The 72089-nt window shown below is 42.0% G+C and overlaps 1 long non-coding RNA gene across 1 annotated transcript; it reads left to right on the top strand.

Moving 5' to 3' along the window:
- The first annotated feature begins 10464 nt into the window (after positions 1 to 10464).
- On the top strand, positions 10465 to 53469 carry LOC128141419 (uncharacterized). Its single transcript, XR_008235022.1, has 3 exons — positions 10465 to 10529; positions 51731 to 51790; positions 53139 to 53469. It is a non-coding gene; the product is annotated as an uncharacterized LOC128141419 (long non-coding RNA).
- The last annotated feature ends 18620 nt before the right edge of the window (positions 53470 to 72089 follow it).

A 72089-nucleotide genomic window follows, 5' to 3' on the forward strand; every position in this document is an offset into this window, starting at 1 on the left:
AAGGGTTATTTAGTATTAGTGAAGAGAAGCAGGATAGATTGTGGTATTTTCTTGGGCTCAATATTGAATATTCATTGAATCAGATAGGCACATATCCAACACAACTTTTAGGCATATGCTTAATTGACAAGTATTTTACTGGACAAGAGTATCATAGGATTTAGGGATTAAAAGGATTTACTAGATTATCGTGTTCACACAGTTCCCTTTTCTTTTGGAGTGCCAGGATAAGGAACTCACAATTATTGTCTGCATTCTCCCGATGTTCTGCCTAGGCAATATCTGTATTACTAAACATAAAACTTACACTACTTTCTCTAGCACGTTATTCCTCAGCCTAATGAACTTCACCATTAAAACATTTTTTCCCCACTTGTCCCAAATTCTTTTTTTCTAGTTTCATAGTACCAAGTGCTGAATGCCAACAAAATAATAATGAACACCGTATAAAAATTAGTGAGGATTAAGTTGCAAGACTTCTGCAATGCATGTGGTTCCATTTTAACTACCGGTTGTTAGCAACACCGTGAGGAATTGTGTAATTATATTTCTGCCCACTTAGTTAAAAGTTTCCTCCGTTGTGGTCTAGTTGACGTGCTGATTTATTGTTGGGTGAAAGAGAGAATAACCCAATCAGGTCAGCTAGCATATTCCAGTGGGAGGAGGTCAGTAGAACATCTGCTTGGCAATTTGCAGTTGTCTACTTATTCATGTGCAAATTTCTGTTGTCCTGGGAATAGTTCAATCATATAATATGCAGACTTCTAATAAAAGGAAGAAATCTGGTTTTATTGAGTTCTCAGAAAGTTATTTTTTGCTTCACTTAGGCTGAGAATTCTTAATTTTCCTCCATAATATGGAAGTGAGTTTGTCATGTCAGATTTACTGAAAAGATTCTTGTGTGCCTAAAGAATTATCTCCTGTTATTGCATGAATACAGATTTTTTTTTTTCTGTTTCTTTTCTGTTAATTACTCATTGAAATTAATTGGTTGACAGCTGTTACTCCAGTTGTGGCTATGAATGGGCCTGAATCAAAACCTAGATCAGAGCATCCTTAAATGGCAAGAAATCTTGGATGTACACATGGATGTCACAAGCAGCCTTTCTCTGCAGAGTAAGGTAATACAGTAAACAACTGTTCATTCTCTCCCAGCTCCAAAAGCCTCCAAATGCCTGAACAAGCCCTATCTGAACTTGCATTTTCCAGTTCATGACCCTTTGCAGCTCTAGTAATAGGATGTGCACATCTGTTACAGCTGTAGTAATAGGGCTATACAACATAACATTGGCCATTTTGAATGAGGCAAATCAGCTGTCTCATTCTGGATACTGCCCATGGCACTAACAAATATTAGATGCTTGTGCAAAAGTAGGGGGAAAAAAGAACAGTACATCACAGAAAATTCATTCTTCGTTAAATGCTTTTTATGCTCTGGATGCTGAGAGTTTATTTCCTGACTTTAGTTGTGCTTTATAAAAGTAAATTCAAATTGAACTCCCAGAATATACCTGCACAGGACAGCACACTGGTACCTGAGCTCCCAGGCGCAGCAGCAGGGACTGAGTGTGAGAATAACACCTATGTGGAGGTGCCTACGCACGTGGCCAGCTCTGTGTCGGAGCTCCGTTAGAGCCCGTGAAGACGTGAGTGCAATTCTGCTCTTTAAATTTAGGCACCTGAGTGGTATCTCAGATAGCTGAGGTATCCACAACCATTGGAGATGCCCTCGGAGGTATTCCCAGGGGACTGACACATATCACACGGTGTGGACACATATTTAGCTAACGGTCACAAGAGCGTTCCAGATGCCTTTAGAAGGCCTTGAACAGAATAAACAAGAAGACAAAAAAAGAAAGATGCCAATTAGAAGAACACAGGTGCGCATTCCTGTGATAAAGGGAACTTGGCATGAAGAACCTCAATTCGGCAGCTTATCTTGACCAATTAGACTGAGACAAGTTTCGCATGTTTTAGTTAGTATAACCAATTATGTCTTATGTTTATGCACGTGTACAGTGTTGATATAACCAATCATTAAGTGTAACTAGGCACGTGGACAACGCGTGAATAATGTGTGTAACCAATAGTAAAATAGCTAAACGCATGTACAGATGTAACCAATGTATAAAATGATGTCTGATGCTCTAGTAAAGGGTCTTCAACTATGATCATATTGGTCTGTCTTTCAGTCCATTATTATGCTCCCGCAACACGGGACCTATGGGAGACCTTTGGGACTGGCAGACGGATGTCCAGCAGGACACACAAAGACATTTGGAATGGCACTAGACCCCCGTGTTAGGAAAAGAGTTCCTCCAGGAGGGATATCCTGCTGTGTGAGCTGGGTCTCTCCCTTGGCTCTGCTGATGGTACTGAACGGAGGTGGGTTTTGAGGGTGGTTGAGCACTTGCACAGGTTGCCCGGGGAGGTTGTCCCATCTTCACCTTTGCCGATACTCAGAATCTGACTGTCCAAGGCCCTGAGCAACCTGCTGTAGCTGACCCTGCTCTGAGCAGGGGGTCGGACTGGATGATGTCCAGAGGTGCCTGCCAGCTTCAGCAGTGCTGGGATTCTGTAATTCTGTGAGCTAGCTGTTTACGCTCCTATTAGAGTCAATGGATACCTAGGTAACAATTCAGTTGCCTAAAACCCAGGAGTCTGTAGTGCTTTGATGTGCTCTAGGGTACCCTGCCTGGCCTCCAGCTGCCTGTTTTGAAGGCTGTGGGTCACCTGAAGGTCTTCTGCCCTATCTGCCACAGGGAGGCAGGTCCAGCTAGGTGTCTCAGATACCTGAGGTCATCCCAAGTGGCACTGAAATTCCTAGGTTTAGGCTCAAGAATTGAACCCGTAGTCAATGAATTCAAGAGGATGATTTGGCTTAATCAAAGTAGGTCAACTGCATGAAAGACTTGCTCTCCACTGACTCTTGGATATCTGCCTATCAAAACTACAGTTGGGTGTCTTAGTCTTGAGCTGAGTCCCAAGTGAAGTTGCAAATTAAAAAACGAACAGAACAGGGGAGGCAAAAAGCTGCCTATGTGTCCCCCAGTATCCAGCAAGTTTTGTCCTGTGAAGAGCTTTTGTCCCCTCCAGCACTTCATGCTTCTCTCCCTGTTGTATTTACTTCCACAGACATTGAGCAGCTTCTCTGCTGGTGGAAACTGTCGCAGGTCCAGCGTGAAACACCAGCACCGGCATGTGCCTTACCTAAAGCTAGCCTGGTGGTTGCCTGGGCTCTCAGATAAGAGGGACTTCTATAGGACCCATCTTCCTGTAGGTTTTCTGTGTTTTATGAGGGCACAGGCAGGATTAGGGGATCAGATAACAGCACATCCTGCAGTAAAATGGACTCTGATAACTTGCCTAAAAACATTCAGATTTGCATCTCTTGGTTCTCTGTGTCATCCTGAACTTGAATTTAATTACAGCTATCTCCTCTGGCTGGCTGCCCATGCATTATTATCCTGTATATCATCCACTATTTGACATTTATTTGTTCAAAATGAAAATGACCTTTGCTCCTGGAAGATAATAAATTATTTTTAGAATTATAGTAATTCCCTGTCACTTGAAATAATGCTCACCCAGAAAGACATGTTAGCACCAAAAGCAGGAGAAATAAAAGCAAGAGCTTCAGATATGTGAGCAAGCCAGATGGATAGATGCTGTGTATTGGTGGCTTGCCATTAGTTCTTTTACTGTGCAAATATATTTAATATTTACAATATCTTTTAGTAAAAAGATTTATGTTTATTATATATGAAAGCTCTCCTCTTGAATCTTCAGGAGAAAAATAACACAGGGCTCACAGCTTTATCCTGACAAAGAGTGTTTACTAACTTGAGAGACTTTCATGTTAGAGGTACCTGGTCCCTTTCTCTTCTTCCAGCAGCTCTGTAGCTCACTTTCTGCAAGTGTGTCTTTGGGCAGGAGATGGGGCCAGAAGGAAGCCTTATTTCACTCACTCACATGATGCATTTGCTGAGGGTCTCTAACTCATTTCAATACTGAATACCAGAGCCAGCCTAGACAGAAACAGGAGCTTTATAGATTTTTTTCCCTCCCTGTTTGAGAAGCAAAATTCCCCTAATGCTCCACAAACTTCTTTAATATTCAGTATCTGCCCAGTTCCCATTGTTATTCTTTTAAGAGCTGTGTCACGGACGCCGTACATGACCTGCAGAGTAGTTGGCCAGCTTGCAGAAATTCGGGTGGGCTGAGAAGACTTGCTAAGGCACACAACCAGGTGCCCTTAACTGTTGTCATTTTATTGCAAAGTAACACGTGTCAATGTAAGTGGGACATTTCATTGTAATGAATGCTCATCAAACATGCCTGAGGTGACTAGAAATATGAAAAGTAACCCAAATCAGAGATGGATTATTAGAGACTCTCATTTCCTATTCATCACTAAGTATAGGCACGCAGCCTTTAAGACCAGCTTTCCCGTGTCCCTGGCTGGGAATCAGTCTTTTCACAATGGTCTGCCTGAGCAGCGAAGCACTTGCATCCCACCTGTTAAAATGGCATAATGCCAGCCCAAAATGTATTTATCACATCGAATGTGAATTCCAGTTTAGAAGAACATCCAAATTTTCTTCTCCTGTCTAAGTGGGAAAACCAAGCCTCAAAAATGTTTGATTTTCAAAGCGCTCAAAAACTTACAAGGTAGATTGGTGATAAATCCTCTCTTTGCATGGGGTCCCATGATAAATAGTAAATGCTGAAGCCAAGTGGCTCAGCTGTTTCTGAGCCTTTCTGGATCATGCTCAGAGGCAAATCAGGAAGAAGAGGGGAAAACTGCACACAGAAACTCTTAAAAAAATGCAGGCTTAATATTACATGCCATTGAAGGGGTTTAAGCACAGCTTCCTAAGCACTTACTGCAGGACATATATAAGGTGAATATTTGAAGATCGTTACTCAGAATATCCCTGGGGTAACAAGGAAAGCTTTTTCTTGATGGACCAAAAATAAGTCAGACGGGGCTGAGAAAACAGAAGTGGGTGAGGAAGCTCAGCAGTCCCTGAACCTCAAACAGAACAGAGGTGAGGGCAGCTTTCTACCTGTGCAAAATCTGGAGGGGAATGAGGTCCAGCAGCAGCAGCAGACAGCTTTAACCTTCTGTTCCAGCTTTGGCACAGCGCAGGTCATTTTGGCTTATGTACAAAACAGAGACTGTACGGATGGAGAGATTATTTTCCTAATGCCATGCAACAAATACTTTTCCTTTCATCCAGAAGATGCTTCTGACCACTCCCAAGACATTTTGAGCTGTGCGTGTGGGTGACAGAGAAATGGAGCACTCTGGGTGAACTTCCCCAGTGCTGAGGAGCAGCACAAAGCTTTTATTCCATCAAAGTCCCGCTTTAACATGCAAAATAGGATTTACACAGTGCTCAAGAGCTATCTGCAATTAACACTTTTTTTCCTCTTCTCTGTTTCCGTACCAACTGGTGTATCCAGCTCTTTTTAATTGAGAATAAAGACAATAGCTTTAACAAAAAAGGTAGAAAATGAACACTATGGCTCCCACAGAAGCAAGAGCTAGCAGTCTCAGTAAAGTATACCAGACTAAAAATTCAGCTGATGTCAGGCTCACAGGCCCCCTAAGGTCAGATCGGGCCAGATCCAGGGGCTCTGAGGTAGACAGCAAAGGCAGACCCTGGGAGAGTGGAGAAGCACACAGAAAACCGCTGAAGCCTGGACAAACTCCAAAAGCGTGGTTTTCTTTAGTCTCGTCCCAAGCGCAGCAGTGTAGGGCTGAGAGCCCTCTCTGTTTTCTCAGCCTGTCAGGGAAATTGGGGTAAGCTCACTGATAGCTAAATCCTTCTGTCAGAGTTGGGGGAGACAGTTCTAGGAAGGCAGCTCTGGAGCAGGTTTTTTCCCAGGCTGAAGAGAATGAGTTGGGATCATTCTAGCCTTGCCTCATAACTCCCCGAGGGCACCAGCAAATAAACATCCCACAGAGACCCCTGAGAAGTAAACGGTGTATTTCTTGTAAGCCTGTTTCCTTCAAATTTTATTTATTTGAAGCAACTTTGGATGAGAATAATTTAAAGGTCTAGCTATGAGAAGCCAGCTCTGGGTTGTTGCCTGCTAGCAGGTTCAGCCAGTCCATTTTTATACCACTGTGGCGAGGAATCACTTTCTGTGCCTATCCTTTACTCCTCCTTTTTCAGTATGTGTCTATAAGCTGTATTTTTGTTCCTGCTACTACCAATGAACAGATTCCCAAATATGAGATCCTGGAAAAACTAAACTTATAATTAGATGACAGAATTATGTGGATCCATGTAAAGAGTTTGTTTGGGAGAAACAAACTGGTTCAGGAATAGTGATTATATTACTAAAATGGCAGTATAGACATCTAATAATTCATATGACAGATTATAGTTAGTCTAAATTATTATTTCTATATTTTATGTTTACTCATTATGTTTCTCTGTACACTGTCTATTTCTACTAAATCTGTCTAATAATCTTCTGAGCCTTTCTGGTTCAGAACCATTTCTGGGAAGTTTTTTATTTCCTAAGTCAATAGTATCTAAAAAATGTGACATGCATTTGTTTTTTAAAATGTCACTGTAACTCCACCACTCAGAATACCTAAAAAGCTTCTGATGTGTTACAGTGGGAACAGTTCATGCTTGCATAAATTGTTAGTTTTATGCAGAGAGTTTCCTTGGAGAATCTCACAAGCAAGGATTAGCCTGGCTGTAATTTTGCATTATACTTCCACAATATGCTCTGTCCTTTCTCTTGAAAACATTTCCACTCTTTCTTCTTGGTATATTGATGTGTGTTAACAATAACAGGTGATAAATCACTGCTTTATTGACTGGCAAGCACAAAATCCAACGAAGCACTACAATACCAGGTTTATGTGAAAGTCAGCATGTTTGGACCAGCCATGGGAGCTAACCTGAATATGCTAGACATTCATAGCAGTTGAATCACAGCTTTAAAAAGGAAGGACAATGCTTCAGAGACATTAGTTCTTTGAGAAAAGAAGTTTTCAGGATCTGTTCCATACATCCTCAAATTTTGCCTCCTGGAAAAGCAGAATTGAGGGAAGAATCAGATTAGCAGCATGAATAAGGCTAGAATAAGGCTTCCAGCTTCATTTTATAAGCACCCTTCCCCAACATTAACGTCAATCTACCCCAAATCCTTTATCAGACGCAGCACAATAGATCTTGTTCTCATCTTTCCAACTTCCAGCCAGCCCCTACAATACTTCCATATTCTCCCCCCTCTTATTGCACTTTCATCTCCCTTCCATTTTTCCTTTCTCTCCATGCTTCAGCACTCCCCAACCCACCTGTAATTCTTCCAGTCCCCACTTCATTCACCCCCTACGCTTCTTCAATTTTACCTGTTCCCGGATTTATGTAGATGTGAGTAAAAAGTCAATGCCTGCTGTGATGGTGCTGGAGGTACCATGCACTGGTGGGTTGGTTGGTTCCAGGCAGAAGGGGTCACATGTGAATTCTTCATCTTTTACCCTGAGAGTGGACGTTACTAAATGGTGACCCTCACTTATCCAGCCATCAATGTCTATGAAGATCTGAAAAACTTTATAGCTTTGACATGTCAAACTTGCTGTCAAATTAGGTAGGAATTGGCCAGTGGGTTCACTAAGTCTGAATTGGCAGAAAGAGAAGCAGAGAAACAAAGTAAATATATACATTTTATCATCAGGAAATACGGGTAAAAGACATGTAAAAGAGTCCATCTTTAAGAGCACTATTTTCCTCATGAAAATGATCAGCTGCGCCCACAGTAGTGGGAAGGAGTGGACATCAGATAGTCTAACTTCCAGAAGTAGTACCCTAATGTCAGTCACAAAACTGACAGTCAGAAAATGGCCATAAAGTAAATCAGACAACTATTAAGGTGAAAATCACTCCCTACAAAATAAACCTGACTGTTATTAATGTAGAAACACCACATCAAAATATATATACATTTTTTTACTATCTTTTCGGTCCTTTAGAACATCGTTGTTTTAAATACAGATTAGGAATATCAGACATTTATTAGGAGTATCATCACTGAGTTCAGTGGCTACATGTAGTTGCTTGTAAGTTTTATTATTCAGATCTATTTTGTTATTTTTTATGGCTATCTATCTGCTGTGTATCAGAAAACACTTCTGCAAATGCAGAGCAACAGATTTGCTTTTACTTGTGCAAAGTTCACGTTGAAAAGAAAGCAAGTCACTTCTTCACATCGCTTCTCTGCCTGAAAAACTGATTGGAAATAGAGGAAGTAATGTATTGCGGAGGAGAAGCCATAAACCGTGGATGTGAGTTATATTAAGAGCTCACAGACTACCATTAATCATTTTACATCACACATTCTCCATTAAAGCCAGGGGCATAAGGAGACCTGAGCATACCCTCCTTTCATGATATATAATGCCGTGACTTCACATGAATTAGCCCCAGCAGGTATCTACCAAAGAGGTAGAGAATCACATCTCAAGGCAGCAACTTTATTTCATGTATAATGACAGAAAAGCACAAAGAAAAGTACTTCGTAGAAAATTTGTGCTGGTCTTCAGTGTCGTCCTGGCTTCACTTTGGAAGGGCTGCTTTGTGCCTGAGGGATGAGTCGGGCACCTAGCAGTGACATTTATGGAAATTGTCTGTTTGCGTTAGGATCAGAATATCCACCCAGAGGTTGGTTCTGCTGTTCAGAGTGGAGAACTGTGCATGCCAGGGATATGTTTCCTTCTAAACGCATGCATGTATTTCTCAGCTTTGCCGTGGGAATTGCAAGAAACATTTGTAGATGCAGGAGCCTTGAGAGAAAGCTAAGAAGACAGACAGTAGGACAAGATACTGAGGGGGAAAATGGCCCAGATGCACTGAAATCATTAAAGCTACTCTGGTTTGTACTAGCTCAAGGCCTTACTTGGAGATGAACAACACATTTAACACCAAAAGAGCAAAATTCTAACCTCAGCCAAACTAAGGACTGAAACTTCGGCCTGTTCATGTTGCATGGATTTAAACGAATTAATAGTGAGCAGTATTCAATGCTACTGAAACATAGTAGGTCTGCAATTGTCAAAATGTTGATGGTAATAAAACATGTGGTTAGGAAGATAGGAAAAGCTCCCTGGCCACCTCTTCACCACTCAATACATTTCACTTCCAAAATGAAGCACAGAATTAGTTAAAACTAACTGAATGCAAATACAAAGAGTACTTTGCAGGGGATCTGACTCTGCTTGCTCTATTGAGGATGAATAGAAGAGGGCTCACGGAGGGAACGAGTATGTCCTGCTACTTCCTTTAAAACAATTTTAAGGAACATCAGGTGCTGTTCGTAGCTGTGACAATACCTGACTACCCATTCCAGGCAGGCAAAAAAGAGCCATGAGAGGCATTTGCTGGCTCTCCACCTCCCAGGACCGAGCAGCAACTGAGATCCTCCGTGCATTCTGCTCTGAGAAAGTAAAAGAAACTTTAGGTGGCTGCCTGTGATGCTGCAAGGGGTGGCATTAGCCCCACTTACTTGTTACTATGGAGATCCATTCTGTCATCCCACTATAATCATTTTGTCAATGACATTTTGTTGTTTGCTTATGAGCCTGTTGGTAGGAGAAAGCATTTTTGTCAGAGATTAAGAAGAGCTGTTTGAGACTCCTGCTTGCACGTCATGCAGAAGAGGGTTGAACCAGTGGGTGCAGAAGTGCGTGAGCAGTGATCTTCCTCTGCTAGAGTTGGGCAGGGCTGCGGTGGGGCTGACCTGGAGGGTCCCATACAGAAGGTGTGGGTGCAATAGCAAGTGACTACAATGGCACTCACAGAATTAACCAAGACCAAATTATCTGAATAGCCTTACCCACGTTAAAATCAAATAATGTGTTATGTGAGATCAAAGGCATGGGATTCTTCTTTGTATTTTCCTCATGTTTGATATTTTTACAATTCTTGAACAAAAAAAAAAAAAAAAAAAGCAGTGGCTTTCTTCCCTGTTCTTACCACATGAATTTGGTATTCTTGGGGGGACTGTAATGAGCTGTCCATTCCAATGTCCCAAGTTAGGAGCGACTCCACTAGCACTGCAGAAATTTGTAATAGAAAAATGAAGATTGGTGTGAACGGAATAAGAATGGAAATGTGTGTGCAGAAGCACTGGAGGAAGCAGCAGAGCAAAGGTTAAAAGGAGAGGCATGTGTTAATTGCCACAGAGCTCAGTAACTGTGATTTCATTCTAATAAAGAGGAGGAACAAATTGAGCTAAAGTTAAAGTTGTCAAGTGGATGAAGAACAGAACTAGAGCTTATCAGGCTAGGAAAATAAAAGTTGTGCAATTCAGGAATTTTGCCTAACATTTACAGGAGGTGAGTCAAAATCACAAGGCAAGCAATCCAGTCCAGCATCCACTCCTAAAAGGTACAAAAGGCAAGTCCAAAACCCAAGATACATGTTGAAGCCTCAGCTACTGATGTCCTTTGTCCTCCACGTTGCATACAAGCGATCTAAGACTGCTTGGGCACATGTGTCTTGGTACTCATGAGTATATGGGTCAGAGGAAAGTGTGAACGAAACCTATGAGAGGCTGAGAAGGAGTAGGTAAAAGTGACTTGCTTAGAGATTTTTGTATTGCAAAAATCACCTTTCTTTCCATAAGATCTCTTGCAGAGTTCTGTTATAGTAATTTCTTACAAAGCCCATAGATTAATATGAGTACAAAGTTCTGAAACAAGCTTAAAGATTTTCTAAAGATTAGGATTCCTGGGATGTTTATGTAATTCTGTCACTTTTCTACTGAGCAAGAGAATCTTTTGTTAGACTAAGCAGTATAATTGGGAAAAAATATACAAGCTTTTCTGCAGAGTACGTCTTTTCTTAGGGTTAGAAAAGGGAAAAAGAAAGTAGTTAAGCTCTTTGCAGGTAGGGAACTACTGCCCTGAATTTATCTTAACTATGTTAATTGCTTAGACAACTTCAAGGTACAGTTACATGAATATTTGCCTGCTGGCAAATTTATTTGATGTAGGTCCAACCCTGACCTCTTCACAGGAGTATTTTATGAGGGCTGTGCTGTAAACCGGATCAGCAAAATAAGCTGGGGTTAAAACAGCAACTAGCAAAAAAACCCCACCTTCTTCTTTTTAAATCTTTTTGTTTGCCAGAACATTTCCTTGGGTTGATTTAGAGCACCCAGGCCCTCAGAGGATCAGTGTGGGCAACGGAGGGGACAGGGAAGAGGAGCATGAGGAGGAACAATGGGGTCTTCGAAGGGCGTGTGAACTAACCCGCTTTCCCGTGCTGCCTTTGAAGCACGGCCGTCCTGCTCAGCAGTTTGTGCCTTGCTTCTCTTTCCCCATGGGCTTGTCTTTATTTTGGGGTGCTAGAGAAAAGAAAGGAGAGGTCGGAGGATCAGGAACAGCTAATGTGGGGCATGATGCTGGTGGATTTGCTGCCCGTGGTCTACCAGGTATGGATAAGCGCCAAACACTGCAGGCAGGCATCGAGCCCAGCTGAACTGCTTTGGAGACCAAATGGTTAGACACTGGCTCGAGGGTGACCTTAAAGCTGTCGTAATTACTGCCACGATGGAACCGTGTTTGCCACGTGGCAAATTACAAACCTACTGGGGCTATGGTCTCCCACAGTGGACCTTCTTCACAGGGCTATTAGCAGGCCTAATAATCAGTGATCTTGACTTGCTCTCATAGACTTTGATGAAAAGGTAGCAAGTATCGTATTCTTTCTGAATTTGGCATATATCTTTGAAAATACTCAACATGGCAAAGAATTAAAGAGCAGCCTAAGAAACTGCACACCAGGGAGGGAAACCAGGGCTGTGCAAATTCTGCCTGGCTGACATGGCATGCTCTTCATTTTGTGCTTTTTTAGGACAGCCACAGCTTTTGACTTGGAGTAGTTGATTTTTTAAATTATAGTCTTGTATTGAGGGACTTAACAGGACTGGACTTATTTCTCTGTACAATCACTGACAACTACACAAGGATATTTTAACAGCTGCAAAGTGAAAGCAGACAGGCTGCGAGAAGGACTGCAGAGTATGACAAAGGCATGACTTTTGCTCTGACTATCTTCTAGGTGACAGTTAAGTCAAATTTCTCTTTTCTGGTCACTGAAGATCCTCTAAGATTTACATTTAAGTATTCTCCTCTATAAAGGAAAACAGCCTTTGTTTTGTCAAACTAAGCACGCCAGACTTTTTCAGACTTAGAAACACTGCTTGAAGTACAGCTAACACAAGGTATGTTCCTTGCCCTAAGCTTTGCACGCTCACTCTGACAATGTAGGATGTATGTAGCTCAGCTTCATATGAAACCCACAGCACCTTGTGGCAAATAAGATCACCACCTTCTGGGAAGGAGCCCATTGACTTAAGTACTTGATGTCAACCGTGACATGATTGACCAGTCCCTATGTTAAGCAGTACAGTGGGACCAAAGTCTAAGGCCAGCACTCATCCTACATGAACTACAGCTCGTATAAACCCTGCATTTCTGTGGATGTGATGATACAGATGCTTTAATTGTAAAATACCATTAGCACCGTCCCAGCCTGCCAGTTCCCCTGAAAAGTCTGTAAGCAGACAATTTCCAGCATCTGCTTTGCTTTTGTTGTCTGAAGCATGGCTGTGCTGATTACATACAAGATTCAAGGGGGGTGTCACTGCTGCCTAAAACTGTGGAACTGATACTTCCCTATCCTTTTTCTGGAGACATCTCACTTGAATCCAGCTTAGTTTTGAAGTTGTTTTTCAGTGGCTGCCTCACAAAGGGGCTGGGAGTCACCCTGGGACTGGGCACTGTGCTCTGATCACTCTGTTATTTCTGGCTGGTTCTTGAGGAGCTCCGTCAGTAACCCCATCCAGCCAAAATTTCCTCTTACAGTAGACTTCCCACCATGTCCCACGTAGCGCTTTCCTGTCAATCCGTGAATTAATCTGCAGTATCCAGTTTAACTACGCTATCCAATGCTTTGCAGAAGTTCAGATGCATAAGATGTATTGCTTGTCCTTTTTAAACTGAATTAGGGATTAAGACAACATTTCCCAGGCAAAGTTTTGATTTAGAGTGCCTTTGTTACATCAACAACATCAAATGTTTTACTGCTTAAATTTACAGCTAAACAGTGGTTGCCAAAGCTTTACATTGGAAAACTAGTTTTAGCGTAAATGAATTTTAGAAAACCCAGATGTCTACACCTAATGATTCTTGAAAGATTTTAATTTCCCACCATGTTTCTTTGCTCACACTTTGCATCAGGCTCATTAACTTTCAGCCTGAATACAGAAATCGCTTCCCTCTGATTGTAGCCTCTGGTTTGTTGAAAACATTTTTTTTTCATGTCACCTCTATCATACAAATCACATGATTTTGTGTTATTAGTATACCATTTGCATGGTTTGTAATCAGGCATGATTTTCTGACTTCATTGCAGTCCCATTAACTGCATGAGCATACGTAACCCAGGAAGAGACCGCACAACCAACTAACACAAAACTGCCGGCGTATTTTGTAGCTGTTCAGAGTGTGATCCACCGCTGTACATGTTCAGCTTTATGATGCTGTACTACAGGGGAGTAATAGCCTTATACCTGTAAAAACCTGCGGGAATGCAGTGCTAACACATGCCTGTAGGGAAGGAGCACTTACCAGTAACTCCAGGATCCCAGCAAAGATTCTCATCTCCATGAAAGATTTTGGGTGAGACCCTGTGAAGTTGCTGAGATCTGGGTTCACAGACATGTGCAACATCTGCATTCAGGTGCCTCTGTGCCAGCGGGATGGCTGCTGGTTTGATTTAGGACCCTCTGCTCCCTACCCAGGGCTGGGAGAGCTGAGCTCCTTGGGGCTGGCAGCGACCTACAAGCGGAGCAGCTCAAACCTGCCAGCAGCAGGGTCTGCAGTGGAGGTATCATCAGCCCTGCCTGGTTGGTGCGTCGCTGTCGTGGTTTAACCCCAGCCAGCAACTAAGCACCACGCAACCGCTCACTCACTTCCCCACCACCACCCAGTGGGATGGGGGAGAAAAATCGGGAAAAGAAGTAAAACTTGTGGGTTGAGATAAGAATGGTTTAATAGAACAGAAGGGAAGAAACTAATAATGATAATAATAACAATAATAAAATGACAACAGTAATAATAAAAGGATTGGAATATACAAAACAAGTGATGCACAATGCAATTGCTCACCACCCACCAACTGATGCCCAGTTAGTTCCTAAGCAGTGATATCCCCCAGTTTATATACTGGGCATGACGTCACACCGTATGGAATACCCCTTTGGCCAGTTTGGGTCACTGCCCTGGCTGTGTCCCCTCCCAACTCCTTGTGCCCCTCCAGCCTTCTTGCTGGCTGGGCATGAGAAGCTGAAAAATCCTTGACTTAGTCTAAACACTACTTAGCAACAACTGAAAACATCCGTGTGTTGTCAACATTCTTCTCATATTGAACCCAAAACACAGCACTGTACCAGCTACTAGGGAGACAATTAACTCTATCCCAGTCAAAACCAGGACAGTCACACAGGAGGGCTGGACCTGGGTTCTCCCCAGGGTTAAAGACAGCCTTGACCATGAGGGTCCTGCATGGGAGCGTAAGGCAGGATCCAGCTTGTTCTCCCAAAAAAACATGGCCAAGCCTTGCACCCTCAGGGTACACAACACCAGTGAGACCCTCCTGAAGGCCAGGGCATGGGGACACCCCCACGAGTCCTCACCCTGGGCACGACTTTTCAGGGGGGAAGGCAAAGATCATGGGCTTGGGATTGGGCACTTAAATTCCTTCAGATTCTTCTCAGCTTGTTGTTAATCAGAGCTTCGGTCTCGCTGCCTCTGCCCTGCAGCCTAATGAAATCTGCCTTTTATAAAACAGAAGACAGTTTGGAAACTCAGATGCAGAAAATCATTTTAGGTTCAGACTTGCAAGCTGCAGCGTGTCCATCACTGGCAAGTGACAGTCCTCATTAGAGAGTCCTTAACACTGTGGACATCATTTTTAAAGAAGAATCCCATACACTTCGCTGTGCTGTGCAGCGTATTGCAGAGCCGACACCTGTTGTAGGCAGTTGGGTACCCCCCTAGACACCAAAGGTTTGAACAGGAACTGTACCTGCACAGTATATTTTTATTTAAATATGAAAATGAGAGAGCAGGAGTCTGTTAACAGAAAAAGTTGCCTTCTCCGTCATGCTACTCACACTCTCTCTCTGTCTTTCTAAGAATAACCCTTTCTCTATGTTATGAATATTTCATGCAGAGAAGAGATTCTGCATGCTTCAAAAGTCACTGTGTGGACCGATGTTCATGAGAGGTTGCCAAAAAATTTCAATAAAAAAGAAATATTTTTAAGCTTAATATTTTTGCAAAAGATTGTTTGCATAGTCAGCATTGCAGTCCTGCCAAAAAAAGCAGATTAACTTTGTTCAGTGTTACTAATATTGTTTACTTGCTAGAGATAGCGCTTTGATCATTTCACTAACTCTTTTTATGAAATTTTGGATACCGATTTCATCAAAATTGTGAAATTACTTATGAAAACACCCTCAGTTCTTAGAAGCAAACAAACAAAATACTTCCAGAAAAATACATCCTTTTTTTTTTTTTTTATGTTCTGGTTGGCTCTTCACTGTAATATTTGTGAAGTTATGTCTATTATCTTTTTTTATTGAAGATCCCAGATTATTTTCCAATCACCTTTTTCCCTTTGATCGTTTCACAGTTCATTAAGTTCCCATGTCCTGAGATACGTGGTAAATACTCTGTGCAGATGACTTCTATAGATTTCATAGATGGGTAAAATGAGTCTTAAGGAAACAATAACTTTCCCAAAGTCACAAAACAAGGTCAGAGCAAAGCAGCAGAAGTGTGATGGCTTGTCTCTGTGGAGAAGATTGTCACAGTAATTGTTTGAAAGATTAATCTTTGTCACAAATGATTGTCACACAAATTAATCTAGAGCAGAAAGAATTAATGAGAGATCTGCTCCTTGTGACAAGAATTGTCACTCATGAGCCTCAAAATGTACTCCTTGCAATAGTAAAATTAGTAAAAATGAGTCCAGGAAACACAACATAAAATTAATTATTGGCAATTTGATGGCAACTTCGTGTCAAACTTTCTGCTGAGAAGCTGGGAGGAGAGGCATGGCACCCATGGGAAAAGTTTGGGAGCACAAACCTTCCTCAAGCTGGAAAAAGCTGCTCCGATAGCTCCCAAACCCAGTTTGTCCCTGCCTCTGGCTGATGGATGAGTATTTGCTTAGGTTGAACCAGATCATATAAAAGAAGTGTTTATTCCTTGCCTGGTGTGCACTGCAGTGCTCTGGGTGTTTTTCGGGGGCAGGGGACTACGGAGGGCGCAGGATCGCTGCTGCCGGCCAGTGGCAGTGCTCCCCTGGTATGGACCTGCGTGCAGGTCTCACTGCATCTCCAGCTCTGACAGGGATACACAGCTTGGTGGTTCTTCCCACCCATCGGCCGCTCTGCAGGACGGAGGGAGGAGGGTCTTTTGGCCTCTTCTGAGCCCCCTGTGGTATATCCCATTTCCCTCCTGCCACCTCCTCCTCTCAAAGCATAAGCAAGAAGGGAGGTACCTGGCTTTCCTGGAGTAAGAACTAAAAATTTCAAAACTCCCTTATATGTGATAAAGCCGGTTTGAGCTATGGTTCTTCATCCCCTCACTTCTAGTGGAGATCAATGAATGAATGGCTAATGCTCCCTCCCTTTGGAACCTCAGGGAAGAGTATCTGAGATGAGAATTAGAGCTTCAGGTTCTAGATCCTATCCACCTTTCAGCAAAACCCTGCAAATCTTACTCTGGCAATATTTCCTTCCAGATACCTGTGGATTTACCTGAGTAAAGGCCAATAATTTACTAGAAGAGACTGAAGGTCCTTGAGGTGTCCTGCTGCTCCAGGTAGCCACGTTACAACAACCCCTAGGCATGCACATCATGCTTCTTCATGAAGGGGTTGTGTTGCCTGTGCCTGTGTTACCTGGTACTTTGCCCCTATGAATTTCCCTTGCAGGGAAAAAAAAAAAAGCCTTCTAGCCTTTTTTGCCAAGGGCAGCAGGCAGAGATCTTTTGCCAGTCTCTTCAGCATCTCATCATCTTTGAACCTTGCTCATTTCCAGCCTGAATTTCCATGTCCCCTTTTTACCTCTTTCTTCTGTGGCCAACAAGGTCTTTCTATTTAGATCCTCTTATCCCATCAATATTTATAGTGAGTGACCTTATAGAGTATAAGTGGCTGGGTTTCTGTCATATTCCAGGTATAATCCTCTTTGATTTACCGTTCTCATCTGTCCCTGTCTACTGGAAATATCATTCCTGATACATCCTACAATTGCATCAACCTTTGTGTGGCTGAATCATGTTGATGACTCATGGCCATGCTGTGAATGATTATTTCCAGTCTGGGCTTTCTCCTCTCCTCGCATTATCACAGTTCAGCCCCCAGCTTACAGCAAAGCTTTGTATTAGTCTCTGTGTGCCTGACCTGGCACTTCAGGCTGTTAAATTTAATCTGAATTTTATTGCTTCATTGCTCAAGATTATCAGGTTCCTCCTATACGATATTCTACCTTTCCTCTCTATTAACATTGTCTCTCAGATTTGTGTCATTAACTATTTTTATTAGTTATTTTTGTGCCCTGGTATTGTGAACAACTGACATAATGGCTGATCCTGGACATATTCCACTTAGAACCTGCCTTTGTCTTCCTTCCTCCAATAGTGTTAGCTATTGTTACCTACCCTGCAGCCACATCTTTTCCTAAAACTAATTGTAATAATCCCCTTTGTCTTTGCCTTAAGCATTAGTAATTTGTCCTTGGAATGTATGTGAGTCTTAGCAGAAGGTAAGGTGGGTTCTGTTTATCACATTCTTTCATCTAAACATAGACTAGTATATCACAGAAAGATGCCAAGTTTATCTGCCAAAACCCATTGCTGTAAATTGAGGTTGTATTGCATCCCATTTTCTGCTTATCTCCATTTTGTTAGGCAGTCTTTCTTTTGAAATTTGTTCTAACACCTTGCATACACTGGAAGCCTGGCTAACAGTCCTGTAACTGCACGGGTCATTTTTCTCTTCTCAAAATACAAGTTCTGTGTTTGCTAATTTCAAATGCTAATGCACTAGCCAGAGATGAATAGGTTCATTTAGAAAAGCTCTGCTGCAGGACTTGCGATTTCACATGCTAGTACTTCCTGGAAGATTAACCTGCTCCAGAAGTTTCAGCACAGTGAACGTAGATATTTTTTTCATCTTTATCTGTTGGAATTTTCCTTTTTGAATATTCATTGTTATTAAGCCTCCTTTCATCTTTCCTGTTATTAAAGACAAGGGTAAATAAGCCATATAAATAAGCCTAGTTACCTTCTATCTCAAGCACATGCTTTCATATGGATCCTCCCAGCTTTAGTCTTTTCTTTTTTCCATAGGCTGATCTAGCAGTAGATTTTTATTGCTGCAATTTTACATTTATAGCCATAAAAATCTAGATATTTATCTTAGACTCTAGCAAAAATTTCATGTAGAACTTATGTCCTCCATTTGTATGACCTAGTCCACAAAGCTGTAGGCAAATATCATCGTGTCATTGAGATCCATCAGGGTGCATCCATACTGATCCACCTTGCAATGGACCAGTAATGCCTATTTCTTGATTCACCTAATATTTCTCCTAAATCCTGTAAGTTGATGTGTGTACATTTTTGTTCTGATCAGATACAAGTTTTTTATCAACTGTTCAGGAGGAAACCCCCTTATCTTCCATTTAATTAAGTTTGTAATTTTAAATCATTCCTTATCATTTAGTTTAGCTTAATTTTTGTCTTACCCATTAGGAGATACAGATCTAAACCTGTAATACTGGTTTGCATAACAGATGTCATTATACAGTCAAATGTATCTCTGCATCTGGACACTTTACCCCCAAGGTGAACTACATTTTGAAAGTTTTTCGGTGCCAGATGTTGTGTCTGATCCAGTTAAACTGGAGGCCTCTTTTCTGTATAGAGTTGCTATTCCTTTAAAAGTTCCTTGAAAAGCTAGTTGGAAAAATTTTCAATGAGCAATTTTTGTCAGAAAAATCTGATTTGGCAAAAGCAACATTGTTCAGGAAAGAAGGTCAATATCTATTAATTTCCCTTTTGAAAGAAGATTTTACATAGTCCCTATGTCAGATATTTCTGCCATAAAAAGGAAAAAAAAAATCCAGAAGACTTATTTTTGTCAGAAGTTCAACTAATTGCAATAATTACATAAGTAATAATTTTAAAGTCAATTTTATCTGAAAATTAATGTCATGAATTCTCAAAATTTTGTCAGGGCTTTTCTTCTTTATTTTGACTTATTTTGTAATGTCAGTTTCTGACACAAGGGAGAAAACATTTCCAACCCAATCCCGTTTCCTCAAAAAATGAAATATCTTCACATCCATGCAAAAACTTCCTCAAGTTCCCTTCGCTTGAGCTCATACAAGGAGTCAGAAGCACTTTGGACAAGTGACTTGCAATACTCTGTGTGGATGCTGTATTGCATCAGTGCTGCCTTGCTGCTGACACTAATGCAGTCTGCTATTGTAGGCTGTGATGGAAAGTGGCCTGGAATTTGTGACGTGTCATTTCTGTATACACCTGGCACCTGCTGAGCCCCTCCCAAGGGCCATTTGGTAACCAAAGCCATAAGAAATCTGCATTTTATGGCTAACTCTTCCCAGAATTTACTCGGTTTCAACCAGTAATAGCAGGTAGCTTCTCTCTGAGGTGGTTTTTGGTGCCACTGCTTTAGTTCTATTATTGAAGTAGTCCTTTGATTGGATCTGCTTAGAAAAAGTAAACAAATAGGGAGAGTGAATAAACTGCTTACAGTAAACTTCAAGATGCTGAAGAGGGGTGAACACAGGCACACACGAAATACTTTAAGGCATGAAAGAATAACCTGCGGTTTTGGTGGAGAGAATAAAATGATTTTTTGTATTCCTGTATCATACATATGTATAGGTGTGAAAATTCTTTCCAGCTCAGACTCTCCCCCAGAGCTTGCTGACTTTTTCTTGTCCTTTTCTTTGCTCTTGTACAGCTCAGTGCCCAGCTCTCTAAGCAGATGGCATATACCATGACAGCTGTGAACTGGACGTTTCTGACACTTACCATCACAGGGACATAACATGCAGCCTCATAACACACAACAGAGCACTGTGGATAACTAGGCATCATCAATATATAATGAAATAATGAAAACATAGTGGCTTTCAGCAGGATCTTTATGCCCAAAAAGAGCCTTGCTGTGCTGTAGGCACATAGAGACAAATGCAGGAGTCTCATCCCTATTTCTGAATGAGGAGTGCTAAAGTGGTGAGTGGCACACTGAAATACAAAAAAAAGCTACTTAGGCTAGGAATTAATGCAATTACTGCATCTACGTGAAGCCACGGAATGACTTGACACTGGGGAGAGTGTCATTGCTGTGACAAAACTTTACCTAGAGCACCGGAGCTGACTTTGGCAGACAGCCTCTGAGGAGTGGAGATGACACCAAACACTCAGGATGGGAGCCTCCTGCTTCACTTGAACAAATCTACCTTTAGCACCCAGTGTTTTCCTGATGTCTAGCATGCCAACCAGTCCAATCCAGGTTCAGAGGGAAACATGCATTTTGTTTTTGCCAAACCTCCTTGCCTCTCCTTTATTTCCTTTACTCATTTTGACTCTGCTGGTGATGTGGGAGATCTGAGTTGCTGGCATTTTCTTCCATCAGGCCAGACACTGGTCCCTCCACCCTCAGCTCTCTCCAAAATGCATGGCCAGAGCAACAAAAAAGTAGTTTTGTGTTGTACAGTGCTGGGATCTCGTCCTTGACCTGCACTCAGGTCTGCATTAATGCCCTCATCTCAAGGAAGGAGCATATTGTAGACATGAAGTAAACTGGCAGGTAGGTGCACGTTAAAGACAGCAAGTTCCCAAAGATGGTCCACAGACACCACAGAGAAGAGTTTTGGCTGTACTGTGTCACATTAGGGCACCAGTTCAGTTACTGGATTAGAGACAGTGTTTTTACCGGATCTCAGTGGCTCCCTTCCAAATGGAGCGCAGCAGGGCTGTTTTTGCTTAGTTCAGGGTGATGGTGAGTTAATAGCCCGGAGTAGTATGGCAGTAGTAATACAAAAAGAAGGATTACAAAAAATGAGTAATTATAGCGCATACGCTCCTGAGAATTGTAGCAGAGGAACTATATGACTCATTACTATCTCCTGTTTGGGTGTGAAGTTGTCCCCCGTAGGTTGACCGATGGCATGATTTGATGGGGGAAGAAAGGGTTCCAGAGCCCAAATGAGTCCAACCGTAATCTCACTGACTTGCTGTTGACATCTCTGTCACACAGTCCCTCAGCTCCAATTCTGCTCCTGACAACTGAATCCTCACAGCACTTAATGTAATTAATGGAGGAATGGCCTCATTAGTGAAATGACTTGATCTTTTCCAACCCAGTTCTCCCTTTCTTTACACTTTGATCTTTGTGCATTGCCCCTGTGTTTGCACGTGCAACTGAAGGCCAGAGTGTTGTCCCTTATATTTAACTTATTGGGTGAGGTGCCTTCTTCAGTAGCTTGTGCTAAATGAAGGAATTCAGTGACTAAAGGCGGTTGTGGAGCTGAGGATGTGCTTTGCCATGGTTGCACACATGCTATGTGCAGTTCCTGGCATTCACACTACTGCCCTCAAACTCTGCATTACCATATGCATAGGGATTCATCTCACCCAACGTCAGGCATCTAAAACTCATCTAAAACAGACATTTAGTCTCCCTCTCTAGCTGGTGAGAGAATAGGCACCTGCTGGCAGGAACTTATCCCATTCCTCTCTGGGCACAATTCATTAGACACAGGGGTCTGGTGCAATTTGAGATTTCCTGGAGTACCTCTGAGTATCCAGTTGACACTCCAGTAGGATACAGGTCTTATGTGGTGTCTTCCAGCCCTGTGAGGATGTAGGCTTACACTGGGGCATCTCAAGTAGCACTGGATGTCTGTGTTCATACACCCGACTCATGCCTTGGACACCCGCTCTACCAAGGGATTTCTCCCACATCAGAGATGACTTTTTCTTCATTGACTGGGGGTGGGATGCACCATATCTCCACAGGGCTGGCAGGTCTGATGCTACAGATGATTCACATTCCCTAAAAGGGGCTGCAGGAGGTCAGACAGGATACCTTAGGGTGGCTAACATAGCATTTATGTCTATATATAGGCAAATGAATCACGCCACAGATGATTACCTGGGCCTAAACACTGCACTATTAATTGCTTAAAGTTAAACAAGGTAAAGCCAACCCTAAAATTCCCTTGCCTTCACCTTGGGAGTTTTCTCCTTTCCAGCTCAGGTTGGTTGGCCAATGTTTCAAGCCCTATGGTTTCTATCTGCCAAGAGCCCATATTAATGCCGCTGCAAGGCCCTGTAGACAGATCACAGTGGCTTTATACTACCACTTGGGTCTTGTTTCCACTGCTCTGAACTTAACTCACACTTCAGAGAGGGAAGCTGGGTTATTAATGACTTCTTCTTGTTTGCACTGAGGTCTTTGCAGTGGTGCTGGACTGCTACCTGAACTGGATCGTATGACTCGAGCTCAAGTACCTCCATGCTCCACAGCAGTTGCCTGCATTGCAGACACATCCACTGTGATTTCCTGTGGCATGAGAATGAATGTAAATGTGCTTGGCTGATGTTAGTAATCATTTTATACAATGCCAGCTTTGTACAGTGAAATGTTTAGAAATGCTTATTATTGATGTGCTGAAACGAAAACACAATTACTCTGTACTTGTTGCTATCGCAGTTTATGTATTCCTGGAGAAAGCAGATGGGATGTGGAAATGGGGTATTTCCCAGATGAAGAATAAAGGCAAACATGCTCAAAGATCTTTCTCACTCCCTTTCCCCCTGCACTTGCTGCCCACATATTGTCCCTCTCCCATAAATCTTGTCTCTTGCCAGTAACTTTCTAAGGCTGTATTTCCCACTGGACGGATTACAACTCATTGAGTCACGCTCACTGTCTCTCACCAGCTCTTCTTGCCACATGTTGGCCTAATATATATATATTGCCTACATATAGACATAATTGTTATGTTGGCCTAATATATATATATATATATATATATATCAGCAAGATCATAGTCTAGATTATGCATACTGCTGCGCACACAGTATGAATGACATTTCTAATAGGGAATGGCATCCTCACTGAAACATAATAAAACAGGTTTGAACTTTACTCCAAACATTCATTGAACTTTTGTGGAGACTCCTATTTGTGTGTTCAAAGACAAAGAAGTCCCAAAAGATGTTACTTCTTAGAACATAGGAACCAAAATACTGTTGTTTAAACCCAGACAGGACTTTAGGGCGAACATGAGAGTCTTACTGGTTTTCTCTGCCCTGAATAGTAATGATGGTTTCTAAGGGGAGGAGTTAGCTTCTTGTTACTGGATATGATTGAGAAGTTTATTCTTGGAATAAACTCTTGGAAGTCCTTATTCTTGGAATAAATTCTCAGTCAGTTCTTAGAAGAAGGAATTTCTCCAAAATACCGCAATGGTATTTTAGCTCCCAGAGATTTATGAAACTAAGTGTGCTCCAGCCAGGCCTCTTGGTATGTTGTGGAGCTTTTTACCATCAGAAATCTTCTGCACGGAAAGAATCGCTACCGGTGCTCAAAAGTAAATGTATGCCAGTTCTTCCATCTCTACGTCACTAGTCCAGTTCTGAACGGAATCAGGAATGATAGGGCCATTCATAAGCTACATGGGAGCGTAAAACCGTGGAGGGCACTGTAAAGATCAGATGAGCCATACTAACTGCAGTCAAGTGTGGGGAAGGTCAGTGTTCAGGTTTCACACTTGCTGTGGAGGATAAGAGCAAGAGTGTGTTCTCCACGGACAACACAAAGAGAGTGAGGAGTGGCACAGACCTGTAAGGGGGATGAGGGGCTTAGAGAGGTGGTGTACTCCCTCCGCGAGCATCGCTTCTTGTGGGATAGACACACGCACACGCTCTAAAGATGTTGCATCGAGCTTTTGAAAAACTTTCACACCCCTTTGGACACCCTTGTCTTTGGGCAAGAGGAGAACTTTGAAACATCACAGGCCAGATTTCCTATAGGAAAATTTCCAAATGCAGCAAAGAGCATTTTATTTTTAGCCCAATTACCTTGGAAAGTGTGGCGTATGTGATAGTGTTCTCAACATACGTCTGCCTTTTCCTCGGTAACATGTTTTGAAGGAATTGGCTAATTTCAGCCACATGGGAAAGAAGAGTGGAGTTCCTAAGGATATTAAATTTCCCCATATCTCATGAAAAAAGGCAGCTAAGTGAAGGGTTACTTTTAAGGATTTCAGAATGAGAAGAACTGCTGGGTGAGTTCAGCTCTGATTAGAAACCAGAGCATCCACACAGGAATACTTTCCTCAAAACATAAATCCTCAATAAGCTCAGTTTTAATTTGTTCTGCTGCTCACAGGACTGTGTGCTTTGCTCTAGTTGTGCAAGCCTTATCTCACTTCCCTCAGCTTCTTCCTTTCTTTACCTACCTGCCCTTCCTCTGCAAGGGAGCGGAGGCCTGCTCTTTATTTTGCTCAGGCTCCAAATTGGAAATATGGCATGTGAATAGGAACGACACGTGCCCTGGGGCAAGACGGTGACAGTGCCAGTGATGAGGGAGAGTGTCAGGAGCTGCTAGAAAGCTTTGAGTTTGGGAACTTCATAGTAACAGACCTCGGGGAGGTGGGATGTGAATATCTCTGGACATGGACAAGCAGAAGCAGGGAGCGAAGGCAGGTAGTATTGAGGTACCGTGGCACGTGCTTGGAGACAATCCAGAACTAGCAAAGTGGTCCAGGTGTAGCACAAAGCAAATGGTACTTCTCCAGTATTAACACAAAATGGCAGAGCTTGTGTACATCCAGAAAGCAGAGGTGAGCATTTAGGAAAGCAGCTCTGCAAAGCCAAGGGGCTGGAGCTCTGCAGCTGCAGCGGTACTTTAAATAAACACCAACATTGCAAAAGACCAATGTGCAATCACTTATTTGTTGAACAAACCTATTGAAGCCATAACTGCAAGGATAAGAATGTCATTTCTATCACTTTGTAGCAGTCCTTTTCCCACCCACAGTTTCAGTGATCACAATGACTAGACCTGTATTTAAATTGCTGTACCTGCTGGGGAGTCAGGACAGATTAACATACTGTAGGAGTTCCATTTTCTAGGTCTTTTTCTTCCAATATTCTTTAAAAGTTGCTGCTTTCTCCAAAGGTTAGAAAAGTATGAAGGAACAATTTCAAAGTTTGTACCTGATTATTTTTTATGGCCTTATAACTGTTGCGTTTACGTGTTCATCAGTCACAGAAAACAGAGTTGTACCCAATTTGGTATACCAGAGTTTTGCCTGATGAGTTTCGAAGACAGATATCATCTGGCTGCAGGCCCCTATTGCTTTGAGCACCCTCGACTACCAGCTCACAAAAATGATCAAGCTGAAAAAAAAGCAAATCTTACAGCTTGTTTTGTCTGCAGCTTTCCAAGCATCCAGTTATTTGTACTCCTCTTTTCATTAGAAGTGTTCTACAGTGAATCTCCTGGGGCTCTCCTGAACTTCAGCCCGAACTTCAGCCTCTCCTGAACTTACTGTTTTCCCATTAACTTTTGCTGCCATCCCCTCTGCGGGCTTCTCATTCTCACAGGAGGAACTCCTGCTCTTCCAGCTTGGATGAGAAAAAACGAGCTTGGTTTGTCCTGCAGATGCCACAAGGCACCATGTGCCTTTGGCTCTTGTGGGATGTTGGTTATCCATCAAACCTGAAAGCTTGCAAGGGCAAGGTGGAGGTGAAGAGGAGTTCTACCTCCTCAAGACTATTTCTGGTGCTCTCAAGACCTCTCCCTGGCGCTCATATTAACCTTCCCACCTTGATAAGAAAGCTTTTTAATGGGACTATTTGAAGGTTACGTTTTGTCGGTTCCCTAGCCAAGGAATTGGCTTTGTTCCTGAAGGAAATGACCCTAAGTACTTGTGCGCCTGCACGCCTTCCAGAAATGCTGCTGGTTCTTCTTTTATTCCTTGGTTGGTAAAGTGTGATAATATCTCAGACCAATCAATACCATCTGCGAAAACCAGAAAGGCTTTTATGGGCATATTTGCACAGCTTGCTTGAATAAAAGCCTGTACACCTGAAAGGCTGTCTTTAAAATTTTTTCCTCTTGTATTTGGAAGACATGATGGCTACAGTGTTCTCTGTAATTTTTAAATGTAAATGCATATAAATAACCTAAATCACTGGCAAACACTGGTAATCTGAATTAATTGGGTTCTGCATTTCTTGAAGGCCCCCCAAAATATGGGTAAAGTTTAATAAATGGGCAATTACCCTGTTCTTATGGTGTCACTTACCTATACCTTGCGTACCATCTGGTCCAGTGCTACAACATGGACCCTCTCTTCTTTAGCTGACTTCACTTTACTAAATCTCAGATAGTTAAGTGAAGCAGATATTACATACCCTTAAAAAAACCTGTGATGAGAAGCTGTTTACCCAGCAATTTTCCTTCAGGATCAGAGATAGCAAAAATAAGATAAGTAATGAAACTCTTTCTTTAATTCAAGTATACAAACTCAGGAGCTTTTTGTCTTATGTAGTCTAGTGATTCAATATCGATGTAGGAAGGAGAGGTTAGATTTGCAATGAATGCACATTAAGATATAGTAATTACAAAGAAAGGGGCATGTTGAAAGGTCTTGATCTGCACTGTAGCTTTAGCTAACAACTGCTCTGTGCTCCGGGTAAACATACCAACGTTGTGCTAAAGGTACCCACTGCCTTGTTTACTTACAACTTCACTAATGAGAGCAATGAAAGCAGCCTACAAGAACATTTTAGTGAAATGTCTGCAAATGTTCTTCCACCAGAAAGGGTGGAAATGCTCCTTGTAAATAAAAGGGAACAGGAAGGCTTATGCATACCTGCCTGGGCAGTACTCTTAATCCTGTTCATAGTGCCATTTATTTTTCTAGCACAGAGCTTTTCCTGTTAGGTCACTTATGTTTCCCCAGAAGCCCCACCAACTGCTTATGCACCAATAACCACTTTCAGATGAGCCTATTTAAAAAAGGTCTACTTGGATCCTTAATTTCATGGGTACTGAAAGCTGAAAAATTAAAAATTCTGCTAAAATGGAATGATATTGCTGAGGGACAAGTGTATAGGCATAACTTATGTGGGTCATTTGGAGGTTTTTTCCTTCAGTCTCATACTTGCCATGGTGACAGGGGAGTCATCTGTCATCTCTTCTTTTCCCATGGTAACCCTTACGCTCTTCTTTCTCTCTTCTATGTACTTTAAGAACTGAAATGAGAGCTGAAAGTCATGTTTATCTTCTCCAAAGCAGCCATTGAACTGGAAAAGGCCCTTTCTCTCTGAGTTTCCTTCTAATGTAATGAACCAAGGGCTCAGGGAAGCCAGCTGCAACATCCACCAAGCCTCTCCTCCCAGGCAGTTTCCAAAAGTTTTCCTAGTTGTACCTACGGCCCCTTCCTGCCACCTTCCTCCCCCTCACTCCCAAAACTCCTTGAAGGATAAATAAAAGTTAGTATCATTAATTACAATTATTAATAGCAGACTGCAGCAATGTGGATGTTATGTGAACAGTAAGAACGGTTTTTCCTCTGCAGTCACATCACACCATCTCCAGTACCCGAGCTAACTAACCGAGGTCAGCGAGGGTGCCCTGCTGCAGCATGACAGTCTGCAGTGCACATAAATCCCCTGTGCACATAAACCCCCAGGGTGGCCTGGGAAAAATTCACAGTGAAGTCTGCACATTTTGCTGCTTAGGCTTTAAGTAATTTTGGAGAGAAAGAGAGAAGGTTAGAGGAATAGGGCTAGGAGTCAATGACAGGTTTGGGAAGGGGAGGCTAAACAAACTGCAGCTTACTTTGTTAACACTTGGACCATTATTTTTAAAATAATGAGAAAAATGGAAAGTGAAAAATGGGAATAGCAACATTAACTGCGTTTGGAATTTCAGATTTTGTTTAAGCTCTAATAATATTTCTAATTATGATGAAAGCAAAATTGGTCATTTTTACATTTTTCCACACAGAAATGTCCTCAGAGAGAAAGCTTCCCACCCAAAACCTCAGAGCTGGAGACAAACAAAACAAAATACAGCAAAAATCTCAGAATAAAGCTCTTCCACATCTTGGTAATAATTTCCCATCATGCATGTCTCCAAACCAGAGCACAACCCCCAGATTACCCAGAAGCACACTTCCACTCCACCGTAACCCTTTGAGCTGGAGTTTCTGTAGTGTAGTATTTATCACATTTGCCTAACACGTGAAAGCTCACTGGTTCAAAACTGGACAGAAACACCAAGTTTAACAGTTGGACTCAATGATTTTAAGGGTCTTTTCCAACCTAAATGATTCTACGAGTCTGGGCTCCTCTCCACCCATTTGCCAGCCTCTCCCTTTGCTCCTGTCCCCATCATCTCCCATGCACCAGGACTAGTAGTCCTGAAGTTCATAGTGTAGCGAGCAGTTTTGGGAAGGCACGCTTACGGGAGGGTTGCAGGGGCTGTGGAGGGCAGCCCACATTTGGGTTAGCCTCATCTGCCGTGAGATCACCCCATGAGGGTGCAGTTTAATTAATACTGTCAGTTAGCAGTTGCCAGACAGAAACCAGCCCCCCTTCGCAGCTGAAACCTAGCAGTTGTTCTTGCTGTGCTTCCAAGCATGGACAGTGACCCAGTGTAGGGGAATGATCCAGCTGGAAACAAAGCAGGCTTTCTGCTAAGTGTGAATTTGAGGAAATTAATCTGAAATCTCTGATTGATAGAGAAAGGTAATAGCATGTAAAAATATTATGTAGAAATAGTGAGAAGCACCAAAAGCTTTTCCCTGTTGGCTTGGCTTATCTCAAAGTGGAAAGAGCTCGACGGTGGATTTTTTATCTCATAGTTAATGACCGCCTTTTAAACACATTTCCCCTAAATCCAGCAGCAAAAATTATAAAGTAATTAAGTAGAAGTCACTTACTATAATTTAACTATACAGATATACCACTAAGAGCGTGCACTTTACTTCAATTTATTTCAATTAATGAGCTGTTCCCTGGACAGTTCCATGACAAATGCTACCATTCAGCTCTAAAATCTCTGCTTTTCCCAAAGTGCTTCCTTATGCTCCAGACAAGCCCTTTCATACAAGGCTGCTCTTGTTTTCTGGCTGTGAAAAGGCCTACAATTAAATAAGGAGCAAAGACACAGGAAGGAGACCCAGATCAATACCCATGTCCCATGTGAGGCAGAGATCTCCTAAGTCTGGCTTAAATTCTCTGTTCAGGCTTAGGTCTTAAGAGTTTAATGGGTTCCTCGCTTTCTCCAGCTTGCATCCACTGGCAGCTGGAGTTGTTAATTTTGCCTTGCAGGCACAAATGGTATTGATTTAAGAAAAAAAAAACAGGAAAGGATGATCACTGCTGCTGCTGCCAGGCTGGAGGATTCTGCTCCTCAGCAGCTACACAAACAACAGAGCCAGGGCGACTGAAAAGGCGTCATCTCCAGCGCAGCCGGTGGGAGGGGAAGGAACCGGGGACAGAACAGGAGTCTCCTGGAGCGGGTCCGTCACAGCCAGAAGATTTGCGTTAGGAAACGCCTGTTCCCTTTCTCCTCTCTCCCAAGCCAGAGACCTTCCACTACCCCACCGTCCCAGGCACACTAAATGCCACCCACGGGGGCACAGCGCTTCCCATTTGGCTAGTAAGAACTACTGTGGGAGTCAACGGTTGAGCATCCTGCAAGTGTTAATCAATCCCTTTGTGATCAGGGACCATTTACCTTCCTGCGGCAGCTCTCCCTGGCTGTGCCCTCTGCCCACCCATCTCCCCTCTCCCGGGCCAGACCGGCCATAGGGAGGCACAGAGGGAAGCCTGGGAAGTTTGCTATGCCCAATGCCAGCCCACGGTAAAGGACATATATGGGATCACTACGCCCTTTAGACCACGCGGATGTGGGGGTAGAGCAGATCTTGCCAATGACCTAATCAATCTCTGAAATCTGTCTGCGGGGTAGATTTATTGACACATTTAAAGGGTGGCACTTTAAGATATCCAGAATAGGGGCATTTACATCTGAGCTTGTCTCCATAAGCTCCCTTAATAGGCACCTCTAGGACACAGTTCCTCTTATTCAAATGAGATTAGACCAAAACAGGTCAAATGAATTGTGTCCTTATTTCTCCCCAGTGAGTACAAAGGGAGTCTAATGTAATTAATTCAGAAATAAAGATCTCTGCCATAGACATCTATGGATAGAAAAAAGAAGTCCCACCCATAGGTTTAATTCTTCTGCTCCAACATAAGCATCTATAAGATGGGTGTCTATGTATCCTCCTTTTATGAACAAATGACAGGAATAGGCACTAGCAGAGAGCTACCTAGTGAATGGTCCTGTCTGAGGATGAGATAACTCACACTCCAGAAGTGCCAATTAGGTGTCTAAACTTTGAGAAGAAGAATCCTGTGCTGAAATGACAAGCATCATATTCTGGTTTAGCCCTTTTCTCTGTAGCCTGATGACCATTTCATTTCAGGGTAAACTGGCACAGTCTGTGAAAGGAGAAATCTCCCATTTCTTTCTAGCAAAGGACAGAGAAAATGAATAGAAAAAAAAATGATAATTTCAAAATGCAGATTTTTTCCCAAAATGAAAGATCCAGATTCCCCTCCTTTGCAGATGGAAGGGGCTCTGCTCAGTTGCCCACACATAGGCTCTAGAGACTTTTGAGGCATCACAGAGTATCAGAGACCTCCATCGGGTCTGGCGGTTGTGACACCAAACCTAAGGGAGCCTCATGCCCTCACTACCAATAGCTAAGTGACGGAGTGATACATTAGGGCATCTCAAATAGCAACACATATGCATGTTTAGGTAAGGGACTCACACCCACAATGTGGGATATATCTGCTTTAATTCAGACATCTAAAAGTTTGACCTTGTCTAGTATTTCCTCTTGCAATTTCCCTTTGGAAGTGCCTCTTTCTATCCATTGACTATAAAGGAAAAGTCAGGGTGTCAGGTTTAAATTTAGAGTCAGAGTGGCAGGTTTAGGTTTAGATATGGATGTGTGTTTTAGATGCTCTAGATCTTGGCAAAGAAATCCCATCCTCCAAAATTAATGTGTTCTGTTATCTGCCTGGTTCCAGCTCCCCATATGTCCTGCCTTGTCTGGCTTTGCTCTTGCATCTTGAAATTTGACTGCACACTGCATTCCCACAGTCTCACTTTCTTTCAGACACCAGTTACTTCTGTCTCAAAGTCCTAACAGTTGCATTTACAAAGCAGCTCCAATGAAACCTTATACATATCTCTGCTTTCTCTACCTACCACTCAGCAAACAAAATATACCTCCAATTGGTGTTTGCCTCATTATTCTACTCATCCCTCCTTCTGTGCTTGGATTTCTTTCCCTCCAATTCAGCCAAGAAACCACCTTTTCTTTCAAATCCTGCATCAACACTCACATTGCTTAGGTTATTTCCCCCTCACTTTTCCTAGTTTCCTATAGTTTCTTACAAACATTAGGAAGCCGCTGCGCTTTCTTTCCCATGAAGGAATAATCAGAGAAAGCTAAGTGGAAAAACTTCATTGCCATAGAAAAAAACTTTCCTCTGGGAACCCAGAGCACTTGGAGTTTCCAGCTCTTTAATCTCAGCCTCTCAAGAGGAGGCAGAGTTGTCATATGTATTATCACACATCATATGGATGCAGCATGTATTATCTGTAAAAAAAAGGTGGTTCAATAGCAATGAAGATTAAATGTATAAGTCGATAACAAAGAGAAATTTATCCCTGGACTTCTTTTCCTGAACTGTTTCTTTACAGATAGTCTCCCATGGCCTGTTCTCCATGCCCCTCCACAAACACATCTGTCTCCTCTCTCTAATCACCTTTGCTTCTACCTCTGATGCTCTGTGGGTTATCTGAGGCAGTATGTTACTTCCTAAGGTAGCTTTCAGAAACATTACTTTTAAAAATTTGGAAGTTATCTGAGGTCAAAAAACCATGGTAGATTATAGCAATTCAGAGAAGATGCCATTGGTCCTGTTCTTGTTGACATTGATGGGAGAAGTCATGTTGGTTTCAGCACCCTGACTTATTCTAGATGATGACTGGAAGACCTCCAGAGGTCCCTTCAAACGTGAATTATGGCATCATCCTAGAATGCTGTGACTTAGAGGCCCCATCAAACCTGAATAATGGCATGATCCTATGATTCTGTGGCTTGCTGTGTGACTTTTCCAGAGCTGAGTCTGTGGACAGTGCTTCAAAATCAGTAACAGTAATGCAAGCAAACACCTCCAGAACCTTTCTGAAATTAGATCTGGTATTTCCCATTTTCTTATATCTGATGGTTGTTGTAGCACACTAGAGAGATTTCCTTGCTACAGACCAGTTAAAAAGATGTGAGGGACTATTTTGGCAGTCTCCCATTTAGTCAAGGACCCAGAGCTGGTGATAGAGAGGCCAGCATGGAGTGGAAGCTCACCCCAGCTTGAAAGAGATTGATCAGTATTGTTGTTTGGATCTCTCTATCTACCAGCTCATCCGGTAAAATGCAGACATTACCTTAGATCATGGGGGAGACATTTTTTTGGAAATCAGCGGTAAATCACCCACGGACTTTATTATAGCACCACTGGGTCTTCAAGAGCAAGAGAGCTATGTCTTTATATAATTTGGGAGCCATAGTCATTGATCCAAGCCCTTATAATTTCTTTCTCCAAATATTTTATTTTTATAAAGCCAGTAGCAGAGTGATGGTGCTCCACTCACAGAAGATACTGTCATTTCCATTGTGTGCTGTTAAAAGTGTCACTTCAACATTTCAATTCCTCCGGTATAGGATCTAATATTCTGGCAATTCAGCATCGTGGATGACCATTAAATTGTGACAAGCAAGCAAATCTACTGATTCCACCATCCTCTACAATCTTCTTCCATCACTGCTCCTTCTCTTTGAATCAGAATGAAGAGTTAGCAAAACTCTCCATTCACTTTTCTTTTAAACTTTTATGATTCTTTCTGCTCTGCAGGGGGAAAGCTAGGTAACAGTCAAGTTAATCAGCTCACAAACCCATGAGTAAGAAGTTACTGAGACAGACTAGAGTACCTAAGGCAATGCTAACATTCATTTCTCCTGACAAGCCCCTGCTGGTCTCCCCAGAACTCTTCTTATCCTTTCATTTACACTTCCCCTTTCTTCTCACTCTTCCCTGGACGTCTTTCCTCACTATGCAGAAAACTTTCCACCTCGTCCATCCTAAAACATTCCTTTCAACTTCACTTGCCTCTTCTGACTACTGCCACCTGCCCTATCCCTTGGCAAGAACTTCACTCCTCCATGTCGATTGCATCTTGTTGTGAACGTGGTTTCCATCTTTTACACTGTTTCCTTAAGCTCTCAGTCACATCTAATCCTTCAGCGACTCCTCACAGAGAGGCTTAGCATCTGTGCTGCAGGAATATCCCTCCTGGCCTGTTGTCGTCTTTGACATCACTGATCATGTTATTTTTTGGAAAACCTTGTCTTCCTCTGGTTGCAGTGGCTGTCTTGCCTTGGATCTTCTTCCAGTCCCCAACAAGACAGCCCATGTCTCTAACCAGCCTTCCTCTATTGATACACACTAAGATCTCAGCCTGTTTCTCTGACACCTCCTCATGGATGTCCAGCTATCACCTATACTTACCAGAGTGCTTTATCACTCCCTTCTTTTGGTATTAGTTCCTTCAGGTAGTACCCATTCCTGGGTCCTCAGCCTAGTCATCAGCTTCATCTGTAGCTTCTCTGTGTCTCCTGATGTCCTGAAGTTCGTCCTGAACAGCACTGCATGAATGTCATACTTGCAGTCCATCCATGCAGTTAAATCCCCTTTGCAGGTGTCATCATCAGCTCATCTTAGCTGTTGCGACATACTTTCCTCTGGCTTTGATAAACACATTTTTTTTCCCTTACCTGTTCAGAGTGCTACCACTTACCAATTATTTTCCATGTCTTTGCACCCTGCTTCTCTATCTCACTAAATTTAAGTGACATCTCTATTTTCAAAGCCTTTCATGGCCAGTCCCTACTCTGCCTGTCACCTGTCATTCAGTCCTTCAAAGAGCACTGCTATCTTTGATTATTCTATGCTTCCCAATCTCCTGCTTGCTAAATGCCAAACACATTTGTGATGACTCTTCCATTCTCACCCATGCTGGGGAGCTAGTGCCATAAACATCTTTGACTCTATCTTGCTGTCATTCAGAATACCCCTTCTAACTTTCTTTTACATAATATCTACAAAAAAATTTGGAAAAGCTTGTCCTTTTTGGCAACCTGATATCCCCTCCCATCTTGCCGATTAGCACTTGTTTCCTTGAAGATCCCTTTTCACCTCTCTGGTGTTATTAATATTCTCCTGTCTTAAATTTAAATCGTGACCATCTGTGGGGCAAGGGACATCTTTTATTCTGTGACAACATCTATATGTCACAGTCATAAAGATAATGGTAATAATAATAATGATAATGAGAGGAAGTGTTCTGAATTCAAACTCAACAGAAAAGATTTAGTGGCTTTATAAAAGCCATTCACCTATTGCTTTGGCACACATTTTACAGCTTCATCACTGCTGTAGTTGGCCACAGAACATTGTTTATGGAGCCACATCAGCTGTGCTGTATAAGCACATAGGTAAATGACATCAAAGCATCACCAGTAAAGAAGGTTTATTCTTATTTTATCACATGACTGGGACAAATAAATGTGAAGGCATACTTTAAAAATACCTTGTAAATTCTCCTCCTGTGACACACTTGATGACTGGATGGCATTGCCCTCGCACTGCTGAGCCATCTGCTCTGCTCTCAGCAAGCTCTGGTCCTCTGTCCCCTCCTCCTCTTCAGCTGTATTTTCCTGGAAGATAATATGTGTCTGTGGTGACTGACTGATGTTCCCTCCTACTTCCAATCCATTTGTTGTGAGCCAGATTTCCTTGCCTGAGTTCTTTATGTGAAAATTACCTTTTAACGGCTCCATTGTGTGCCATTTCTCTCTTGTCCAAAGTGGCATATGACGAGACGTCCTCAGCTCCTTCAGCCTGCCAGCTCTGATAGCACGCTGCCCTGCCTGCCATTTTGTGCAGCGGACTGATAAGAAATTTCCATCTGCAGAAAGAGGAAAATATGGAGTGCAATAGCAACCGACATCCAATTTTCCTAGGCAGTCGAATTTTATAAACTGCACGTACAGAAAGAGAACGGCAAAAAGCCAAGTAGTCTGTGGCTGGAGGGAGAAAGGGGTGCTTACCTTGCGCCAGCCCCTTCCCATCCCTCCTGAGGAAGAGGGTGCTATCCTGGGATGCACCAGAGTTCAGCGGGACTGGAGCGCAGAGTCTCGCTGAGCTTCGACAGAGAAGTGATTGTGCAACCACCACACCAACATTGTATTTATTTAGGCTGCTCTAAAATTTGTCTTTCAGGTATTTTGACCTCTTTCTTGGAGATCCAAGGTCAGGAGGGTGGGAAATCGGCAGAGTTTTTGGCCCCAGGTTTCCTTTTCAAGAACAATCCGGCTGCTATTTCGCTAAGATGTTCGATGTTTTACCAAACAGCACAAGGCAGAGGGCAGCTCGCTCTGAGATAGCTAACCTGGGCTCTTGTGCAATCTGATGTGACTCACTGACTGCTGTTGGGATACAGGGCCACATGCGGCTCCCGTTTCCACTTGAGCACTGCAATTATTGGGGGCATAAAGGTGTAAGTAAGGAGAAAAAATTAACTCATTATGCTTACAAATTATATTCACAAGTACTTAGATGGCTGATTAAGCGCTCAGTTCATAATTCTTCAAGTTGTGGTATCATCTTCCACAAACGAAATACACCTACTAATAGATCTGTAACTGAATATATAGATCAAAAAAGTAATGAGGATAAGTCAGGCAATTAATTTATTTAATAGAGAACATTTTCCGGTAGTCATCTCTGCTGTATTCTAGCCAGAATCAAGAAGAAAATCATTTTCAAAACTCCCTGAATGGGATATTACAATGTGACACCTCCTTTTGCTGGTCTTAATTTTGCTTATTTTTCACATTTAGAAGTCCAAAGATCATAGGAGGCCATCTGCCTGTCAGCCCGTGACTGGTTTCTTTCCTAATGCACATACAGAATTATGCAAGAATCAGTTTGTTGCAATGTATCCTGGAGATGCGTAGAGCTGAATGTGATTTACAAGAAATATCTCTTTTTTTTAGTTTGAAAAAGCCAATTTGTCAAAACTAGACTTTTTTTATGACAAAGGATTGCTTTCAGTATTTTTTTCCCAAGTCAAAAAGATTTGACATTTGTTTAATATCTTGTTCCAGTATCTTCAAAATGAAATGCTCTGCTTTTTCATTTCAGAAGTACTTTCTTTCTGAAATGTAACTACAGTGAAAAGTAAGATTTTTAATGAAAAAGATCAACATATAAAAGTCAGCTCTAAAGCTGTATTTGTTGGGGAGAGGGGTTGTTTTTTTGTTTCATTTTGGTCTCTTTGAGGTTCTTGGGTTTTGTCCCGGTTCAGTAGAGGAATTTAAAATGTTCCAAAACCAAGAAAATGAGAAAATAGCTTCTTGCCCTATTCTAACATGAAGTCCATGTCTGCATTCAAATATGGTGACAAGTGAGTATTGCGTGATGAGCTGCTTCACTTGGTGATCTCCTGGCCTCTCTGTAATTATACTGTTGGGATTTACATCTGGACAGCTTCATATGAAATCCAGTTACATTACTGGCCTTTTTTCCTTACCCACTGCATCACAAATGTTTGATTTACTAACCTGATTGTACTTTTTCTTCTTAAAAACCATCTGTGAAATGGTATTAAATTTCAACCAAGAGCCATCTCAGGCCTGCAAGTCCACTAGATATATTTTGATTGATGAGTCAATGTAGGGATTCAGCATCGACACACTCAAAACTGGTATGTTTTGTAGCTCAGATTATTATTTTTTGTCAATCCATTTCTGGAGATTTCCAATCCTTGCATTTCATTTCCTGAAAATCTTCAGGGGAAATATTGTTCACAAATAACAGGAGATTAGATATAAAGTGCATGAACAAATCATCTCAAACCAGGTAATCATATTTATTAAGAGCACTAAGAGAATTTAATGAATAATCAAGAATGTGTTTAATATGTGGTTTTTTCAGTTCACTTACTGATTCACCTTAAATAACACATCCAGAATTTAAAAGGTTAGTGCACTTTAAATGTTAATCCTGTGTGGAATTCCCCTGCAGACGCTTAACCCACATACAATTATTAATGCCACTTTGACCTTAGGGAATTTTTCTTTTTAGATAAATATTACCAATATTGAAAAACAGCTTTTGGATCCAATTTGTCTTTTCACAGTAGTGCATAAGTAGATAATTCTAAAGTTGAAGAACTTATTGTCTTTAGTCATATTAGACAACTGCAATTGTTATTCAATTCAACCTCTATCAGTCATTTATTTTTAAGTCAGTTTTCTGGCAGAAGAAAGCTTTTCTCAGCCTCTTTGACATTTTCATTGTTGCTACAATTCAGAATTGTAAGAAGTGGTTCTTCTTGAGCTACCTGCTGTATTTGAGGTTATTGATCATAAATTTCACGTTCAACAATTGCTTTGATATTTGCATATGAGAGAGTTTGATTTTTATCAATTAATTTCACACTTCCTCCAGTTTGGGGCACTGGATAATAAGAACCGTAATTGAGCAACTGCGTTACTCAGTGTATAGGATCAGTTCCTTTTGCCTCTTGTTAATAAACTACTTGCACAGATCAGATCTTTTGGTTGATAAAGTCCAGATTTAGCAAGTGTGCAAATGTGTGCTTGGACTCAGAATTCAGAAGATTGTGGATTTGGGATTTATCACATTTGGCCCTTCAGGTCAATTTTCCATATTTATTTTCTCCAACTCCATCTTTATGTTCTTCCCCACTGCGTAATGGAGTGCGGTGGGTTTTTTGAGGAGTGTGATATCTTCAGCATTAGCCTGTCTGGTGTCCTTTGGAATGAGACCAGATAGCCAACCTCCTTTCCCTTTGGGGAAGAGGGTCTGTACTGCTGTGGAGAGTCTGAGCCTGATGAGTGGAGGGAAACATTCTTTTTTCCCCTAGTATTTAAGAGAGTAAAGTCATGGGCTTTTAGCAATAGCAGCATAATTTCTTTCATATTAAACCAGGTGGAACTAAATTTCCTTTAGAAGGGGTTTTATCTTCTTAATACCAACATTTGAACTTCATTACTGTTAAAACTTCTGCTGATGAGTATATTAAACTGTTTTCCATGCAGATTCACTATTCTCTTGGATGCCTTTCTGAGAGTTAGGTGAGGCACAACTCTTGCTGCAAGACTTCATCAATCCAAACTACAAAAAATGGTGAAGAGTGTAATAGCAAGCACACTGTGCTTAGAAAATAGCAGACTTATGACTGTCTATGCAACCTTGCATGTATGTATTGTGATGCAGACTTTAACCCTCTGATAACTACTCCCCTACTGTACTGTAATGCAAATGCACAAATTGTTGAATTAAGGTGATGTTTGCACTCTCTGGCTTTTGTATGACAGCACAACACCACCAGAAATTAAGGACAGCGTTGTCTATTTATGGTTATCTGGTAGTTACAGATCCTGTCCAACCTCTCCTGACTCCAACCACAAGCATACATCCCCAGATACTGTCTCTGCTCCTGCTGTCTCCTTCCTTTCTCCCTGCCTTACCCTCCATATTTAGTCCAGCCCCTTCCTTTGTTTCCATTTCATCCTGCATCTTGCCACCCTCTGTATCCTTCTGTAAATCATCTTCACCTTTGTCTGCCAGGTTCCAGAAAAGCCAAAGCTGATGACTTTGCTCCTCTGACCATGGCTGACCTACAGCAGTACCAGTAAGATAGACTAGACTAGACTATTATTTCAGTTGGAAGGGACGTAGGACGATCATCTAGTCTGACTGCCTGACCAATTCAGGGCTGGCCAAAAGTTAAAGCATGTCGTTAAGCGCATTGTCCAAATGCCTCTTAAACAGTGGCAGGCTTGGGGCACCGACCACCTCTCTAGGAAGCCTGTTCCAGTGTTCAACCACCCTTTTGGTAAAGAAATGCTTCCTAATGTCCACTCTAAACCTCCCCTGGCGCAGCTTTGAGCTATTTCCACACATCCTGTCAGTGGATCCCAGGGAGAAGAGCTCAGCACCTCCCTCTCCGCTTCCCCTCCTCAGGAAGCTGTGGAGAGCAAGGAGGTCGCCCCTCAACCTCCTTTTCCCCAAACTAGACAAGCCCAAAGTCCTTAGTGGCTCCTCATAGGACATTCCTTCCAGCCCTTTCACCAGCTTTGTTGCCCTCCTCTGGACACATTCAAGGACCTTCCCATCTTTCTTAAATTGTGGGGCCCAGAACTGCACACAATATTCAAGGTGAGGCCGAACCAACATTGTATACAGCCTTCCAGTACCTAAAGGGGCCTACAAGAAAGGCGGAGAGGGACTTTTTACAAGGACATGTAGTGACAGGACAAGGGGCAATGGCTTTAAACTGAAGAAGGGTAGATTTACATTAGTTGTAAGGACAAACTTCTTCACAGTGAGGGTGGCGAGGCACTGGCACAGGTTGCCCAGAGAATTTGTGGTTGCCCCATCCCTGGCAGTGTTCAAGGCCAGGTTGGATGGGGCTTGGAGCAACCTGGTCTAGTGGAAGGTGTCCCTGCCCATGGTGGGGGGGTTGGAACTTGATGATCTTTAAGGTCCCTTCCAACCCAAACCATTCTATGATTCTATGAAAATAGCACAGGGGTCTGGGGGACCTATATAGTGAAGACTGAGGCAAAGAAGACATTGAAGACATCAGCCTTAGCTGAAACTGAAGCTCAGATGGCAGTAAACTTGCACAGGGATTGCAAAAAGAAAGGCTGTGACACCAAGTCTACAGAGATGAATGTCATCTTGGCTGTGTCACGTGGAGGTGCTAGAACTTCTCAATTAAGAAACATTGTAAGGCTTGTGATGAGCAAAAGAAAATATATTTTTCCTTTATCACTCTCTCAGAAAAGGCTGAATGGCATTAGACAAAGTTTAAACAAACACATTTGAACTAAGACACTTGCTTCATGTGAAAACTGTTGGCCCAAAACATTCAAGTTTGGCAAGGAACTGAAAATAGCAGGTGTCATCATCTGTGACATGAAGAGTTTATTTGCATCTTAGTAAAGAAGTATCTGTCAGCTTGATGGTGTTTAATAATAGTGTTGTCCCTTTATTTTTAGCTACCACTTTTGAAATAGCTCTCTAGAAACCAGTAGAGAAAATTACTTGATACCTCCAGGCTCAAAAATGTCTCCATTACAGTCTATCAGCAACCCACCACCCAACCACCCACCCAACTCAACTGTTTTTAATTATTTTTTGCATTGCCAGGATAATGGCCTTGTTTATTAGTGCGAGTTACTCAGTGTAAAAGTCATTCTTCTACTTGTACTTCTATTGCATGCTGAGCAATGCCAGGAATAAATGATTGCTCAGCTCTCATGTTTTATCATATAGAAATGTTGTGCAATTTGTAATGGATAAATTTAATGGACTGATCACATAAAGTATTTGTGTAACTTAATTTGTTGGGCTAGTTTTGTGTCAGCCTTACATTTCTATACAGTTTTTAGTGTTTTTAAGATTCTGCTCTTTTTGTTTTCTGTTGTTAAGGATCTTTGTATAGACGAGTTCTCCCGATTTCCTGTTACAAACATAGTTAAAATTCTAAATTATTCTTCTTTCTCTGTTAAACCTTGGCCTTTATACAAAAGAGAGGAAATGAATGTATTTCCTCATTCCCTTTACATTAGCCATGGAGCTGAAGAAGTTTCAGCTATTTTTAAGGTATTTATGGGGCAAAAAGGTATGTTATTGCTGGGGTTTTTTGCCAAAGCTCTAACATATGCTTCAATGTGAATTGCTCCATGTATTGGGTCTGGGGAGTATTATGGGGAGTATTAACTCCATCTCAGCCAGACCCAATACACTCCAAAACTTAAAATTATCAGGCAGAGAGGCCTGAGATCTTATGCAATTACATAGACTTGCTGCTAGAAAAACTTGATCTCCAATTTGTTTAAAAACTAGTTGGCAAATACTGCAAAGTCCACATTTTTGTCAAGCATATCAGGAACTGCCAATCCCCTTTTAAAATAAAATGTTATCAAAATATTTCAAAATAATGATTGCATTTTTCATTCATTTCAACTAAAAATTTCAATTTAAAAAGTTAGTAAATATTAGTTGGGAAACACTGCTGAAAATGGGTCTGTTTTGAACGCTGCTAAGTGTTTGCAACTTTAAAAACAATTTCAGTATTATTTTCTCAGTACCAAAAGATGTTATCCTTCCTGCAATCTGTGGCTGATGCTGTACACCTAGAACAGTTTTGCTATAAGACCTTTTCTGCAGATTAATATTTTGTGGCCTTTTTAATCTCTTTGAACTGGATGAGGATCATTCATATCTACTTCTCTACTGAAAATGGAGTATTCTCTGAAGAGAGGTTTTAGCGTGGGGTCCTTCAGAATTTATTTTTTCTGGCAGGTTGATTTTTATGGACTCAGATATGGCTTTTACTGAGAGGGTATTTTTCAGAAGTGTTCAGTGCCTACCATAACCCAAGGAGGTGTCTGGGTAATTGACTTGGTATTAAAAAGAGAGTAATGAGAACAGCAAGGAACTCCCCGCCTTTGTGGTTCAACAGAGGTGCTATTACCCAGTGTATATTCACTCAAAAGTGCAAACAACAGAGCTTGATATTTGATTTTACTTCTTTTTTACCCTGTCCAGCTACAGGGCACCTGGTGCAAATGCCTAACTGTTGTTTTCAAATCAAATGTTAACATTTCCAATTTAAGGTTAATTGAACACCCAGTCCAAGGCACGCTACATGACTTTTTTCTAGTTTAATTTCCTATGGCTTAGCATTGTGGATGGTAGGAACATTAGCCAAGTGATCTCCCTCTGTTTATACGTCTTGTCATTAGTTTAATGAGAAGCTATTGCAGTGACTCATTCCCTCTTTCGCTCTAAGGCTCTTGCCTTTAAAAACCTGGCAAAAAAAAAGGTGAGAATCTAATAAAAACAAAACTGAACTGTGTCTCTCGCTCTTTCTTTTTCTCAATGCTTGTAATCATAGGGTGAGGACAGGTTTTCAGGGTCATTTAACACTCCGCTCCTGCTGAAGTGCCCGATGCCCAGCAACTTTTCTGGGAGAGGGCTGCCCAGGTATCTCCAAGGAATTGTCCATCCTTTGGGGGATTTCTCTGGGAGGATGGCTAGTTAGACACGAGCAGGAGCAGGAATGGTGTGGGAGGGCCGGGGAGCCGTGCTTTGCTCTCCCTTTTCCCTGGCAGGGGCGACTAGCCTACACCCACCACGCGGTGAAGGAGCCCGTTGCCCACATCAGGAGGTGGGTCTGCAGCCTTCCTGGGGATGCTGGGCAGCTGAGGGGTGTACACAGAGGCTGGTGCCAGGGCCGTGACCGTGACAGTCCTTTTCATTCTAGCCCACTTGCCCCTTTGAAATTTTTGCAGAGGAAAAACTCACTCTCGTATGTCGTTGCCACTGGGCAGAACTCAGAGCAGATCAGCTCCAGGGGCTCGGATGTCTCGGATGTAGGACTCTTCTGGAGGATGGAGCTACTCTAGGCTGTCTCATTAAGACCCATGTAGTTAAGGGAGAAATATTTGTATTCTGGAACAAGCCGGTCCACGTGTAGGATTAATTAGGCATACTTAGCGTGCTCTATTTGACAGAATCAAAGAAAGGTTCAGGCTGGCAGGTATCTCTAGACATCATCCAGTCTGACCCCCTGCTCAGAGATGGGCCAGCTAGAGAAGGTTGCCCATGACTGTGTCCAGTTGGGATTTGAATATCTCCAAGGATGGGAACAACATAGCCTCTCTGGGCAACCAAATCCTGTCCTTGACCAATCTCACAGTAAAAAGGTTTTTCTATGTTTAAATGGAATTTCCTGTATTTTAATGTGTGCCCATTGCCTCTTGGCCTTTCACAGGATACCACTGGGAAGAGTTTGGCATCAGATATTTATACACATGAGCCTTCTCTCCTCCACTCTAAACAGTCCCAGCCTCTTCTTTTATGAGGAATGCTACAGTCCCTTCACCATCTTCGTGGCCCTTGGCTGGACTTGCTCTGCTATGTCCATGTACTTCTTGCACTTGGGAGCCCGGGGCTGGACCCAGCACTCCATGCACTACTTTGAAGGAAGGTTTCTGGGCAGACACAACTTAAACTTGCACTTCCGGTCATACTCCTGTGTGTGGCTGGGCAATGCCCTGGCCTCTCCTCTAAGACACCTCTACCCTTACTCATCCAGACGCAAGGTATGACAGAGCTGGAGCTTTCCTTCATTTCTTCTGTCAGAAACATTTTATTCTTCCAGTAGAAGCAGCTGCTGTTGCCAGTTTGGGCGAGTGGCTGTAAATAGGGATGGATATGTTTAATTGATGGTTTGAATTGGTGAAGATTTGTCTGCTGAGAGAGTATGAACTGAACTGGTGAGGAAAGCCAAGGCTGCCTAGCTTCTAAACTGGGACTAAAGGCTCCAAAACATGTGAAATATTTGACAGGAAAAAATAGTTTGGATAGTTTCATTTGATGCATATCATAAGATCAAAAAAGACTGAGTTGACAAAAAGCAGTCCCTTCTCTCGAGGCCTGTTTGCAGCAGCCACAGCAGATCCTTGCATATTTGATACCACTCAGCATCCAAGCTGTACGTCAGTTCAGATACCAGCATACTGCTTGGATTATAACCAGTCAGCTGTAATGCCATTAGTAGCTTTTTTTCACTCTGTTTCCCCTCAGATTCCCTCATTGCCCCAGGTGAAAGCTGACTGGTAGCCCTCACATGGTATTTGTTCCACTGGGACAAAAAATTTTGTTCGGTAGGATGCAGAATGTGCAGTTGAAGTAGAATGTTTGTTGGACTCCTGTATCCCTACTACAAATATCTTTCATTTCCCTGTATGAATGTTCTTTCACCAGTCTAAGACAAGGGCATCAGAAACCATGTTCTCAGCTTAGAATCAAACCCAGGGTAAAACTCTGCCTTCACCTGGCCTCATGTAGCACCATTAACCCTCATGACATAATGTATCTAAATAAAAGCAGTCTTTCACTGCACTGTTTTGGAATCTTACTTGGTCACTTCCTAATTATTATTATTTTTCTCTATCTTTTCCGCTACGTGAGATTTTCCTGAAGTAGCTGAAAGTTACACAGGACTGGGTTAACAAAAGCTAGTTAAACAATGAAGAATATATATTTATTTGAACTAAAGGATAAAAGATAGTAAAATAATAAAATATCTAAACAGTGAGGATCCTAAGAGGTCTATATCTCGGTGTGCTCCTTGCAGTGACGCAAGTATTGTCCCATAGAGCTTCCATCTTTAAAAATGTGATAGGTTGCAAGCATGGTGACAACTGAACCCCTCCTTCCTTTCCCAGATAATAGTTTAGCCAGGATGCTGCTTTGGTAAACAAGAAAGATGCAGGACTATTGCAGTGGTAACAACTGTACGGATCCTGTTGTCAGAGATCCCAACAAGAAATGTCTCCCAGATTATTTTTCTCCTTAATCTGCCTTCAACTTCTTAAACAGGGTAGAAATCAGCATTACTGCTCAGCAGTTATAACGCCATGGCTGCACGCTGTGACAGCAGGTCTCGTCTACATGGACTTTTCTGGTTTTAACAATTTACCTTGTTTGTCAGGCTGCCTGGCATGTGCGGCCACGCAAACAGACATTTCAGTCCAGCTGTATTCTCCTTCCTGCAACTGAGCCAGCACCAGGCTTATGTGCTGTTTATTGAAACACAGCTGAAAAACTGGAAATCCAAGTGACATCTCCTCTCCATCAACACCACCAAGTGATAGCTAGGCCAGGGAGAAGCCTTTAATGCTCCAAAGAGGAATGTACATGAAGCGAAAGCAAGGTCCAGAACAAGGGTGGCTTTGATCCCACAAGCATGCACATGAAAACCATCATTTTCACAGAACAGAACCCCTCTTGAAATTGCAATGAGTGTTTCAGAGGGGCTTCAAGGAAAGAGACTGGCATTTACAGGGATCAATTTGGGCAGAGGCAGACGAAACATGTCCCTGTGCCGCTGTCCTGTTCACTGTGTGACCACACAAGTGCCAATGCACCTCTTCGAAGTGCTGGCATGATGTGTCAGCAATGGCAAGCCAAGTCCTACCACTGCTTCCAGCTGTTGGTGTGTTGCACTTTTCCACAACAGGATTTAAATTTAAATGAATGCATTCCATAGGTGAAAACAAAACTATTTGACAAGTAAGATTGCAAATATTCCAGCTGGTACTGTGGTTGTCTTCCCACTCTCCTTTCCTTTGTGGCAAAGAGGTTTTCTGACAGGAGCATTTTCTGAAATGATTACTTTGTCACTGCACCTGGTATCAGCAAAGACTCATTTATGTTCTCTTGTTTCCTTGTTCTCTCTTTTTTAATATACTTCTCCTCCTCGTCATTGCTTTGGTCTTTTATTTTCACTTTCTTCTTCCAAAGCTGCAGTCATAAATGTGGAGAAGGTACGGTGGAAATGAACAGCAGGTACCGAGGCAATGGAACACCAGCCATCATTTCTGGGGGCTGTTTTCTCAAGGTCTCCCCAGTGAGTTGAAGATACATGTACCTCTTCTTTCTCCAGAGTACATTGCTAGGAAGTATTTCGAACAAGCAATAGCCTTCATATCCTTTTGTTCTAAAATTAAAAAGTTATTTCATGGGCCACTTAATAAAGAATACTTTTAGTTGATTGGATTTTAATGAGAGAAAAGGACATTAGGAAGTTTGTGCCGAGGGGTGCTGTATAAAAATAAATGACTGGTGTGAGCTATATTTTCCCTCTAATTAGTACTCTTGATGGGTGGGTAGTGTCAAAGCAGTGGGAAATGCAAAGACTTCAGGAGCTTAATATGAATTCAATATTACTATTCAAGCAAGCATCTGACATAGCACTATATAATCAAAGCATCCTCCAGCTCTGCAATGTAATGAGCAAGACATGGAAGGGTCTAACACATAAACTTCACTAACATAGCATTTATACTATTTCTGAAAAGTAGAATTCCTCCTTTTCATAAATTACAGCAAATCTTCCTAAGGATACCCTTGAATGGCTGCAGTTCCTCAGCTCCCCACCGGCCCCCAGCACTGCCACATTTTGAATCCTTTTCTCTGAGGAGCCCTCTGCAGTTCATAGAGCCCAGGCAGGACGTTCCAGGTTTGATTTTCACTGATGGGAAGAAATTGCTGGATGATGGTGACCAGGAAAGGACAGGGTACCTTTTTTGTGCCCTTTGGCATCATCTTTGGTATCGGCTCCAGCTTCTCCTGCAGAATGGCATGGGTCTCCAATGGCATTTGTCGTATGTGCCAGACCCATCTGAATGTCTTGCACACCCTGGAGTATTTCAAATGACAGCTCTGCTGGGTTTAGGGAACCTCAGTGCTTCTTTTGTATTGAAATGTCTAAACGGAAGTTTGCCTTAAAAGAGTTTTTTTTCCCCCTTCTTGTATATGAAATACAATGCATGACAATATAAACATAAATTTGCAGAAGGCTGCAGTATTGCTACATCTTCCTTGTCCAAGAAGAAATATTCCTAAAGTCTGTTCTGATCTTCTTAGAGGTCCTAAAATAAACAAATAGTGATGGAGCCCATAGGAATCACTGCTCACAGCGTCCATGAGAGAGTATCACAGGCCAGCCTAACCTTTGTCTTCCACCCAGTCGAGAAAGAAGAATAAGGAACACCACATGCAGTAGCGGTAGTTGTACATTGTAGGTCAAATTTTCAGCCTTCTAGGCTGTCCCCACACTCTTCATTGGCCTCTGTGTTGCAATGAATAAAATTAATATTTCAAAGGTATCAAAAGCCTTCCTATGCTCATTTTTAACTCTCCCTGTTGAAGAGCAAGACTGAAATGAACAATTATTTTGTGTTGGTATTGCTGTACCTCAGGTGCCCCAAACCAAGCTCAGACCCCTGCTGAATTTGACAGCCTCAAAAACCGAACTGGGACAACTTTCCATAAGAAGACATTCCGATAAAGCTGCCCGTGACTGCTTGCCTGGCCACTGAGCACACCAGTGTTCAGGGGTGCCATTTCCTCCTGACCTAGGACCTTAGTGTGTACCCAAAATACAGGGAAGCTTTTTTTGCTTGAAGTAAATACCTAGTTTATCAATTGCATCCATGGCAGGTGATCCTGAAGGCCTTGAGAGGGAGGGCTTATGTATCCATTTTAAACATATATTTGGAGGGCCACAAAAGTGCTACGTCTGTCTTTTGTCTATGAAACCAACTGGCTGTTGCTTTAAATGTGTTCAACTGTGTAGGTGAATTTTAGAGACAGGTTAAGTGCCTAATTTTTGCAGTGATACTTAAACATATGCCTGCAAACAGTCCTCGTTAACACTGGAACCTAAAAAAGTGCAATGCACATTTCATTAAAGAAGTAATGTTTTGGTTTCACAGAGGGGAAATGAGGACCCTGGGTTGAAACACACGTTTGGATTGTCAGCAGCAGTAGTCAAGACAAGTTGATTCTCATTTGTGAAAACAGAAATTAGCAAACAACTACCATTAACTAGCTTTAACTGAAAATGAAGGTAGGTCAAACCACCCTCAGGAGCTATCCCTGGTTTGGGCAAAGTGTCCCAACAGTATGCAGGAGTCTGAAGGAACTGCATCCAGCTTTTCTGGATCTTAGCCCTGTATCTTCAAACAGTCTGGATGTCTGTTAGAAGAACCAGGAATGTTTTTTTCTGATGCTCATGTGCCTGCACACACCAGCACAAACACTCAGCTTTGGAGTCTGAGCTCACACCTTCCTTTTGCTATATAAAAATAAAAATATGCTAGAATATTAAATGCAAATTGCACAACGATAAAACTATCTGTAAGCAGGCTGTAACATTCACAGACTCCAATGTGTAGAGGGTAATTGCAGGACAGCAGCTGCTACTATGTTAAGAAGCACATTTCTTCTTTTTTTTTTTCTTTTTAAAACAGAGAATTATAGAATCATAGCATGGTTTGGGTTGGAAGGGACCTTAAAGATCACCTCGTTCCAACCCCCCTGCCACAGGCAGGGACACCTTCCACTAGACCAGGTTGTCCAAAGCCCCATCCAACCTGGCCTTGAACACTGCCAGGGATGGGGCATCCACAACTTCTCTGGACAACCTGTGCCAGTGCCTCACCACCCTCATCATAACAGATTTTTCTTACGTCCGATCTAAACCTACCCTTTTTCAGCTTAAAACCATTGCCCCTTGTCCTGTCACTACAGGTCCTGGTAAGAAGTCTGTCCCCATCCTTCTTGTAAGCCCCCTTTATATATTCAAAGACTGCTATAAGGTTTCTCCAGGCTGGACAACCCCAACTCTCTCAGCCTTTCTCCATAGCAGAGGTGCACCAGCCCTCTGATGGTTTTCATGTCCCCCCTCTGGACCCGCTCCAACAGGTCCATGTCTGTCCCGTGCTGAGGACCCCAGAGCTGGACGCAGGACCGCAGGTGGGCTCTCCCCCGATGGGAGCAGAGGGGCAGAATCCCCTCCCTTGACCTGCTGCCCACGCTGCTTGGGATGCAGCCCAGGACACGGTCGGCTTGCTGGGCTGCAAGCGCACGTTGCCGGCTCGCGCCCGGCTTTTCATTCCCCGGTACCCCCAAGTCCTTCTCGGCAGGGCTGCTCTCAATCCCTTCATCCCCCAGCCTGTGTTGATACTGGGGGCTGCCCCGACCCAGGGGCAGGACCCTGCACTTGGCCTTGATGAACCTCATGAGGTTCACATGGGCCCGCATCTCGACCTCGTCCAGGTCCCTCTGGATGGCATCCCGTCCCTCAGGCGCGTCAACCGAACCACTTGTCTTGGTGTCATCAGCAAACTTGCTGAGGGTGCACTCGATCCCACTGTCCATGTTGCTGACAAAGATGTTGAACAGCGCCTGTCCCAATACCAACCCCTGAGGAACACGACTCATCACTGGTCTCTGTTCTGTTTATAGAACTGTTCACTTTGGAGATTTTTAATTCCTTTCAAGTATATAAAATAATTATACCTGTCAGTTTCTATTTAATTCACTTGCAAAATTTTGGATACTTTTTTATCATTTTAATTCCCAATAAGAGTAATCAGTCATTTGCAGGGCTATGTAAGAAATAACGTTGTCATGTTGTTCCTCACTACTGTAGTGATGCAGTGTTTCATCAGATTGAACATAGTGTATTGTGTTGAAAATTGTACGAAAATGATAATGGCAACTCCTGATTTCTTTGAAATCTTTGAATCTGAAGAGACCCTGGAGAACAGGACAGATTCTTTTATAATTATGTCAAGCTGAACCAAGAGCAATTTCTGTGAATAGAAAGGAGTTATTGGTATTAACACCAGTGAAAACAAAATTGGGCTAGTTGTCCAACAGGGAGATAACCTACTGTGCTTCTGCAGTTATTTGTTTATTCTCATTTATTGTTATGTCTACAGTAGCATAAATTTACCAGCAAAATGTACAAAGGCTCTAGGTCTGCATGCAAACCTCTGGTCATCTGTTTTAGTGAGATACCACAATGACACGGGATGCTGTTTGGAGCAGCTAGCAGCATGGACACCTAAAACCTTAATTCCCTCCTCTAATGTAAGACACCTAACTGAGAATATTAGATCCCGGATTTTGATGCTGCCCATGATGCATTGTAGGCATCTCCAAGAGTAATTCAGATTTTAGGAGGAGATCAATCACTCTGGGAAGGTACCTGCCATGTTCCAATGCCTAAAAAGAGAGTTGAGGAGAAATACGCTTCAGGTAAGAAGATCCTAGAGTTTGATGCAATAGAACTGAGTCTACATTGTTTTCCCTACATTCACTGTTTTGACTAAATAGCTTGTGATATCATTATGTTACACTGTGTTAAAAATATATGTAGTCTATAAAGAAGGAGCCATCATGCAGTAGTGGAATTTGTAAGATTTCTTATATATAAGGAGAAAAAACAGTATTTGTAATTTTAAACTGCTGTACAGGGAAGATTAAGGCAAGAAAAAAATCAGGCAGAAAGAACAGCATGAAAGTAGCAATGAGAGACATCTGTGCAGTATCTCTCCACAACAGGCTCCAATGTTTTGGGAACAAAATAACAGCTGTCTTTGCATCTCCTGCATGTACAGATCTTAAACGAGCAACCAAAGATGTAGAAAAAGGGGTAAGATTTCATGGGTCACAGTTACTAGATTTGTGGTACCCAGAAGCAGGGAGACTTGAGGAAGGATTTGCAATGAGATGACAAAACTTTCAGGGTGCCAAGAAATACATATATATTTTGCATACTATATATGTAAACATATTTTTAAAAACTTCAAAATAGAGAAATGCCAACTGTCATTATATTTAGGATACCAGAGTCACAAAAGGATTTAGGAACATGGAATATGCCTAATCTGGATGCTAATTAGACTCCTAACATTCCCATTTCCTTAGTTATTGCCCAGAATTTCTCAGTAATTTATAAAGGTCCTATGACATTTAGATATCTCTCCTTGGGCATGACGAGAATACTCCCCACCATACTAGTGTGAAGCAGCTACCTGATTGTGTCCACGATGAGGACATAGACATATTCCTACACATATTCCACCTTCAGGACTTAAATCAGTTGGTGTCTTCAGAGTGCAGCTATGAGGACCTTTGCTCTAGAAGAAGCAAGGCTTTCTCCTTTCTCCCTTACTGCTGTTGTATCTGATAATCTCCTGGTCAACACACCTTCTGAGGCTCTGCTGGTCTTGGGTTCATTCCTCCCCTCCAGCTGAAAATACCTGAACTTGCTTCAAAGACGAGACTGTGTTTGGTGGATGCTGCTTCGCTCTCCTGGGTGTGCTTGGAACGAGTATCCCTTGTTTCTGGGCTGAGGAGGAGGAGGAAAGGGAAGAAAGTTCTCTTTAGCCTTGTTTCTAGGGCCACTGTGCAAGACAGCTGATTTGGTGGGGGTTCAGTTGGGAATTTTAGTACATTAAATAATGGTATTTAGAAACTCACTCCTGTGTTTTGTGAAGCTATGAATTCGCTGTTAAAAATCCCGAAAGAGACAAACACCTCTTTCCAGAAGGAACTTTAGCACCTCTGATCGCGAGAGGCAATAGTGACGTTCCTCCCGTAGCATTTCTTGCCAGCTTAGATGTCCTCTCTGCATGGCTCCTGTGCGCTCTACAGGCAGCCAGCTCCCCTAATTCAGGAGTGTGGATGCCACTAGGCAGCTCATTTCAACAGTCGCCAAGGGAAGTCTCAGAGTTATCACGTTAAGTGTCTTTTAAAGAGATAGCTTTTAGTAGTAACAAGCTTTTACTTTCCTTTTTATTGCAAGGGATAGACTTACATTTACCTATCGGCTCTCAGGTAGCTGATAATGGAAATAGCGTAGACAAGGCACAGTGAGTTTTGGAGACATCAGGGGAAGACCACAGGGTAATATAATTATCCTTTTTTTTTTTTTTTTTTGCACAGTACTTTTCTGTACAGGACAAGAATACCAAAATAAGGCAGAGGAACCTCGCTCAGCTCCAGGTAGGTTTTCATCCCATGCTTTACTGGAGAGCTCAGGACAATAGCAACATCATTTCACACCCTACCACAGTACTGCTTTTCATTACAAACCTGTACAGATGAATATGCATTCAATATTTATTTTTTATTGCCATTCTTTCTACTACCTGTTAACTACTCAAAATGACAGTGTCATTACTGTTACTGTTATTCAATTATCTTGCACAGTTTTCCTACTTCTTTGCCTGGGCAGACGGAGGGAAGAGGAACATTTAAAACCAGACACACTGCAGAATCTTCCCACTGTTGAGTACTTCATGTGAATTGCTGCACGGAGGAAGCTGAATGCAGTACAAGGCATTTTACTGATCCTACTAAAGATGAAACTAGCCTATGGATTCTTAAATGCTTAAATGTCTATTAAGGATTATTTGCCTCTGTATTGATGTTGAGTGCTCTAGTAACAAAAAATTTTACACAATGCCAAAAAACATTCAGACTAACTAAATTTCACAACCAGCCACTTTTACTATTTTTGTCCTGCCTTGTAGATTACATTTAAGATACTCAATGCTAATACAATTGTATCCTATTTAAAAAAAAAAAAAAAGCAAGAGTTTAGTGCAGTAGTATAATCTGCCAACAGTACCTAGTGTTATCACCAGGGTTCTTTAAAACTCAAGGCAGGTGGGGTTGGAGATGTCACTGTCCCAATTTCCCCTTTTATATAGATTGATCTTGGTCCGGAGGAAGCAGGCTGGGAATAAAGAGAAGAAACTTGCTCTCAGCAACAGAGGACCAAGGACTATGTATTGTTGCTTACACCCAAAAAGGTCTGGACACCCATAGCATCCAGCAAACCTCTGCAACAGCCTTGGGTTGAAGCCAAAGCACATGCTTCAGCCAAAGATTTCCTTGTCAGCTTCCCAGTAAGCCAAGTGCCCTGACAAATAGTCATGTGTCTCAATTGTTGAACTTTTTTGGTCACTGACTGACCGAGCTATCATATAATTGGGTGCCAGGAGGGTTCTCACTCTCTGGAGATGTCTATCCTTCACTGAGTGTAAAGACAGCCTACAAAAGTGATTTCATGTCCCTGTCTGCAGATAAAACCCCTGAAGTTAGTCCCTCCAGTCTCTATTACCAGTGCAGGACTCTGCTGCCATTAGTCTGTATTCTTGACACTGAGACCCTTTCTGCAGTTCCGCCTCAGTGCAAATGCCAGTCATGTCCCAGCTGTATAGCAGGGTGAGATCCCGGTGACAACCAGCCCTACCTTCCTATGCCCCAGTTTCCCTGGAAAGGGAGCTTGGGTACACATCCCAGGCAGAATTTGCAGTGTGGTGCAACTGTCCCTGCATCCCTACAGGTCCCATCTCTAGATGACTGGATGACTCCTGAGTCCACCATCTTCTATGGCATTTCCTGATGGGCATGCTAGCTGCTGGGAAACCCATTCCTAAAAACCTAATTTTCCTCACACGCCGGGAAGGAAGCATCTACAGGTAGCTCATGTTGGTGAGTGGTACTGCAGGACGTGGGACAAGGGACACTCAAACGTACAGCCTGAGATGGTCCAGCTCTTCTTTTATGTGTCCGTTTCAGTGGGGATGTTTAATCAGGTCTAAATATAAGAAACATTTGCATGTTTAGCAAAGAGGACAGATGATGGATTCCAGTACCTCTAACTTGCATGTAAGTGTCAGGTGTCTAATAAAACAATCTGCCTAAAAAAAATGCGACTGTATTATATACACAGGCAATGCAGAGAGGGACGTACCTTTGGAAATGTCCCGAGGGAGGTCCTGTTGCAGTGAAGCAAAGTTCCTAAACTGAGAAGGATTCCTTCAGTAAAATTTAGGTATTAGTTCTGTACTTAGCTAGGCAGACAGGACATTCTTCCAACACCCTGAAATAATGTAGCCTCAGCAGCAGCATTATCTCTGCACACCTTTCTTTATCTTTCTTTCCTTGAAAATTTAACAAAAATATTGGATATCTGATTACAATAATTATTCTTTCCCTGCGAGTACCTAGTTGTTGATTGACTTCTTTGGGCTTGGGTGCTGTCATAAAACACTTTTCTCAAAGAGAGAAAATGATATGAAAGGCTTTTCCAGAATGGGTCCAAAGCTGATCCAAGATGAGTGCTGTGTACATGTCATGGTTATGCAACTAATTCTATTAGTTGCAGTAGCTTAATTTCTTTGGAAATCCTAAGTGTCTCCATCTAAATTTGCACTGTCTTGCATACCCAGAGGTTGAGGCACACAGTCTCTACTAGTTTTGCCATGTATCCTCAGTCTATTCTGCAGAGGAGAACCAAAAGACCTCTTTTGCCTCTGCTCACATGCAGACCCTTATTTTCTGATTGAAATTGGCCTACTGCCTTCAATAAATATACCCCTGCACATTGCTGCTCAATTCCAAGACAGTGTAGGTGAGAAAGGGTTAATGCTGGAGTTTTGGTCAGTATTCTTCATACAATAAAATCACCCCAAGATCCAAACTAAGTTGGAAAAGCTATTGGAGCACTGTCATTTTAAAATACAGAGACAAACTAATCCCTAATGTGTTCTCAATGGAATTCTTTGGGGACAAGTTTGGACTGGTTTCTGGGGTTTTGGCCAAATACATTCCATTAGCCTGTGTCAGTCTCACAAATAAATATTGTAGGCTTTGTAAATGTATTGATGATGACTGGCATTTTCCTGTAAACTTCCTACACAGGCAATATTTCACGATGAACACAGTAGAATGACTAACACAGAGAAGATTCTGAATAAAAATCATTCTCTTATGTTGTAGTACCACAGTTGTGGATAAAATTCACTGAAGGATAAGCAATTATATAGCTCAGAAATAATGATTGCATCAAGAGGATAGTACTTTGAGGTATACACCACAGGGAAATGGCTAATGTGTGTTGGAGTTTGTCATTATTTTCAATACAGCCTGATGCTTTAGGAATAAATCAGCAGAATTCCCCCTATTTGCCATCACTAGAGTTTGCTGATCTGCAACAGTCAAGAATTAGATCCACAGCACAGTAATATTAACTGTAATTATTGTCATTTATGTGCCTAAATGATTTTGCATGCGCAGTTTGCCAACCCAATTGGAACATAGCTTGAACACTGAGGAAACGTATTACTGTATTTGGACACAACGGATCCATAAAGGCATCTGAATGCATAGGGCACCGAATGCAACGATCTCACGTATTCATGACTACAATTTGCTTTCTCCAGGTTCTGCTACTTTTTGCAAGCTTAGGGCTTATGTAGGAGATGACTGACACAAGTATAAATAGGAGCGTATTGTTAATGAAAGATCTACAGCCCCAAATTGATCAAACTCTTTACACAGTGCAAATAGCAAAATCCTGTATTAGACCCACTCCCCTATGGACAGCCTTACTTCTATACAAGAGTCTTTCATTTCTAGATATTCTGAAGTTTGGAAGACAGCAGCAAATTTTTTTTTCATTTTTTTTTTTTATCATTAGGGCAACTGAACAGTAGATAATGTTGATCTGGTCCCTTTCTCAGTTTAAAAGTTTGAGACCATTTGTATTCAGCTGTGGTGTTTTAGCCAGCACCCACCATGCGGTGAACTGGAAAGTAAAAACAGCCCCTAAAACCTACACCATGAGGGGGTTTGGACTGATAAGCTACAGAAAATTTCCAGAAAAACACATTTTCTTCATTCTGGACCTGGATTTCCAGTGGGTTGGTGGGGACCCCACAACAGGGATCTGGCCCCAGTGTAGCACAGAGGACTCAGAATATGGAGACCTCAGATCATCTAGGCAGCCCTGGGAGCCCACGTTGCCAAACGGGGAGCTCAAGAGGAGACGGAGGAGACTGCTTGCAGGTGATCTGGCTGTTCCCATGCCCTGGCATCTCACACACTGGTGTGGTCTGGAGCAGGGAGGCAGGACAGCAGGTAGGAGACACCCCAGAGAGATGCTGCTCAGCAGAAATACTGGGGAAATTCCAGCAGAAAACTGTCCCACTGGGAAATTTTTTGCTGCCCCACACATGTCAGAGCAAAGTTCATTTTGGCCCCATGAGATTTAGGGTGTCTGCGTTGGACCACGAATTAAAAAAAAAAAAAATCAGAAGGAAAAAGAAAAGATTAAGAAATCAGAAACAGCACTTGTCTGTATGGCAGGAAAGAGACATCTAATGAAAACAACTTGTAATTTAGTAAAGGCAGTTTGTCCAGTATAACAAATAATATGAAATGTCAACTCTGAACCAGACTGTATTCATTGACTCCAGCAACACTTCTAAGAACATAGAGTAATGCTTCCCACTGCTGCGTTTCCCAGGACCTAGCTGAATAAGAGTCCTGTCTTCGCAGCATCCTTCCTGTGTAAGCAAACAAAAAAGACTGATTGGAATTTATTGTTTTGAAGAAAGTTGTAGCTGAGTGCTACTTCCTTTTCACACTCTGGCTGACTCCTCACAAAGTTCTTTGCCTTACCTCCTGCCTATTTCATAGGGATCTGAGCTTTACCATAAGTAAGACGCATACAACACACTTTGGAAACAACAAGATGGGCATTCTTTACTCTGCTATTTCCAATGTTCTGTATAATTGCTATCACTAACCCAATTCCTTTGTTTTGCCTGAGAACTATGCTCTCCCCTGCTGAAAATAATAGAGGATAGTGTAAAGAATAGCAGAACACTTTAGAAGCACCTCAGAAAAGCTTTCATTTGGTCAAACCTCTTTTTTTTAAATCCTCTCTATTTCACTTTTTGCATCATGTTTAGCTGTAGAATATACTTTTTCAAGGACATTATATACAGTCAGGATCCACCTGGACCCCTTGGGATATTGTTGATTTTAACCTCTTTTTCCTTTTTTTAAAGAAAATTTTGGTCTTGGTTTTGCAGATGTGTGACACATTAAGATGCATGTTAAAGTTGAAGTCTGTTTTAAAGGTTTTCAAAGCAGAGATCCCCATTTTTATTCCCATGCGCCTTTTTACAAGAGAAGCCATGTATTTCTTGGCTGTTACTGAAGCCTCTATATTCAGTAAAGGATTCAAACATCTTCAGCATCTCTAGGTTTGAAGGGTTTCTTAGAGTTTCAAGTTCTACCTTGCATGATGAAAGTTGTTCTTCTGTCCTGTATTTCCAGTGAATTCTGTAAGAAATTAACTTAGAAATTGCAGCTCTGGAAGAAATATCCAAATACCACATATTCCAGTTCTGGTACATTTCCTCTGACATTTTGTCAAACAGTACTCTGCTTTCAATCTCATTTAGAAGAATCCAGTAGAACGCTGCCTGCAGTATTTGCTCCGTTCTTGGCAGAATCCATGCTCCACATCTATCCCTCTTTCTGGAAAGGATGGCCTCCATGGATCCACTCCTCTTTCTGCTGTGCTTCTGATGTCTTTTAGTGTGGGAACCAAACACTGAATTGTTGGCAGTGCCTACCGTTTAATGTAGACTTGCTTCCAAAAGCAAGGAAAAAGTCTCAGTTTATTTTTTTTAAGGGAATAGGTCATTTTTGGCAAGTCGGCAAAAGAATTCTGGCAAGAGGTGCTGGATTTGCAGCACTAGAGACTACACAGTCACTGTTGTCTAGTTAACAAAATTAAATAGCTGTCTATCCAAAGTCATCTACAAAAAGTAATAGATCCTCCTCTAGTGGAAACATGTGCACCTCTGTTATCTCCAGCAACCTCAGACTCATCTATATTAGCTACAAATTGGGTTCAGGCTTCTTCCAGTTGTCTGAACAACCTTTTGTTCCCAATATTTTTTGTAATGTTCTTTTCTGATGTTGCTCTCCAGGTGAAATTTCCCCTCCCTTGTGCCACTCCTAATTTTGGAACATAAACCTCTTCACATAAAGCATTATGAAAGCCCCAAAAAATCCAAACAAAACAAATCCACGCTTGCTGCAAATCAATAATCACTGTTATTTTTTGCACAGGGAGGACAAAACTGAGAAGGCAGTGGGTTTTAAAGGTAGGATAGTCGGATAGTCTAAGAAGACACAACTAAAGAAAGAAGAGTTATCCTTCCTGACAAGTCAAAGGTTTGTCAGCTCCCAGGAGCTCTGTATGACCTTATTCTTTCAGACTGTCTAGCACATATTAGCTGATAACTTTGTGGGTATAAGGTGCTCCTTACACCGTGTTCTTTTGGATAAGCCTATGCTAATGCTACCTAGGGTTTTGCAGATAACTCTGACTATAATATTATGCATGTTTCCGAGCCAGCCAGATATAGTCTTTATATCTAGCTGTGGTGACACACAGGGCCAGAAATTTGATCTGAGCCCTTTGTTGGAAGTTCAAATTTCCTCAGCTCCTAAATCCAGTGCCTTGTAGGAAGCTGGCAGCTATTTGCATGTTCTCACCATCACCCTTAGGTTATGTTCACACTTAGGATCCAAGTTAATCCTATTAATGGGCCTAGATATTAGCAACACAACATATTAATGTCAGTCATTTCACCCTGAAACTACTAGAAAGCTGAAAATGCCTCATCTAGCTTCATCCCTTCACTACATCTGAGATTTCTCCAGCTACAGAAAGCATCCGTGCCTTTTCTCTACGCTATTTAAATACAGTGATATTCTGCCCTCTTGCTCTTTAAACTGTTTTCTTCCTTGTGCACTGCTCCCAAGCTGTTGACTTCACACAGAAAATAAAGGAGAAGCTGCCCCTGGCACTGGGCACCCAGTTTGGGCACCTGACTTAGGAATGCAGCATCCCCGGTTTCCCTGCAGGGTCTTTAGAGAGATATCAAAATCTGAGGAGGACAACACAGAGTCTGTATGTTGTAGTTCTGCTCTGAAGCATTCTCTAGAAGTGCCAGGCACTTTGCATTACCTTTTCAAGGAGTTTATTGAAACCTTCTGAATTACATAACTTGCATGTTTCAATTACATTCTGTCAATACCTTCTCAGATTTCCATCAGAAAATACCATTTGGTAGAGCCTAAAATTTATTCAAAACATGTCAGGTTAGATGGACTTTGGAATAGAGATGTAAAATTTAATCATCTGTGATTCTGCACCACCCAAGCATCCAGGAGCTTTGAAGCTGCCTATTGTGAAGAGAACAACCCACCCAAGCTCTCCTCTCCAACCACCTCAACCACCACCGACTTCACAGCTTCAATGTGTTCACCATAAAGTTGCTTTTTTATCAAGAATTCTCAGCAGTCACATGGTCAGGAAGGAATTTTTCCCTTAGAAACCCCCATGAGTTGGTGTTTTATCTAAATTCCCAGGTTGCAAAACAAAAATTTTAATGGTCTTAGTATTATTCAGATCAAGAAAGGAAGGAAGGAAGATCTCAATCTTCAATCAGTTCTGGGTGGAATGCATCACAGTAGAGGGGTCTTGGGCAAGATCAGATCTGGTTCAGCACTCTGTACCAGGGTAAGTACCAATAATAAATAAAAAAGGCACTCTTACTTCCTGGCCTATTGACACTGGGAAAACACTGGGAAAAAATCTGCCTTCCTTGTTTAGCCAAGCCATGGGAAGCTATTGGTCCAAACAGTTTTAGAAAGTGAGCTAGTTCTTAGCAAGGATATTCTTTTGTATGTACAATTTGAATTCAATCATCTAACTTAATAATCAAGTTGTCATTTTCTAATGGGTCTCCAGACTCTTCATCTAGAAAGCACAGCACGCTTACGGCTCAACAAATCTGAAACCCCTGAGTGACCGTGGTGATATTATTGATTAAAAAGAAAAGGAAAAAAAAAAAAGAAAGAAAAAGTTAGAGCTACAGTGAACTTCCTGACACTCGAGTTTCTTGCACTATAGATTTCACATTTTCACCACCACAAGGATAAAAGCAGCTAAATTCACTGCAGTTTCAGCAACACTTAAGGGACTCGGTGAACACACATACACTCTAACATGGGAGTATTTCATGCAAAATCTCCAGGGCTTAGTCATCATGACTTACCAATTTTCCAGTTCATCTGGATGACAATAATCTTCCAAAGGTAATCCCCAACCAGCTATTGGAGGTGTGGACAGAGGACTGCAAATAGTTGAGTTAATCCTTTTGATGAAGACCCCCACACACCTTCTCCTTTGAAGAAGACCCCTTCTGCAGCCTGAGATGTCATTGTTGACAGTGCATGCTCATAATCCAGAGGCCTTGTGAGTTAACAGAGCTTAGTGTAACCCACCATTAAGGAAATGTTCCAAAAAATAACCCCAAATGCTGCCAGTCTTCCTACCTGTTTGACAAATGGAGGATTTGTTGTTGTCTTCTCAAATGGAGCAGCAGAAAAACTACTTGCCTTTGCTCTGTGCAGATCTTTTACTTGAATAATTCTTCCAGATCTTCTGGGAAGAATGAGTTAAAGGTAGGACAAACAGGAACAACTTAAGGAGAGGTAGAAGGACAAGTGCTGTGCCAGATGGGTGACAGGCAGAGGGCAAAAGAACAGCAAAAAAAGGAAAAGAAGAAGGACATGCAGAGGCAAAGCAAATGGAGGAGTGAGGTATGGAGGGAGCAGTAAGACATTTCATAAAACTGAGCTGGAAAAAAAAGTAAGAGGCAGAGAAATGGTAAGAGAACAAATGGAGAGGCTAGAAGAATGGGAGAACATGGGGTCTGTACCTTGATGGTGATTTAAGTACCCCCTGCAAGGGCAGAACCTGGGCAAAATCCATGATTTGGGGTTGAGAAAACAGAAGCGCTACAGTCAAAGGACAATAGATATTGTTCCTGTCCTTGCAGTCAAGCTGAGCAGCTGATCATCAAAATACAGATAATTTTGCATGCCAGGTGGCTTGAACATGTCCAAACCATCAAGAGAGATTTACAACGGAAACCAAACTCAGTTCTTGCACAAGCTTTGCAGTGAAGCCCTGGGGGCTAGTAGTGCACTCTCCCATACCAACCCTGCACAGGTGTGCACACATCAGATGGTTATACAGTTCATCCTCCAAAACCATTAGCACTTGTTCATGATACTGGGAAAACTGGGCTGTTTCCCTTATCTTGATAATGTGGCCTGTGGTTGATGCTTGCTAATTCTTTTTCCTTAAAATATTCTAATTTGATAGTTCTTTCTCTGCCAGCACCTTGTCATAAGTTAAAACCATTTTAAAAAGACTTGTGGTTGAATGGACATGAATATTGCAAAATAACTCTTGTTTAGGATATTTAAAGGGCTGTAATGATCTCGGGACTGAGATGGTTATTGCAGCTTGAACAATGAATAAAAATGTGAGATTAGGAGCAAGATGCAGACATAGTGGGATTTTTTCATCACTTTTTGAGTCATTTTCACATGTGTCTGTTATGTGGGTGCTCTAGGAGCTGAGAAAGAGCCCAGAACAAAACTTCCTCTTCATTATCACTAGGCTGTGAAGAGGAGTAGGAGGCATTAGGAAATGCAAGTCTTAATGTTATTTCAAGTATGGTTTTCATAACAAGGATTGAGTAGGAGGGATAAAAAGTTCCTACAGGGAACACAAGATGTATATTTGTAAAAGGAGAAATAATTTCTGCAGCTATGTCTAAACTAGTGTTTATGTAGTCTTGTAAATTAATTTGGTACATTGCCAACTAATTCTACTTAACACTCACCTTGGAAAATTATGATCCAGACATTTCATAAAGCCGTGTGTTTATATCTTAAGGCTTTGGATGCATAGGATGCACAGAAAAAGCTCTTCCAAAGCACAGGCTTAATTTAAGCTGAGGACTCTGATCCCATCACAGTCAGCAGGCCTACAACCATGGATATAACTAAGCACTTGTGGAACTGGGAAGAAAATTGCCCTTTTCTCATTCCAGCTCCTATTACACTTTCTTACAAAAAAAGTACAGTATGAACATGTTCGGAGTATGAAACTGGGAAGACTGAAGTAACCATGACTCTTCTTGTCATGTCTAGAGCTCAAAATCTTTCTGGATGAATTCTCTCAGTGAGTTGTCAATGGATTTCTGGGACACCTACATGGTGAAATTTAACATTAAAAAAAAAATCAAATAATAAAACATTTCTGCACATTTTATTTGCTGTAATGAACAAATATGGAATTGGACATCATGGAGCATTTTATATCGTTACTTACATTTACAGGAGAAGGTTCAGTTTGGGCTCCAAACATTGAGTAGGGAGAGAAATATGATTTGGCTGGTGCTGCCTCTCTCCTACTGCCTTGGCACTGGAGGTTTTCAGGTGAACGATATGATGCTACTTTAGCCAAAGCACACATTTTCCTTCACTGTTGAGAAGCTGTTCCCCAACTTAAAGAGAATTGATGTTTTCATACATTGCTCTGTGTTCTCATGAAAGACTTGAAGGAGAAGCAATCTAAGGTTTTGCTGAGAGAAAAATAACTACATTTTATCTCCAGAAGTGGGAGGATTCCTGGGGACAGTGCCCAGCTTAGCCATCAGCTACAGGCCATTGAAAGCAACAGAGTGGGTACTGTTTGACATCCTTGTGACTTCTAACCTTTGTTAAAGTGCTCACTGTATTAGTACATTGGATATTTTTCTTAATATTTACACACACACGAGGGATGCCCTGAACACTGGTGTGCCAATATTTACAGTTCTGCCAAGGGACTCCTTGAAAACATCTCTTCTTGTGACCTGACACCCTGGAAATCCCACTCCTAAACATGGCAACCAAATTAACTTTAGTCCAGTTAAGATCATTTTCAACTTTGCTCTGACTGTTGTCTTACTCCCAGCTGAAAATCACTGCCTGCCACATAGCACAAGCCAACATGACTGTCACCAGCAGTAACACTTCAGCCATCAGGGGAATGCATCCATGCCACAGGGCCCTGACTTGCTGGCAAGCTGGGGCAGGATTGCTCATTCATCCCCAGCATCACTGGGCACTTTCTTTTTGAAAGATTTTGGCTTAGTATCCGATAAAACAGACAAGGAAAGTAAAACCCATCAGAGAGTCCAGGATGCTCCTATGTAATGCTGACCAGTGCCACCCTGAACCCAGCACAGGATGATAACTGGTGCTGGGGGCAGCCAGCTAGGGAAGGGCTCTGGGGTGTGACTGTTCATATAAGTAAAAGGGTCATACCTATAATTTGGGGTCATCGGTTAAATGTGGATATGCTCTAGTCCAGTGGGAGTTCATTGCAGGTGAACATCCATGGGCAGCTCTTTGTAGCGTAATGACTCAACAGAAGAGCAAACAAGCCCCTGGAATTGGTAGCTCTTTTTTACCAACAAATAAAGTTAGCTGACAGAAAGCGAAGAAACCTTCTCGGATTGCCCTTCAGCCCAGGAAATTAAAGGAAAGATTAATTCCCTCTAACTTTGGCTGCCTAACTGTGGTCCATGCATAGGCACCTTGGAAAGGTGCTGGAGACCTGAAGAGAGTTCAAATGCCTCCTGAAGCCGGTAACCCCTCAGGGACAAGGACAGAGCCTCATCTCTACCCCCAGCTCCTACCCAACCCTTCCCAGAGAGCCTGCATGGTGGGAGAAGGAAAGCAGAATCAAAATAGAGCCCAGTCCCTTTTAAAGTGAAGTTTTGGCTCTGTATAAAGTTGCACCAGTGGCAAAAGGGTTATATTCCTCAGGTTTTTACAGGACTTTATCTTAGTAAGGGACAAATGGGACTCAGTTACTGTGCAACAGACCTGTCATGATATCTGCAGAGACCAGCAGTTTTTGAAGATATTCTGGAATCTAAAATGGTATTCCATCAGTAGCTATGCAATTCTAAGATGTTTAAGAATCTTAGTTGACTTTTAAGTCAGAAGTTCATACTTTGTGAATACCTGAAAAGCTCATTACAGGATACAGTTCAAATTGTGTTTTCCCTAAAGATCATATTATAGACCCTCAAAGAAACTTTTTATGACAGGCCACATTGCAAAAGTAGCTACTCCATTTGTCCAACCGGTAGAGTGCACACAGAAGGTTCATGTGTTGGTGTTGGATATCCAGGCTGCATTTTGAACTACTTTTCATAATGCCCTTCAGGAATCTGTACACTCTGGTAATGATCTTACTGAGAATATATATGTGAACTTTGGTATAACCACTGATGTTTTATGCATAATGTATTCCCTTTTTTTTTGCCAGAGGAGTCAGAGAGAGGCCACAGAAAAACTTGTGTATCTAATATAGACTCATAGAATAAGGTAGTTTGGAAGGAGCCTCTAAAGTCGCCTAGTCTGCTCCATGGCTCAAAGCAGGGCAAATCACAAAGTTAAATCAGGCTGCTCAGGACCTTGTCCGGTAAAGTTTTGAATACTACCAAGAATGAGGATTTCCACAGCCTCTTTGGGTCCCTCTTCCAATGCTTCATCATTCTCACTGTGAGGGATTTTGTCCCTGTGCCCAACTGGAATAAACATTTCACAGTAAGGAAAACAGCATAGGCTTTACCAGAGAGCTGTTAAGTCACGTGCAGATTACTAATTCTGTCTCTCAACTGCACCTAAGTAAGGCAATGTTGATTTCAAGGGAAAATACATGTTACATAGCATCAGGCATTGTTTCAGGGCATGTTCTAATAAAAACTAAAATTAGATTAAAATGTTTAAGATAAAAAAGATGTTCTGGGTGATTTTAACAATCATGTAGATCTGAATGGAAAATGCTTTGAAAACAATATCAAGGTGATAGAAAAGAGGTGGATAAAGACTGTCATGTATCTTTCTGGAAATAGCTTTCAGATAACTTTTCTCAAAAGACATTTTGGTCTGTCAGATCACATAATCAAAAAAAGGCCAAATGCAAGAATTGGTATTTTAAACAAGAGAAGTCTTAGCTTCCATTTCTTGACTCCTGAGTAGTTCTTGGAAAGGAGGCATTCATATGGAATTATTAGCGCAACATTTCAATGAACTATATGTGTAAGAGTCATTAGGAAACAGCTCTGCAACTAATCTGTATTTCCTTTATTGTAGTGCTATGGTGGTGCACTGTAGAGGTACACAGGGAAAACCTTTGCAGTGGAAGTTGTTGTTTATCCCATAATTATGATGCCAAGGCTTGACTTTGCAGGACCATAGAGAAGCCATCATGTTAATTTATGTTAATCCTTGTATCTCAGAAAGGCAAACAATGTAGTTCAGTCTATTTGTCATATCCCATTGTTTGCAGTAGCAAAACTGTCCTGAGGAAAAGAGTAGAAATCACGCAAGACCTAACAACAGAAGGATTACAGAATTTCTATCCCCTGATTAGTCTGCAACTCTCCAACTCATGTTTTCTCTGGGACATGTGACTGAAGTCAAGGTGTCCCAAAATGACCAGTGATTTTCAGTGTCTGCATTTTGCGGTAACTTCAGAAGGGCTGGCAGGAAAGCCTCCACTGCAAGGGGAGCTGGCAAAAGGTTGTTCTTCACTATGGCAATCCTCCTGATTCATTTTCCCCTTGTAACGAAGCCTTGGACAACTACCTTGTCCTTAGCCACATACTGTGGCCTGAGGTCTGACGCTTTTATGTAGCCATAAAAGAGTAGGCACTCTTTTATATAGCCATGTTCACAGAGTCTCAAAGGAGTCCCTTTTCATCTGATTCACACCAATAGGCACAAAATTGCAGCAGGCTTTATTGCCTCTAAAGAGAAGACTATAGATTGCCAAGTTTGGGACCCCATCTTCCTCCTAAACCCCTTTTAAAACTGTGTAAAACTTGAAACTTTCCCATCCATTGTGAAGATGTCTTGGGTCTCAGTGGGGATAGAAGAGCTGGCAGGAAAGCTTCCACTGCAAGACGAGCTGGCAAAAGGTTGTTCTTCACCATGGCAATCCTCCTGATTCATTTTCCCCTTGTAATGAAGCCTTGGACAACTACCTTGTGCTTAGCCACGTACTGTGGTCTGAGCTCTGACTCCTCACATGGCATTCAGGTGACATGGATGAGAGCCTGGGCTGTTCCACGCTAGAAGTCAGGCTTAGGTGACTTTTAGGTATGATCCTGAGAGTGTGCAGTTAAGTTTTGACTTGTGCTTCACCACCAATGGAAATATACCGCAAACGGCCTGAGTTTCAAAATCTGCGCACTCCAACACTTTTGAAAACAAGCATCTCTTAATGGGCCTGAGGTTAGTCACCTCATGGCATTAGTCACATTAATGGCCTAAGCAAGCCAAGAACAACTTGTTTTCTACCTGTTCTAATATTCCCTCCTTCCTCCCCATATGGCTCTTTATGGCAAATATCTATGTTGCAATGGCCTCCTTGTGCTGCACTCAAACACACTGAATCCCTTGCTGAGTTAAATGGCCAACATAATGTCAAATCCTCAGTTTTGCAACTTTGTATTTTAACCAGTGGTACACCTACAGTCCTGAAATTTGGCTCAAGACCTGTTTTTTTTCCAAACCCTGAACTCTTGAGTTGAAAATATTGGTCCAAGTAAGTGTCAGATTCCCACATCTTTTATTTCTATTGTTTGCATTCACTTTGATTGTTGGCGGTCTGATCGCATTGGCAAAGTGCATTACATTCAGGTCATATCTTAGAACAAAATAAAAAACATCCAGACAAAAACAATAACAAAATCCATTATCTTACTGATTCTGGAAAAAGATATGTAACTGCAGCTGTTCAGGCTCAATAAAGAACTTTTTGTGGGTTGTTGTTTTTTTTTTTTAAACCCCAACTACTTAATGAGTTCTCTATTTTCCCCAAGCTATTTGTAACCAGTGCGCATTACATACAGCACATTCAGGCAGTGGCTAATGCCTTTGTCTCCAACATTTCTGTTCGACAGTAATAAGGGCTTCAGCAAAGCACCAAATTGCTGTAAGCGGTTAAGCAAAATCTATTCTGATTCCCAGTGCTATTTCCAAGTCGTAAAGGGAAAGGAAGTTTCTTACTTTTTTTTTTTCCCACTCAGATAACTTGTTCAGGCAAACTAAGGAAGGTAGGGATATTTTTGCTTGCACATTACTATATTTGGCCACAACTGGCACTATTTCCAAGCCAAGTAAATTCAAGATGGATTGAACTCCTTCTGTGGTTTATGTTCCTGTCACTTTTGTTTCTACCAGCACTAATTAAGCATACTGCAAACTATTTTTGAAGTTAAAGAGGAATCCTAATGTTTTCTGCTTCTCAGTATCTCCAGAGTAGAGCAAACCACAGACATGAAGTTGTTCATCCTCGTGATAACCAGAGAAACACCCTCTGGTTATAGAGAAGGGAAAATAGATTAAAAACACGCTTTTCTATTAACAACTTCCTTTCAAATTGTTGCACATGCCCTGACATTGGCATTCCAGGTTAATATGGGATGGCCTATATTATTGATAGAAGGCACCACTGTGTTGTCTAGTACAAAAAAACAATTGTGAGGGTTTTTTTGCCTCCTGTCTGGACAGATCTTCAACTAGCGTAGGTTTATACCCACATTACATTAAGGTTGATTCCCTCCATTGGGCTATAGCATTAGAGGCTGTGGTAATTAAAGGCATCCCAGGTAGATCATGGCTTGGTTGCTCGTGCCAAGAGGCAGATGTGGAGACTGGTCAGACCCTGTCCAGCCCCACTGCCGGCACGCTGGGGTGCAGCATGGACCATGCCCAGAGCATCCCAGTGCAGCGGCTGGGGCAGCGCAAAGCCTTCTCCTGGAGTTTACTTCACAAAGTCCCACCTCTTCACTAAACTTAATATTTCATCTCTGATGGCAGATGGCACTTCAAAGCCCTGGGGTAAAAGGCATTGTCTTTTTGTCCTTAATCTCCTCACTGTCTCATTCAGAAGTAATCGGCTGGCATCTGATGTTCCCAAAGAAATCACCCTAATATCCTAAAATGTTTAATAAATAGCACAAGCTTGATTTAAAACCAGAATATGTAAGAACACTCTGAAATACCGAGAACAATTTCTTACCCTGGAATCCTTTTTCTCTGGAATCTTTCCACCATCTGATTTATTTTAACATCCCTGATATTTGAAATTCATGAGGAAAAAGCCCCAGAGTTTGACAACTACAGCTAACTCCTTGCTCTGCAGTGCTGGGATTTGCCTGTTGCCTGCCGGTCAAAGCTGTACAGCTCGTCCTTCATTAGCATTTCTTGTAACATCAGCAGAGTGGGATTAGTAGAGCGTAAGGCTGCACTGGGTGCATTTTAGCTCTTCAAACCCTGTGGTTCTTCAAAACCCCTGCTCAGCAGCTACCAGTGCTGAAGTAGTTTAAATTCTGGTTGGTTGGCATACGTAAAACCAGCAAAATCTTTACATCAGCTCACTGGAAAATAAACTTCTTGCCCTTTATTCTCTTATTATTTAATAATTAGACAAAAGATGGCACACGTTCAGAAGAAGAGCTTAAGAAAGGCTAAGCCTGGAAGACCTTAGACCTTGGTGATTACTGCCCTCTGATGGGATGGCAGCTGGATTTAACACCTTCCTTTAAACTACCACCCAGAGTGGGATTTCTGGACAGATCCTGGGATTGCCATTGCCACCAGATTGCCAGCTATAATGCACTTGCCCCTGATTGCTGTGAGACAAGGTTGACTGGGCTTACCTGCAAACTCAGAGAGGTAGTTCACAGCTGAGAAGCCCAAAAGGTGACACGCTCCTGTATCTACAACAGATACAAGTGATGTGTTGACTGTAAGAGCTGGGGGGGATGAGGCAGGGTCCTTCTTTCCCAGGCTATCTTGAAGGCTTCTTACTCATCTGTGCTGATTTTAGGAGTCCTAGGCAAGGGAATACAACTCTTTGCATAGGTACTTTAGCCTACGATGAACCGCAAGCAGCAGGGCAGCCTGTTGTTGGGTAGGAAATGCTCAGTGTGATGCCAAGGTTCCCATGGACCCAGCCTGAAGGACCTGATTCAGAGACAGTCTTTGTCTCTGCAGCAATGGTTGTGGTTTTTCCATGCAAAATGACAGCTGAATATCCCAGGCAGTATTTCTTTGCTCACGAAAGCCTGTGTTGTGTTCAGTTCAGCACTGCTGAGTCACCTTCTTAGCATTGGCTTGGGCGTTTGCAGCCCCGACCACTTGAAACCCACTGGCAGTAACCATGCTCATATTTGGGAAGAAAAGGTCGAGTGAGAGTGATTGTTTTGGGGGGAGAAATGGAGCCATTTGTAGGTGCCTGTCTCTGGTGCTGGGGCTCACTGGTCCAAATTCCTTATTACAAGATATGAAGAGATGGAGGGTCCTTAAACTGGGCCACATAACACCCAACCCAGTTGTCCTGAGGGTGTTGAAGGAGAGAAGCAAGAAGAGCACAGCACAACCCAAGAGTACAGACAAAAGAAAAATAAACACTGAGAGCAGGGACAATGCTTCAAATGTACCTTTCAAGGCTTTGGAGAATACCCTCTACACATCTGGGACGGAGAGGACTGAAAATAGTTGACTGTAGTCTTTCTTCTCACAACTTGGCTAAGACTCACTGTTTTCTTTAAGGTGTATCTGAAGAAGGAGCTGCTCCCATTTTTTATGCTAATGGATGTGTCAGGCAGTCATCAAAGGAACAATTGAAAACAGTTTAACTAACTCCCTCTTCTACTGTGAAAGGACCCGAATACAGTTCTCACTTGTGGTCTAATCACTGGACTGCGGAGATATTCTCCCATCCATGGATTTTCATGGCCCAATGACTGCCAATTTTTTTCCACCCAAGGGCAAAGTTTCAATAATTAAGCGTAGCGGCTACACTTCTAGGTGTGAGACCAAGTCTCACATTTATTGTGTAATTGATGCCAGAGGTGTTGCAAAGTTCCAATGCAGATCAGCACTGTTCTTCCTACTATGTCTTGAGCAAGCCTAGGAGCCCAAAACCACCTTTGTTAGTTAAGTACACTTGGAGGAAAACTGCTAGATTTATTTGAGTGCTTCAAAGTGGTGGGTAGGCTTACCTAAAATAATCAAAAGAGCCACACAGATGGCTTTTTTTAATGTCATAAAAATGTAGGCAGTAGAGTAGGCAGAAAGAGGCATGAAATACAGGAAACATCTGCATCCATTTTCTCAGTTTTTGAACAAACTGTATCATCTCAAGAGTTTGTTTAAGAGGCTTGTGCTCAATTGTAACATTCCACCTGGAATGTTCTGGCCCAAACTGACCTGGATTCATCTTTACAGCCAGTGCTGAAAAGGCAGGTGCCCTCTACAGTCCATGGAGGTAAAGAGCTGTGTCCAGAGAGCATTTCATCCCATTTTCCTCAGACACAAGCTTTAAAATGGAATATATTAGGCATGGGAGGTGCTTGCCTCTTCACTGTCTGAAGAGATTATGGTTGTCTTAGACTAGACATGCAATTTTTAGACACTTAAATTTAACATAATCCCACCCTTAGTGTTAGCAGTGAGACAGATGCTTCTTCCACAAAAAGGAAGTACTTTTTGTCCTTAAGTATCTGTTAACCAGTTGAAGAGTCTCTGCTTCCTCCAAAGCCTCCATCTGTTCTTCCTTCCAGTCCTTCCAGTCTTCCCATTCCACACGACAGTGCAGATGAGGGGGGCTAGGATGTGGAAGCACAGCTACCTGCTTCAGTGGTAAGATGAAGCTTCTTCCTCCTTTGGTCTGCTGTCGCAGGATTGACTGAGTTGTTCGTAGCACTTAACTGATGACTTTTTATTAAATGGGTGCCCAAGTGAAAAAAGGAGGCAAGAATACAGTAAAAGACAACTGTGAGACTTGGGGTACATCTACACTGCACAGTTCCACAGACATATTTGAACTTGCTCCAAGCTCAGCAACGCTTTAATACTGTTTCAACACTGGAGCTGTTTATTCCAGTTACGTCCACTATGCTAGTTCCAAAACCCAAGCACCATGCTGCACGGTATAGTGCAAAGCTGCTGTATTAGTAGTACAAGGAACTACATGGTGAAGTGGTATCCAAAGATACAGACAACTCATGACAGGTAAGTGAAATGCAGAAGTTGTACACAGATGACTCCTTAAATGGTTCCCATCCTCCAGAACCCACATCCAAATCATCTGCAATGTAATTTCACTCAAGTCAATGGAGACCCTGTTGAAGTCAATGGAGTTACAACAGAGATGAATTTGTCCCTTAAAGATTTAATAACAGGAAATAACCATCTAGCTCTACACGCCTGCTTTATTTAATTTTTATAAGAAGTCACAGAGTGACAGTCTTTAGAGAAAGATGGATTATTATTGTGCACTATCCAAGCATCTTTTCTCAAAACCAGGCTTTATTCAGCAGGAAGAGTGCATGCACACTTGTTTCACTTACTGATGTCTTTCTTCTTTTATAAATGTAGATGGTTTATATTATTGTGGTTGATGTCAGTAAAATCTCAGTTCCCATAATCCCTGTTCCCAGCAAGTGATGCAATGCTTGAAGCCTGCAACTCTATTAAAAATACATAAATAAAATAAATAAGTATTCCTTCAAGGATCACATGCCCAGAGCAGTGGACTTAGCTTATTGTCTTTCTGCGTCATTGCCTTCTCCATTTTGTGGAAATGAAATTGATTTGCCAAGTCTTGGCATAAGAAAGATGTTTATTTGCTCACAGGGATTTAGCTACGTGTGTTCATCCCAATATTAATAGAAGTTGAATAGCCAGATACCCACAGAAAACACAGGAAATTTACTCTTTCCCAGAAAATGTGTATTTTTAGTGGCAACCTAAAGTGAGAAAGCAATAGTTCTAAGTCAAGCAAAGTGGTTGTACCAAATAACTCTGTAGTAGTGGTGTTCTGTCCCTCCTCAACAGAAAGCAAAATGTATGCAAAGAGCTTAAAGTAGGTACTCTTATGTAGCCATGTTCACAGAGTCTCAAAAGAGCCCCTTCTCATCTGATTCACACCAATAGGCACAAAATTGCAGCAGGCTTTATTGCCTCTAATGAGAAGACTATAGATTGCCAAGTTTGGGACCCCATCTTCCTCCTAACCCCCTTTAAAACTTGAAACTTGCCCATCCATTGTGAAGATGTCTTGGGTCTCAGTGGGAATAAATTTACATGCATGTAAGGCCAAAAGCAGAAGTTGAAGACATCTTAAACTTCTTTAAGAGAAATTATAAAGGCTGTTTCTTACAGCTAATACAAATGTTTTTCATGGGAAAACTGATGGCAGAGCTGGTTTCCTCTGTGTCTTTGTATATAAACCCCATTTGAGAGCATGATTCAGTAGGCAGGAAACTGAGACACTAAAATAAAGCCCCTGGAAAACACAAACTGTATTAGAAAGGCTAACAATTGCCATTTTCCTTTTAATAGTCTAACTTTGTAACATGATTATGATAGGGTTTACCAGAATTAATTCCATGCATACAGGAAGCAGCCCATTCCCCATTTCACCATCTGCGGTGTCATGCTGGGTTTTTAATAGAATTCTGTGGGCATGATATAATTACAAATGTAG

This window comes from Harpia harpyja, chromosome 4 (genome assembly GCF_026419915.1).
Source record: "Harpia harpyja isolate bHarHar1 chromosome 4, bHarHar1 primary haplotype, whole genome shotgun sequence".
In the NCBI taxonomy this organism is placed as follows: domain Eukaryota; kingdom Metazoa; phylum Chordata; class Aves; order Accipitriformes; family Accipitridae; genus Harpia; species Harpia harpyja.